Source organism: Glycine soja, chromosome 18, assembly GCF_004193775.1.
Source record: "Glycine soja cultivar W05 chromosome 18, ASM419377v2, whole genome shotgun sequence".
In the NCBI taxonomy this organism is placed as follows: Eukaryota; Viridiplantae; Streptophyta; class Magnoliopsida; order Fabales; family Fabaceae; genus Glycine; species Glycine soja.
In genome coordinates, this window is record NC_041019.1 from 21,712,616 (window position 1) to 21,784,704 (window position 72,089).

Here is a 72,089-nt window from a genome sequence, read left to right on the forward strand (position 1 = left end):
GTATAGGGCCTAATATCTCAACGTGTGTGCAAAGGTGTAGGTGCCATGTGTGCATAGAACAAAAATATTTCTAACCACAAATGTAATAGATAGATAGACACACACCAAACACAATAACATAGCAAAGTTTATATACAAATATGGACAAAACAAAAGAGAAAAGAGAAAAGGGAGCATAAATAAAAAAGAAATCACGATAAAACATTGCACACTGATTGAATGGCTTAACTCTCTAACAGTCCCCAGCAGAGTCGCCACCTGTCGCAACCTACCCTTCAACGAGAGTGCGGGCGAAAAGCCAAAGGAGTGTCTTCCAAAAGAGAAAACGTGCAGGATTCGCCACCAACGTTTATTCGAGGAAAACACTAGAAAAATCAAAAAGAGGGTCTGCGAATTTTGAAAAGAAGGATTCAGGAGTTGTTTACGCAAGGGGAAGGTATTAGCACCCCATGTGTCCGTCACAAGGGACAACAGACTGTAATCGAGTGTGCATAACGTGACTTCAAAATTATTTATTTTTCCTTTTTATATTTTTTATTTTTTTGGGGTCAACAAGGGTGTTGCCCTTACTCCTACGTATCCTCAGGTGCGATAAGGAATTCAGACCTACATAGTTCTTTAAGTCTGAATGTTAGTGAGTTAAATTGATTTTTATGTTTTTGAAAGATTCATTTTAATTGCAAACAAAAAGTCGTTTAAGGCGTTGGACCTTGAAATGATGTTTTAAACTTTGGAAAGCAGAGAGAATCATTAAGGCGTTGGACCTTGAAACTATCTTTTAAATTTGAAAATAGGAGAGAATCGTTAAGGCGTTGGACCTTGAAATGATCTCAAGTGATTTTTTTGATAAAAAGAAGTTAGTTATGAGTTGGTTTTATCTTGGTTTTGTTTATTAACTTTCGATCTCTTTAAAGACAACTTTACAACACTAGTGATCGGTTAAGATTGAAATTTACAAAGAAAACAAGATCACCGATGATAGATGGAGATGATGAATGTGCATAAAACACAAGGGGGACCCCTAAGGGTGCATAGATCACATTCAAATATCAAAAGCAAAACTAACCAACGGTCACTTGAAGAACACCGAACAAGGAACGATGTAGGCTTCGATCACGGTCGCGATTCGGTAGCGCCTCAGCTTCATTTCCTTTTCTTTCTTCTTCTTCTCTCTCAATTCTCTCAATATCCTTCAATGCTAAACCTTGGAACCCTTCCCTCAGCCTCCTTCACCCCTATTTATAGCCAAAAATGGTATTTGGTGGACCTGCAACTCGCCCAGGCGAGCTGAGACTTATCCATGAAGTAATTGGCTCGCCCTGGTGAGCTGGTTACTTAACATAGGCGAGCTAGGGTCCAGGAAACTCAATAAAAGACCCTTTTGTCCCTCCTTTTTGGTATTTTTCGCATTCTTGATCAAAACACTGAATGATCATTTATTTCGCACTATAACTAACATTTAACACTGTAAGTCGACTATCAAGGATCAAAAGATCAATGAATGATAGTTCTCGGACAAAATTAGGGTATGATAGCTGGTACTCTAATATATCTTAGAACTTTAAAAGTTGAGTGTTCTTTTGCAAAAAAAAAAGTCATAGTTGGTTAAGTGTCACTATTCAACCACCTTCTAGTGACCTTTTGATCCACATCAACCTCCACCTATTGTAGATAATGTGTCTTGAGATTCAAATTGTTCCAATCTTTTTACCACTTGATTTTTGCTCCCAAAATCAACTTCCACCAACAACATATGTAATGAGTTTAATTGTATGTACTTTTTTGGGAATAATAGAAATGTACTCTGTTTTTTTCTATTCCTGCCTAGTACACTAAATGTAGGGTGTTCTTTTGTAAAAAAGAAAAGAAAAGTGATAGTCGATTAAGTGTCATTATTCAACCACCTTCTAGTGACCTTTTGATCCACATCAACCACAACCTTATTTTAGATAATGTGTCTAAGACTCAAATTGTTCCAATCATTTTACCATTTGATTTTTGCTCCCAAAATCGGCTTCCACCAACAACATATGTAATATATGAGTTTAATTGTATGTACTTTTTTGGGAATAATAGAATTGTACTCTTTTTTTCTTGCAAACTAAATGTTAATGTTGGAAATGAAAATGTTAATGTTGGAACAACTATTATTGTAAGCTTTTAATTGAAAAATTTAGTAGAGTTAAATTAAGGACTTAAAAATAAAATTTTGAAAATTTCAAAGATCAAACATAAAAAATTATTTTGAAGGACTAAAATTAATGAGTCAATATCTAAAGGAACAAAATCACATTTAAACTTTTTTCTATCACATCCCTTTATATATTAATACTTACATTTTTGTTAAATGAAATAAGTGTATTTCCATAAAAAAAAAATAACACATTAATTTAAGTAACACAAACACATATTTTGTGTATATTTGAAACAATTTATTTATAAATTATTTAAATTTATTGTTATAAGCACTTTGTATATAATTGGACCATTTTTTTTTTGTCAAGAATAAGATTCTTAAGGAATATAATTCTTGAAAATATTATAAAATCTCTCAAAATATTATGTATATACTTAGAGAAAAGATTAAATGTTTCATTTTGTACAATGGTTTGTGATAGACTTAAGAATTAGTTTGTGAATAAATCAGCATCAACAAATTTTCTGATTTGTTTAGGTGTTTATAAAGCTTAGGTATAAGTTGTGTTAGAAGAGTAAGAGGCAACAAGAAAAAAAATACTTGTAACTTTTATAAAAGTTAGTAGAATTTGATGAGTTGTCAAGAACGAAATATAATCTCAATAGCAAAAAAAAAAAATTAATATAAATTTTTTTGTATCTTATTTCTTTGTTGCTTTAGTTTTAGTTGACAAAGAATTTGAATTTGATTTTAGTTTCTAAAAGGAGTCTTAACAAAATATAATATTATCGTGATTGTATCTATGTGTAAAAATCTTATTTTTTATTAATAAAACTTTATCAAACAATAATTTTCATGAAGACTAAAAATTGTAAAATTACAATTCAACTCCTTTTGTTGATGTGGTATTTGTTTTTACATATGTTTTCATTAAATTACCACAATATAGTTTAGCATTATTTTAATTAATTTAAAAAATATTTTTATTTATGAAAATATAAAAGAGTGTTTTTATTATTAATTTATAATTTTAAGAAAAAAAATATTTAATCGATATATTTTTTAAAATACATACAGACACGCAGTAACTTTTATTTTCAAACTATTTTTAAATATTAAAATGTAATTTATGTCAAATGGGTAGAGTGTTCTAAAGACAACTAAACTTGTAATTGTAAAATTTCTAGAAGGCATGCACCAAACATTTTGACCTGGAAAGAGGGAAAACTTTAATGGCTATAATGAGGTGACCTGTCGTGACCCATTACGACATCAAACAACACCACACCTTCTAGAAAAGCTGTGATATTTGAAAGGTTAATATAATAAGTGGATTTAATTCTACACGCAGGCACTAACATACCGTGTGAAAGTTCAATGATAAACGTACGTTTTAAACATGGTATATTAAGTTGGAAAAAAAAACTAGTCTTACTAATAGTATTTGAAAGGCACTAATTATTTTTTTTAAGAAATAATTACATTTATGAATTAAAAATATTAAACATTATAATTTTCAATAAAAACTTTTTACTCTTTTTTATTTCTTAAGGCTTAACAACCATATAAATAATTGATTCAACGTGTGACTTGTGAACCTTTGGGTCACATTTGCCATTTGGTATACACAAGGAATGTTTTCTTATTTTTAAAAAAACAGTGATATGGGAATAATTGTTTTTTTCTTTTATAGAAAATAATGAAAAACATTTCCTAGACATTAGAGATGACTAAGATTTTTTTTTCTATTACGAGAGATATGTTAGAATAATAATTTAGGGATGAAAATTTTCTATAATAATTTACTATAAATTTAGTAAACTTTATGTGGTAATTAACTTTTAAATATATTATTATTATTAGGAAAAAAACGTTTAATTAAATTTGTGTCAAGTAACGATTATGTGTAATGATTTTTGGGAGTTGTGTAATTCGATCCTTAAACAAAAATGATAGTTTTCAAATCATTTTATAAAGAAAAAAAACATAGGATCAAAATTCAAGTAGATGATAAGATCCAAATAAAAAATATTCTTATGCATATTGTTTAGATTTAAAATTGATATTATGTTATTTTTACGATTTTATTTAAAATTAAAAATATATTCTTTAAATTCGAAACGACTACGTGAAGCTACAAGTTAATCCATTTCCTCTCGTTTACGTTGATCTGCAGACTCAAGATTTAGCTAGGGTTTGGTTCGGGTCTCAAAAGCAGAAGAAAGGAGAAGGATATTTGGCGAGACGGTCAAGGAAGAGGTGGGTGGTTATGGTTCGGCTGCCAATAACTGAGCTAGCGTCGCGGCAGAACTAACACTTGCTTTCACGTTGCACCCTAGCGACTGTCTTTGTGTGTCTTCCCCTCTTCTTCTCCGCGGTGGCTCTTCATTGTAAATAGGGGTGGGAATAGGTCAGACCGGCCTACAGGGGCCTACGACCTGGCCTACATAAAGTCTGGCCTGAACTGGCCTATTTAATTAAAATGGTAGGCTCAGGCTTTTTTAAAAGTCTATTAAATTAAATAGACCAGGCTTAGGTTTATTAAAAAGTCTTATAAGCCTAATAGGTCGGCCTATATATATATATATATATATATATATATATATATATATATATATATATATATATATATATATATATATATATATATATATATTATTTTTTGGGTACCAATATATAATATTATTTTTTGGATACAATTAATTTTTTTTTAAACTATCAGACTTTGATTACACATTACTGCTCCATAACTTCTATTCCTATAATCAAAGACTTTAATTACAAATTAGGTGTGAGTTATGTGCCCTTTTATATTCTTCATTATTTTGATTGATTTTCCTTTTTCTTTAACTTTCCTATTATGTTCCTACTTCATAAAATATTAAATATTTATGGTGAAGAAGGCTTTTAAAAAGGCTATTAGGCCACACTAATGTTGGACAAGTGACCTCAGATATCTTAAGAATGGGGGGTTGAATTAAGATATTACAACTTATATCCCCAATTAAAAATTCTATTTAACTTTCTATTCAAGTTATAAATTCCCTTAATAATGAATTTCTCAAATATTGATTCAAATAGAACAATTTGAATATGAATATAAAACAATAATAAATAAAGGAGTTTAAGGGAATAGAAAATGCAAACTCAGATTTATACTGGTTCGGCCACACCCTTGTGCTTACGTCCAGTCCCCAAGCAACCCGCTTGAGAGTTCCACTATCTTGTAAATTCCTTTTACAAGTTCTAAACACACAAGGACAACTCTTCCTTTGTGTTTGAAATTCTTTCACAACAAGAGACCCTCGGTCTCTTAATCCCTTTTCAGAATGAAGAAGAAGAAAAGAAGAAATCTCTCTTCAAAGAGATAGATTGAACAATTTGAGCACTCAAATAATTCCTTATTGAATCACAAGTAATTTGGCCAAGGAATTTGTAAGAGGATAAAACGATTTTGCTTTATAAGAGGATAAGACCTTTTTGTTCTGAAAAACTCTTGGCAAATTCGTGTCTCAAGTCACATATATATAGGCCTTTGATAGTCATTCAAGAACCACACAAAAAGATGTGACTGTTGAGAATATTTTCTGAAAATCTGCTCTGGTAATCGATTACAGTATATATGTAATCGATTACAATCTTTAAAATTTGAATTAAAACGTTCAGAAACTGCTGGTAATCGATTATCATATATGTGTAATCGATTACACAGTGCAAATTTTGAATTCAAATTTTAATAGCTGTTGTAAATTAGTTTTGGCCACTGGTAATCGATTACATCTTCTAGTAATTGATTACCAGAGAGTAAATTTGTTGAAAAAGACTTTTTAACTTAATAATTCTTGGCCAAACTTTTTGCTACTTCAATTGGAATTCCCTTCCTATTTAATATACCCTTTCTAAGACTCTATAGACTGTCTTGATCATCCATCTTGAATATCTTTAATTTCTTTGTCTTGAATAAAGCTTTGAGACGCATGTGATCTTTTGGCATCATCAAAACATCGGCTTGATCCTTTGTCTACAATCTCCCCCTTTTTGATGATGACAATCCCTGAAATCAAGACAAACTATATACAAGATGATAGCACGTTCACACAACCCTTACTCCCCCTATCTTTTGGCATGTATGCCTAACTTTACTTAATGATAAATTTTTATTTTACTTAATGATAAATTTCTAATTGATTTCTAACCCAAGCTCTCTCAAGTTCTCTCCCCCTTTGGCAACATCAAAAAGAACTAAGCAACACAAACAAAATCCAAAAAAAGCCAAACATTAAACCAAAAAAAATCCATACATTGTCATAACCAACCAAAGCAAAATCCTGAAATAAAATAATAGTGCAAGAGTACGATAACTAGAGCAACAAAAAAGCCAAATACACGGCGATAAAACAAAGTACTAATAATACTTAATTACTAATAAGACTTAGTCATAATAATAACAATTAATCTAAGAGGATGATGGAGGCGGTGGTGGTGGATCAAAGCAAGTACGGATGAAGGAGACATCTTCTTCAACTTGTGTGAGGCGAATATCCATGCCGGCAAAGCGTGTATCCAATAAGTCGAAACGTTCACCAACATAAGAACGAAGACCTCGTAATTCAGTAAGGACTTCATTCAGGAGAGCTGAATCTTCACGCTGAGCAGGAGGTGAAGGAGTATGCTCATCTTAAGGAGGGAGTGTGTCTTTCTTCAGCCATTGACCATTCTGATCCTTACGGTAACCAAAGGAAGTCACAGCACCAGCACCAATTGCAAAGGAACGCTTGACTTGAACAAATGGCTCATCATCAAGCGGAATTTGAAAATGACGCAGAAATAAAGTTATCAACTGTGGATAAGGTAGAGGTGCATTGGCCCGTAATGCCTTATGCATTCGGTACCGAACCAAATGGGCCCAATCGATCTGACGACCGGTGAGAAAAGCCCACATCAGAATCAAATCCTCCTCAGAGGCTTGTGCTAAATTTGAAGACCGGGGAAGTAAAATTCTAACAATTATATAGTGCATGATGCGATTATCAAAAGTTAATGATCCGGCCAACAATCTACCGGTCATTTCAGCTTGATCATTGCAGACCATGCGGCGAGCATCATGACTAGAATAATCAAATTTCCAGTCATCAACAATGGTGCCCTCAAAAGGTGCACCTTGACTGGGTAAATGAGTTAAAGAAAAGAATAAGGACTGATCAATGATCATAGGAATACCATGCACCTCAGAGGAAATAATGTCATCCTGAATTTTCAAATTGCAGTAGAAGACCTTTACAAGTTCAGGATAATGTGGCAGTTTTAATGACATGAAATCAACAAGGCCAAAATTTTGAAACACTTGATAGCAATCAAACGTTTCATCATTAAAGAATTCTACATCTAGGTACTTAGGGTCTAAGATGATCCTAGAAGAAAATTGAGAGAGGTACCGTAGACGTTGATCATCGGAAGAAAACAATGTGGATGATCTTGGAGATGATAAAGATGGATGAATAGGTGCTGTGGATGCTTCAGATGGCCCGTGGCGGCGATGGGCAGCAGCAGCGGCGGTGGAGGATGATCCCTTTCTCTTCTTCGATGGCTCTGCCATTTGATGAAGTTTTAGTGGATTTTAATCGGTGGAAGTGAAAGAGGAGTGAAAAAGAGGAAGATTGGGCTTTACGGGACGTGATTTGGTGAAGAATTGAGTGAGATACGAAGATTTGAAGTTTTAGGTATGGAGGAGGCGTGAAAGGAGGCTGTGGCTACGCAACAGCTCTGATTTCGTGAGTATTTATAGACGAAGACGAATTGTAATCGATTACAAGGCTTGGTAATCGATTACTGGAGTAATGAGCCTTCTGGTAATCGATTACAGGATGTTGTAATCGATTACAGGCTGTCTGTTCTTGTGTAATCGATTACAATGGATGGTAATCGATTACCAGAACATAACTTAGACTAGTTTCTTAAAAAAATATCTATGTCTATGCTAAACACATCTAATATTATTAATCATCACTACTAATGCACTTGAATCAATCATTCAACTATAAAACACACAGGAATACATAAATTCTATCATAGTAACAAGAATTTAAACAAAATCAATCAAAGTAACATATAAACAATCAATCATAAGAATAAATTAAACTAACAAGAAAAATAAACTAAATTAAACAAAACAAGCGTCATACTTAATCAAAACACAATCAATCATTCATAAAAAAAATTACCTATCCAAATCAGTAAGGTCTAAAAGGCCTAATTCTCTTCTTATTGAAAAGAATATTTCCTTTGGGAGAGGTTTTGTAAAGATATCAGCAAGCTGATTCTTTGTATCAACAAACTCTAATATACAATCTCCCTTTAGGACATGATCTCTAAGAAAATGGTGCCTAATTTCTATATGTTTGGTTCTAGAGTGTTGAACAGGGTTTTTGGATAGATTTATGGCAGTAGTATTATCACACCTAATAGGTATACGATCAAGAAGGATACCATAGTCAGATAATTGTTGCTTCATCCATAAAATCTGTGCACAACAACTGCCGGCAAAAATATATTCCGCTTCAGCAGTGGATAAAGCAACACTGTTTTGTTTCTTACTATGCCATGAGACAAGAGCGGATCCAATGAATTGACAAGTTCCACTTGTGCTTTTTCTATCAGTTTTAGATCCGGCAAAGTCAGAATCAGAATATCCTATTAAGTTACATGTTGAGTTCTTAGGATACCACAATCCTAATTTTATTGTACCTAATAGATATCTCATGATTCTCTTAACTGCACTCAAATGTGATTGTTTGGGGTTGGATTGAAACCTAGCACACATGCATACACTAAACATAATATCAGGTCTACTAGCAGATAAATAGAGAAGAGATTCGATCATACCTCGATATTGTTTCATGTCTATAGATTGACCAGATTCATCTTTATCTAAGTAACAGCCAGAGCTCATCGGTGTAGCCATGTGTTTTGCACTTTCCATCCCAAATCTTTTGATCAATTCCTTGCAGTACTTGGTTTGATTGATGAATATACCTTCTTGAGTTTGCTTGATTTGTAATCCCAAGAAGTACTTTAGTTCTCCCATCATTGACATTTCAAATTCACTTTGCATATCAAGGGAAAACTCCTTGCACAATGAATCATTAGTAGATCCAAAAATTATATCATCAACATATATTTGAACCAACAAAATATCATTATGCTTTCTCTTTATGAACAATGTGGTATCCACTTTTCCTCTAGAAAATTCTTTTTCTAGGAGAAAATTACTTAAACGTTCATACCACGCCCTAGGGGCTTGTTTCAAACCATAAAAAGCCTTTTGCAATTTATAAACATGATTTGGTTTATCTGGGATTTCAAAGCCTGGGGGTTGTTCAACATATACTTCTTCTTGAATTAAACGAGCACTTTTAACATCCATTTGATAGAGCTTAAAATTCATTATGGATGCATATGCTAAGAGCATTCTAATGGCTTCTAATCTTGCAACTGGAGCATATGTTTCTTCATAGTCTATTCCCTCTTCTTGATTATACCCTTTTGCTACTAACCTAGCCTTATTTCTAATAATTATGCCATGTTCATCTAATTTATTTCTAAAAACCCATTTTGTTCCTATGACAGGATAATTTTCAGGTTTTTCTACTAGTTTCCACACATTGTTTCTTTCAAATTGATTCAGTTCTTCTTGCATGGCAATGATCCAGTTATCATCTACTATGGCTTCTTTTATATTTTTAGGTTCAATCATAGATACAAAAGCCATATTATTGCATAAATCTTTAAGAGAATGTCTAGTTGTTACCCCTTTTGATATATCACCAATAATGTTGTCGAGGGGATGATCTCTTGAGGCTTTCCATTCTCTTGTAAGTTCATTATTTGTTCTAACTCCATTATCTTGAGAATCTTCATTGCTTCCTTCATCTTTTTCTTTAGAGTCATTTCCATGAATATGTGTATCTTCTAAGGAATCTGAAATATCATCTAAAAAATCCTTCCTTGGAAGAATGGCATTAGACTCATCAAAGGAAACATGTATAAACTCTTCAATTGTCATTGTTCTTTTATTATATATTCTATAAGCTTTACTATGCAGAGAATATCCAAGGAAAATACCTTCATCTGACTTAGCATCAAATTTTCCTAAGTTATCTTTTCCATTATTCAATACAAAACATTTACAACCAAAGATATGAAGATGTGAGATGTTTGGTTTTCTGCCATTGAACAATTCATATGGAGTTTTCTTTAAAATGGGTCTTATTAAAGCCCTATTTAAAATGTAGCATGCAGTGTTAACGGCTTCAGCCCAAAAGTATTTTGGAAGAGGAGTATCATTTAATAATGTTCTAGCAATCTCTTCCAAAGATCTATTTTTCCTTTCAACAACACCATTTTGTTGAGGGGTTCTTGGTGCAGAAAAGTTATGCTCCATCCCATGCTTATCACAAAATAATTCAAATTCTTTATTTTCAAACTCACCCCCATGATCACTCCTAATAGATATAATCTTGAGATTTTTCTTATTTTGAATGATTTTTGCAAGTTTTCTAAATGCTTGGAATGCATCATTCTTATGAGTGATAAAAAGAGTCCATGTGTATCTAGAATAATCATCAACTATAATAAGAGCATAGTAACTTCCTCCAAAACTCATGATTCTGGAAGGACCAAACAAATCCATATGTAGTAATTGTAAGGGTTGAGTAGTTGAAACAATGTTTTTAGATTTGAAAGAAACTCTAGTTTGTTTTCCCTTTTGACAAGCATCACATAGCCTATCTTTTTCAAATCTTAGTTTTGGCAAACCAACAACTAAATCTTTTGATATTAATCTATTTAAGTGTTCTATGTTTATATGTGCAATCCGTTTATGCCATAACCATGGATCATCATCTTTACTAAGAAAACATTGATTATTATCTAGTTTTTGACTTAAGTCTATCATGTAAACATTGTTGACTCTAAACCCTATATGCTTTATATTCGTATCATGTTTATGTTCAATGACACACTTTTGAGAATCAAATGATACCAGATAGCCTTTGTCACATAATTGACTCACACTAAGCAGACTATGTTTAAGACCTTCAACAAGTAGAACATTTTCAATGGAGGTTGAAGAATTTTTACTTATTTTTCCAACTCCAAGAATTCTACCTTTGTTGTTGTCACCATAAGTTACATGTCCGCTTTTCTTGGGAGAGATATGTGTGAATTTTGATTCGTCTCCCGTCATATGTTTTGAGCATCCGCTATCTATGTACCACTTTTTCCTCAAGGGTTCCTACAAAATCAAGTTTGTAACTTAGGTACCCAAACTTTATTGGGTCCTTGTGTGTTAGTATTAATAACAGATCCTTTTGGGACCCAAATCATTTTAATATTGTTACAATTTCTTCTAAAATAGCATGTAGATGTGCCATGCCCTTTTCTTCCACAGTAAAAACATGTGATAAAACTAGAATTATATTTTTGTGTGGAAGTATAGAAGTTTTTATGAAATTTTTGTTGCTTTTCAGATTTATATCCTAGACCAACCTTATTGGAGACATGTCTTTGTTTTCCTAAAATGACATCTAAATTATTTTTACTATAAGAGAATTTTGCAAGTGAGTTTTTCAACTCTTTGATTTCTTTTTCATACTTTTTACAACAACTACAAGAATCTGACATTTTATTGTCAGAAATAGTAGAGATATGAACTTTTTCATTTGGTTTAGAAATAGAGACTTCATTTCTAAGATGATCTAATTCTTTGTTTAATTTTAAAATTTCATTTTCTAAATTTGAAATAGTTTTCTTTGAAGATGAAACTAACTTTGCAAGTTTAATTGACTCTTTATGCAAATCAGCAAATGCATCTTGCAATTCATCAAAAGAAATAGATAAATTGTTTGAAGATGTTACCTCTTCATCACTTTCATAACTTTTTTCCATAAGGCAGAGGTTTATTTCTTCATTTTCTGAATCTTCAGAAGATTCCATATCGTTTTCATCCCATGTAATGTATGCTTTCTTCAATTTCTTTTTATTAATATTTTTCTTTTCAGACTTCTCCATCTTTTTCTTGAAGATGGGACAATCAACCCTCAGATGTCCAGGTTGATTGCACTCAAAGCATTTTAGTGTAGAGGATGAAGTTTTTGTCCTTCTTTTAGGTTTAAAATTAGGTCGCTTTTGATTTCCTCTGACTCTCAGGAACTTGTTGAATCTTTTTACAAAAAGACTGATATCTTCATCATTATTCAAGTCAATTGAATCTTCTTTATCACTGTCTTCTTGGATTGTAGATGAGGCTTTAAGAGCGATTCCCTTCTTCTTCTTATCAGTTTCTTCATGCTGATTTAATCTTAGTAATTCCATTTCATGCTCCTGCAATTTTCCAAATTTTGTGATGGTTGTTACCTTTGGTTGCCATTGTCTATTAAGACATCTTAAAACTTTATTTACTAGATCTTCATTTTGAAAAGTTTTTCCTAGAGATGCAAGATGATTAACTATGTGTGTGAACCTCTTTTGCATGTCTTGTATACTTTCATTTACATTCATCCTAAAAAGTTCATATTCACGAGTTAAAGTGTTTATCCTAGATCTTTTAACATCTATTGTGCCTTCATGTGTTACTTGTAGTGTATCCCACATATCCTTAGCACTTTTACAATTTGAAACCCTAAAGTATTCATCTATTCATAAGGCAGATGTAATAATATTTTTGGCCTTTAAATTATATTGTACTAATCTTCTTTCTTCCTCAGTCCAATCTGCTCTAGGTTTTTCTATTGTTGCACTTCCGGCTATTATAGAGGGAACATAAGGTCCTTGTTCTATGGCTTCCCAAATATTTAAATCTATTGCCTCTATAAAGATTTGCATGCGGGTTTTCCAATAGTGGTAACCCACTCCATTAAAGATGGGAGGTCTGTTTATATAATTTCCCTCGGGAAACAAGTAGTTTGATGAGGCCATAATTCTTGAAGCTTCTAAACTTTATACAAGAATGAAGCTCTGATACCACTTGTTGGACAAGTGGCCTCAGATATCTTAAGAAGGGGGGGGGGTTGAATTAAGATATTACAACTTATTTCCCCAATTAAAAATTCTATTTAACTTTCTATTCAAGTTATAAATTCCCTTAATAATGAATTTCTTAAATATTGATTCAAATAGAACAATTTGAATATGATTTGAATATGAATATAAAACAATAATAAATAAAGGAGTTTAAGGGAAGAGAAAATGCAAACTCAGATTTATATTGGTTCGGCCACACCCTTGTGCCTACGTCCAGTCCCCAAGCAACTCGCTTGGGAGTTCCACTATCTTGTAAATTCCTTTTACAAGTTCTAAACACACAAGGACAACTCTTCCTTTGTGTTTGAAATTCTTTCACAATAAGAGACCCTCGGTCTCTTAATCCCTTTTCAGAATGAAGAAGAAGAAAAGAAGAAATCTCTCTTCAAAGAGATAGATTGAACAATTTGAGCACTCAAATAATTCCTTATTGAATCACAAGTAATTTGGCCAAGGAATTTGTAAGAGGATAAAATGATTTTGCTTTATAAGAGGATAAGACCTTTTTGTTCTGAAAAACTCTTGGCAAATTCATGTCTCAAGTCACACATATATAGGCCTTTGATAGTCATTCAAGAACCACACAAAAAGATGTGACTGTTGAGAATATTTTCTAAAAATCTGCTCTGGTAATCGATTACAGTATATATGTAATCGATTACAATCTTTAAAATTTGAATTAAAACGTTCAGAAACTGCTGGTAATCGATTACACAGTGCAAATTTTGAATTCAAATTTTAATAGCTGTTGTAAATTAGTTTTGGCCACTGGTAATCGATTACCAGAGAGTAAATTTGTTGAAAAAGACATTTTAACTTAATAATTCTTGGCCAAACTTTTTGCTACTTCAATTGGAATTCCCTTCCTATTTAATATACCCTTTCTAAGACTCTATAGACTGTCTTGATCATCCATCTTGAATATCTTTAATTTCTTTATCTTGAATAAAGCTTTGAGATGCATGTGATCTTTTGGCATCATCAAAACATCGGCTTGATCCTTTGTCTACAACTAAGCTTTTAAAAAGGTCAGCCCGAGTCAAAATAAAAGTCTTTAATAGGTTATAGGCCAGACTCAGGCCTCAAAGATTCATCATAGGCTAGGCTCAGGTCTTTCAAAGCCTGACCTGACCTGACCTATTCTCATCCCTAATTGTAAACACAAGGAAAAAGAGTTTGGTTGCAAGGGTACATTTGGAAAGGAAAGTTTTTAAAAGATTAAATTAAATGAATATTTTATTATTAAAACAGTTGTAGGTGTCAACTTTATATTATTCGGGGGAGTAGTCGACTATTTTTGTTCGGAACCTTTAGCATTTGTCTTTTAAATGGTTGAAATTTATTTGGCAATTAAGAAAAACGAATCATCCATTAATATTTGTGGCAATCAACCCTCCTATTTAGAATCTTGCGCCTCTTTCTCCCTGAATTATGATCTTCGGATGATAAAATTAGGAAGAAGGGATGGTTTTAATTGTCATTTAAATGTGATTAATAAGGCAATGAATATGGACATAATATATTGTACTTCAAAACAGGGACGGACTTAGGGGGCAAGGCCCCTTCCCTCTCCCTCAAGAGTCAAGATCCTATATATATACTTGAGAAAAAAGAAAAAATATTGATAGAAAAAATGGATAACAAAAATAGAGTATAAAGTTAATGTTTGTTTTATTTTTTTTAGTAGATTTTATCTCTAATTTTACACATAAAATTAATAATAAATATTTTTATGAATTTTTTTATTTATTAAAAGTTGAATTTTAAATAATTATGTAAAAAAATAAATCGATCACCCCTCTCTCCTTTGATGTATTCTTGGATCTACCCTTGCTACCAAATAAGACACAAAGTCTTGAAACCAGTTATTTTCTAAGTATACAAGTTCGAAAAGTCCAACTCATTAAATTATGATGATTTGATAGAAAATCGATATACTATTTTTGAAACTACTTGGTGGTTTGTATTCAGGGTTAGTCTATCTGATTACGTCTGTACCTACAAATCATAAAACCCGCTTGTGAAACCTGTAATTTAACCATGCTCTATTTTACTGAGCCCACAATCACACCATTGTGCTAAACAGATTAGTTCGCAATCACAAAAAAAAAAAAAGTATAAAAAACTAAATTTTAAATTCTAAAATTTAATCCATTTTTAAAACCATGTTAAAAATAATTATAAAAAATAAATTAAGTATTATGTCCGTTGCGAAAGTTACATAAAAAATTGTCTAAAATAAAAACAATGAATAAAAAAAGAGAAACTAATAGTAAATAAAAGAAAGAGATAACAATTGCCAAAAATAAAAGAAATAAACTCAAAACAAACAATTTTAAAACATTTTCAAATGCAACTTTTAAAACATAATGCGTTTGGCAAAAATAGAGTTGAAGTTATTTTTAAGTTATTTTTCAAACACTTTTACACTTATTTTTAAAACTAATAAAAAAGGTTTTGTTAATTTAGTTTAATTTTAAATAAAAAAACATACATTCTTCACATTCAACAACTGCACTTTTGTTGCTAAAACTGTGAAGTATTTCAAGTCTAAATTTTCACCTATATAAAATACACATTTTCCACGTTTAACAACTACACTTTTACTCAATCAACTTTTGCACCTCTAGAAAGTATTTAATTTCTCAAGTATTTCAAGTCTAAATTCAAATTGTATCACTGAAATTGCTTTTTTTAAAAAAATTAAGGCATTTGCAAGTTACCCATGAAGCCCGCGGTCAAGTGTGTTTAATCCACGAGTTAAACAAGTTGGGTTATAAAGCCCACAGTTTGAATGGACTAAAAAAATGTCCATATATCGTACGGTGATGCTAGGTGTACCAGCATTACTGATTGTGCACCCACCAATTTTTTTAATTCCCAAAATGCCCCTGGTGTCTTCTTCCTTTTGAAGTTGGTTGCAGTGTTATTTTTTCTCTTACGCCTCCATTGTTTTTTTCTTCACTTTCTCCCTCTGTTGTTGGTTCGTGTTGATATTTCATTGTTGAGAGAGTTGCCACTTGGGTCGAGGTGAAAGTGTTACGGGTCGATGGTGATTGTTGCGGTGGTTGTTTCGTTGTCATCGGCATTTAAGGTAGGCCATTTTTCTGCATTTTGTTTGGTGTGCATGAGTTAATTCGTATGTGTAAGTTATAAGTAGGGATCAAGTTGATAAAGCAAGTTGCACCTGAAGGGATTCTCCCTCATGGAATTCATGTATCACAAACGGTAAGGCGATTGTTTTTTTTTTTTACAACTAGGTCCTTTTGAGTATTCAGACAAAGTTATCAAATTTAAAATTATTGAGCTGAAAACTAACAATGACGTGTTGAAGGTCTTAGTACAGTCTAACTATTGGAAACAATTTGGGCCAATAGAAATTTTAGCTGTTTTTACTAAACAAGTTATGCAAATCGAAGACGACATGCCTATGTCGCTACAGGATTGAATGCAAGTTTTATTTCCTAATTTTTCATGCAAATTTTACTTCTTTCCAACATGTTAAAGTGAATGTAATGTTTGAATTTGAGAAAAAAAATTGTGTTTGCCTTTTTTTATGATTATTGTAGTTTCTAACGCAGTTGTAGCACACATGTATTTTTATGACACCAAGGTTAGACAAGTGGCAGTGATCGCAAAAACATTTAAATGTTCAAAAGCCGCTGCAAGATGTTTACGACAATTAAGTTCAACAAAAATAAAAATATATTAAACAAATGACATGCTAGTCACCATTAAGAAGAAAACAACAAGGAATATGACATCAGAGTAAAATAACCAGAGACTTCATGCCATTATCTTGGCATACCTAACGTAAAGATTGTTCACAACTTTCCCAACATTGAAAATCGGTGTTAGGATCGTCAAATATGACAAGTCTTGCCATCAATACGCCTTACTTTCCATCAGAAGTGCTGCAAGCCTTGCCTCAAGTCGTTCTTGTAACTTTTATACACAATATCACTTTTTTTTCTTATTCTATGTTGTTTATTTGTTTATTTATTTGATATTTTTAAATTTAAATAAACTTAAAAACATTATTGGTAATAGATCATAAATCTACAAGTAATGTTTTAAATCTACATGTAGTTATCTTTTAAACTGGTTGATATTTTTCATCTTTTATTTGTAGTAATTTGTTGTAGAAATTTAAAATCATTATGATTTTTTTTTGTAAAAAAGTGTTTTATCATACGCATACTTTTAGCATTGAACTTCTAAACATCTTTAAAAGACAAGTGCACAACAAAAATCAATGCAAAAAATAAATTCAATAAAAGTTGTAACCAAAATAATATAACAAATACAAAAATGTTATCAAATACAATAAAAGACATGTATCAATGATCTATTCGGCATCTACGTCGTGCCCTAAGACTTCCATCTGAGGCGTCACCCCTAGCGATCCTGAGGCAATCTTGCATGATCTCATGTAACTCTATGCCTTCAGTGACCATCCTGAGGTTAAGCACACGCTCCAATCTTTCTGCGATCGCTTCACAACCTTCACAACCATTCTGTGACAGTCATAAAAACATAGTTATTAGAAAATTTTAAATAAAAATCAATTTATAAAACATTAAACCAACTAATCTTACCACTGAATGCCTAGGGAGATTAGATGCCACTGGAACCTTCGGGATATGTGGCTCAATGTATTCCTCATCATGTGGGCTAGGTGGATGTCAAGGCTAATCACCTACTTGGGTCGGTGTGATGAACGAATGAGATATCTGGAAAAATCAATCCATGTAGTCTGCTGATACCTGTCCAGGGACAACACAAATCTCAGTCGCAGGTGCTACATGGTCCAAGAAATGCATCCACCTATCATCTATCTCCTCATATGATAGTGAAGCACTAACAGGCGGTGGAGGGATCGTCTGAATGTACCCGAATTGTCGTACCACCCTCTCTGGTCGAACAAAGACCACAATAGGACCCCATCTCAGCTGACCCTGGAAGCAGGAAATTAGGTCAAAGCCACTAACTCCTCAGTGGTCAGCATAAGGCATCTAGCACACGTCCGTGATCGTCAAAGCATCTAAACGTTCCTGGTACGGCGCTCTTGTGATCCCTCTCATGTGAGCCTTCATAGTCAGCCACTGGGAGGCACGTGGGGTCATCTCAGCATACGCATCATCGGTGACGCACTGATGCACATTGGGAAAGTGCTCATATATCCAGCACTACAAACATGACGTGAACATAAGATAAAAAAACATGTTTACATCATAATCCAATTTAACTTATTACGAACATAACATTTACTTGTAATAAAGTCAAGTACCCAACCATTTGTCGTGTAGGGGTCTTGCAAGCTTCATTTAGCTGGTCATACATGTGCACCAGCGCCGCAGCTCCCCAAGCATAGACCCCAGCCTGACCCAGGTCTCAAAAACCCTCTAGATGAACCACATGAACATTTGTTGCACTCTTGTTAGAAAAAAGAGTGCAACCCGCCAAGTGGAGGAGGTAAGCACGGGCTACTACAATCCACCGTCGAGCATGACATCTACTCTGATAGACTTCTCGAAGCCACGAAAGTCGTAAGTATGCCCCATGCGCCCGTACGGTCTCAGCTCTAGCCTCCTCACCAGAGACCTCAAGTAGCTCCATCAACAAGAAGACCGCCTCATCCACAGGCAGAGGCTAAAAGCTGTGTAACGTGCCTATGATGGGAAGATGGAGGAGTGCCGCCACATTGTCCAGGGGGATCCTCAACTCTCCTACTAGAAGGTGGAAGGTGCTGGTCTCCCTATGCCACCTCTCGACAAATGCGTGTGAATGTATGTATACATGATTTTGATGATGTCAAAGAAGAATCTAACAAGGCTGCTTCAAATGATAAGCATTTGCTTCAAGAATAATTCAAGATTGCTTCAACAAACAAAGCCTTGTTTTAAGATTCACTAAAGACCAAGCCTTGCCTTAAAACAAAGTGCTTTCAAGACATGCAAGGCTCTGGTAATCGATTACCAGGAAGTGTAATCGATTACCAGAAGACAGGGTTGAGAAATAGCTGTTGAAAAAGGTTTTGAATTTGAATTTTCAACATGTAATCGATTACCATATGTCTGTAATCGATTACCAGCAACGAAACTTTGGAAATTCAAATTCAAAAGTCATAACCCTTCAAATTATAACTGTGTAATCGATTACACAAACATTGTAATCGATTACCAGTGGAAAGTTTTCAAAAAATCTGCCAACAATCACATCTTTTCATTAGATTTGTGAATGGTCATCAAAGGCCTATAAATAGGTGACTTGGGCACGAATTTTAGACAGAGAGTAGTTTTGGTCCAAAATGTCTTATCCTTTCAAAAGACAATGAGAGAGATTCCAAAAGAACTTCATTGTCAAATGCTCTCTCAAAAGAAATCCTTGACCAAACACTTGCAAAATCTATAAGGATTCTTACATGATCTTCATTGTAATATTCTTCTCTTGAAGAGAGAATTCTTCTTCCATTCTTCTTTTTCAATGAGATTGGTTAAGAGACTGTGAGTCTCTTGTTGTAAAGCATCTGAACACAAGGGTTGGGTTGTCCCTGTGTGGTTCAGACTTTGTAAAGGATTTTACAAAGATAGTGGAAATCTCAAGTGGGTTGCTTGAGTACTGGACGTAGGCACGGGTTGTGGCCGAACCAGTATAAAACTGTGTTTGCATTCTCTCTTCCCTTATCTTATTTATTTTGTTGCAATCAATTGTGTCTTGCATGTTTAAAGAACATTGTTAAATTGATTATTGTTGCTTCTTCTGTATTCTAAGCCTATCCCTCTTAAGATTATTGAGGCCACAAGGTCCAACAATGCGGATATAAGTCCGGGATCACCGGTGACTACACAACACCTGATCAATGGACTTAATCCGGTGGCCGCCACTAGGCCTTCTATCTCAGGCGCTGGCCTCCCAAATTTATCAATCTTCCTACCGTGGGAGACCAACTTCAACTCAAGTCGTTCCTGAGTTGAAGAACACATAACAATTTATTAAAAATTCATTATCACAAACAACTCAACAAAAACAAATAATTAACAAATAACTTTACGTAAAAATTAAAATACCTCTCCACTCCAGATGCTATGTGCCACATGGTCGCCAAACGAAGTTAGGACTAATGGGTCACGTGGCCCACCAGGGAATCCCTCAGCATGATCAGCAGGTGACCCCTCAGCACCATCAATAGTTATGCCCTCTACGTTCGCAGAATCTACGCCCGCAGTCCTCTCAGGAATATCCTCGTCCATATGAGGAACATCCTCAGTCACCTGAGGAACATCCTCAGTAACATCAACATGAAATCGTTGCCTACGGGCAAAAGCGGTAGGCCTACGTCACCGGGGAACATCATCATGATACTCATCCTAACCTATGCCTCTGCCTCTAACACTAGCTAAGAAGGAGAACACGAGGGGAAACTTGCAAAACAAAGGACTCCACGCTCAAGTAAGTACGTGAGTGAGTTGAGAATGGAATGAAAAGGGAGAAATAGAACCTGATATTTATAGAGTGGAGTAGGAGCTTCAGGTCTTTGTTTGTAGGGGTTTTTACGATGGTGTAACAATATTTGCAAACAATTTCTAGCTTGTAGATAATAACTAGTAGATAAGCTGTTGCTTATAGATAATGTTCATCTTATAGATGATTAAGTACCTGCCATTTGATAAGGGAGTTGTAACATTATCATTAATATTGAAATAATGAGGTATTTAAGATAACATGTCAGTCTAGTAGCCCGACTGCTAAGGGTGAGATGTCCGTGCTCCTGTGCCAGGGTTGACATGGAGGGCTGGCATGCGTATTAGAGTGCCATGTCACTTGTCACATCCATTTTGTGGACCCTGGACAGTATATAGGCACCCAAGCTCTAAGCCATCATGTTAGAGAAAGAGGTTGTCTGGTGTTGAGGGAGATTATGTTAAGGGAGATTGTCTGGTGTTGGGGGTGGTAGCCTTGAAAAGTAGGATGGGTCGCGAGTTTGCCGAGGCCCCAAGCATGGGCAAGTTTTATCCGGTGTCGAGGGTGGTAACCTTGACAGGTGCAAAAGTTGCAAGTTTTTCAAGCAGGTCAAGCCCTCAGCCTGGGCATGCCCCCCAGGATGGACACACTCTTTGTTTTGCAAGCAAATTCAGACGTGTTAGGTGAGTAGAATCCCTATATTTGACAATTTTTCCCTTTTATAACCGTTAGAGAACGCATTAAAGACAAGCATTTCATTTGTCTTTTACCATAGGCGAGTTCAGCACACACACATTACTCTTCCATACATGGCACTCTAGGAATGGGCATGCACTAAAGACACGGTGCATAGGTTAGTGGGATTGCGTTGTAACATCCCATTTTTCATAAAATAAAATAAATTAAAAATTATTTTATTTAAAATAAATAGAATTTTAGGAAAATAATGAACTTTTTGTAATTAAATAAACAAGAAAAATATTAATTAAAATAATAGTTTTAAGGTAAATAAAATAAATATTTTTTTTAAAAAATATTTTATTTATTCATTTGACAGGGAGTAAAATAGATTTTCTTTATATAAAATGATAAAATAAATAAAAATAGAGTAAATAATAGGTCCAGAGTACCCTAGCTATAAATAGAGATGTAATAGGTTACTTTTTACATTTACGACACGTCTTTACACTCTTTCTTCCTCTCAAATCCGTTTTCCCTTCTTTTTTTCCCAAAACTCTCTTTTTTCTTGCATACACTCAAATCTGTCTCAGTAAAATGACAATCCCAGAGACGTTAACTGTTAGATCATCATGAAATTTGAACACGAGATTAGGATCTCATTCCCATATACATCCAAACCAATCCCAAGAAAACTACGATCCCGGACTTGTTAACTGTTGGATCCTAGTGAAATTTGGACACCACCTTTGGAACTAATTTCTACACATGTCCAGTGTTGGGATTTGTAAAGTAATGTCTATGGAGGGAGAAATTCTCATTGAACATATACAGTGAATTGGAGGCTCCAATTTCTTCTCCTTCTCTCTAACACTTGGAAACCCTAACAAAGCAAACAGAGGAAAAATTTCAGAAATCTTAGGGAACCACTAGAGACGTTGATATCCCTGCCAGCTGCACCCGTGAGCCCGCTTAGAGATAAGGGATGAGTTTATTGCAATTTGGGTTAAAATGAACATGTGTAGGGATCCTTAGAGTATCAAATTGGGGTTTATTTTGTGATGTTCATTGATGTAACTCCTTGTGAAGCTTGTAGGCCTAGGATCTTCTTAATAAATGGATTCCTTTACTTCTTGGAAGATGAATGGCAGCGGAATGGAGAAGGAAGAGAGAGAGGAGACGCCACTTCAAGGAGAAGATGAGTCTAGAAGAAGCTCACCACCATACGAGGCCATGGATAAGAGCTTGGAGGAAAAAGAAGATGAATGAAGGGAGAAGAAGAGAAGAGCACGAAATTTTGTGCTCTAAAAGAGCTCTGAAATCTGAAGTTTAATTTTCAAATGATCAAAGTTGAAAAAATGCACACACATGACCTCTATTTATAGCCCAAGTGTCACACAAAATTGGAGGAAAATTTGAATTTCAATTCAAATTTCACTTGCATTTGAAATTGAATTTGTGGAGCCAAACTTTGGAGCCAAAATTTCACTAATTATGATTAGTGAATTTTAGTTATGGTTCAGCCCACTAACCCGAGATCAATTCCAAGATTCTCCACTAAGTGTGCTTAGGTGTTATGAGGCATATAAAGCATGAAGGACAAGCACAAAGTGTGACTATATGATGTGGCAATGGGGTGTAGTAAGCAAATGCTCACCTCCCCCTCTAAAATTTAATTGGATTGGGCTTCTACCAATTCAATTAAATTTATTTCCCAACACACACATCAAATATTCACGTAGTGCATGTGAAATTACAAAACTACCCCTAATACAAAAACTAGTCTAGGTGCCCTAAAATACAAGGGCTGAAAAATCCTATATTTCTAGGGTACCCTACCTACATTATGGAGCCCTAAATACAAGGACCAAATATAATGACATCCTAGTCTAATATGTACATAGATAATTGGACCCAACCTTGGTCCATGGGCTCAAAAATCTACCTTGAGGTTCATGAGAACCCTTGGGCCTTCTTCAGCAACTCTAGCCCAATCCTCTTGGAGCCTTTTGCTCATGGCTCTAGTGACTGGTCCCTTCCTAGTGAGGATTGCATCATCCCCTCCCCCTTGAAGAGGATTTGACCTCAAATCTGTTAGTTACTCCTCCTCAATATCAGTTCCACATGCAAAAGGAATTAAATAAGAAATGTTAAAAGTGGTGCTGGCTCCATACTCTTCTGGGAGGTCCAACCTATAGGCATTGTTATTGATCCTCTCCAAAACTTGAAAAGGTCCATCCCCTGTAGGGCTAAGCTTGGATTTCCTTTTAGTAGGGAATCTATCCTTCCTAAGATGGAGCCAAACCTAGTCACCCTTATAAAGAAGTAGCTTTTTTCTTCCTCTATTGCCTTTAGTTGAATACACCTTTGTTTGGTTCTCTATTTGGTTCTTAACCCTCTCATGCAACTTCTTTACAAACTTTGACCTAGATTCCCCTTCTTTATGTATTAAAGAAGTGTCCAGTGGGAGGGGAATAAGATCTAACGGTGTTAGGGGATTAAACCCATAGACAACCTCAAAAGGGGACTGCTTGGTGGTTCTATGAACCCCCCTGTTGTACGCAAATTCTACATGAGGAAAATACTCATCCAAAGACTTATGGTTGTCTTTCAGAAGAGCCCTTAAAAGGGTGGATAAAGACCTATTCACTATCTCTGTTTGCCCATTAGTTTATGGATGAAAAGTGGTAGAGAAAAGAAGTTTAGTTCCTAGCTTAGCCCATAAGGTTTTCCAGAAGTGGCTAAGGAACTTAGCATCTCTATTTGACACAATGGTCCTAGGCAAACCATGGAGTCTCACAACTTCCCTGAAAAATAGTTTTGAGATGTGGGAAGCATCATCCACCTTGTGGCATGGTATAAAGTGTGCCATCTTGCTAAACCTATCCACTATCACAAAGATAGAGTCTACACCTTTTTGGGTTCTAGGAAGCCCAAGGACAAAGTCCATACTAATGTCTACCCAAGGTGCAGAGGGGATGGGTAAGGGTGTGTATAGCCCATGAGGCATCACCCTAGACTTGACTTGTAAACAAGCCACACACCTAGTGCAATGCTTATGAACATCTTTCTTCATATGGGGCCAATAAAACTTTTCTTTGAGTAAGACAAGGGTCTTGTCTATCCCAAAGTGGCCCATGAGCCCACCCTCATGGCTCTCTTTCACAAGTAATTTCCTAATGGATCCTTGGAGTATACAAAGTTTTCCCTCTTTGAACAAATACCCCTCAGCCAAATAGAATCCATCTTGAGCCTTTTTCCCACAACTCTCGTAAATGGGAGAGAAATGTTCATCTAAAGCATACAAGTCCCTAATATTATAAAACCCTAAAATTTGAGCTCCTAGGGAGCAAAACGATGTGTGTCTCCTAGAGAGGGCATCAGCTACCACATTTGTTTTTCCTTTTTTGTATTTGACAACATATAGAAATTGCTCTAGGTACTCTACCTATTTTGCATGCCTTTTGTTTAACTTGCTTTGCCCTCTAATGTACTTAAGTGATTGATGATCACTATGAATGAAAAATTCCTTGGAAACAAGGTAATGTTCCCAAGTTTGGAGGGCTCTTATTAAGGCATAAAGCTCTTTATCATAGGTGGGGTAGTTGAGGGTGGCACTATGAAGTTTTTCACTAAAATAAGCAATAGGGTGCCCACCTTGTAACAATACAGCTCCAACTCCCACTCCATAGGCATCACATTCTAGCTCAAAAGTTTTAGAAAAGTCAGGAAGAGCTAGAACAGGTGCCTTAGTAAGCTTTTCTTCAAACAAGTGGTTATCTCCCACACTTTTTGGGGTGGGCCATTCTTGGATGGCCTTGATTTTCTCAGGGTCCACTTGACCCCATTTCTACCAACTACAAACCCTAAGAAAACTATATTATCTACACAAAAAGTACACTTCTCTATATTTGTATAGAGGGTGTTTTTCCTAAGGACTGAAAGAACTTGCCTTAGATGTCCTAAGTGATCATCTAGGCTCCTACTGTACACTAAAATATCATCAAAATAAACAACTATAAATCTACATATGAAATCCCTTAAGACATGATGCATAAGCCTCATAAAGGTGCTTGGTGCATTAGTGAGCACAAAAGGCATCACTAGCCATTCATACAAACCAAACTTGGTCTTGAAAGCGGTTTTCCACTCATCACTCTTTTTCATCCTGATTTGGTGATAACCACTTTTAAGATCAATTTTTGAAAAGATATTGGCACCATGCAACTCATGAAGCAAATCATCAAGTCTAGGAATGGCGTGCCTATACTTTATAGTGATGTTGTTGATGGCCCTGCAATCTGTACACATTCTCCACGTACCATCCTTTTTGGGCACCAACAACATTGGCACAACACATGGGCTTAGGCTCTCTTGGACCCAGCCCTTCTCCAACAATTCTTTAACCTAAGACTCTATCTCCTTAGTCTCCTGAGGGTTAGTCCTATAGGCTAGCCTATTAGGAAGGCTTGCTCCTGGGACTAAATCTATTTGGTGTTCTATCCCCCTTAAAGGAGGTAGCCCAGGGGGTATCTCTTTGGGAAATATATCACCAAATTCATGTAAGAGTTCTTGGAACTTTGGGGGTAAGTTCCCAAATGTAGGAATTGTGGCAGTGCTAAGGGATGTTTCCCTTGATAGGAGAAGGTAGAAAGATTGTTTAAGAAGGAGTGCTCTTTTAATATCACCTTTTGTTGCAAAATGATTTTCCTTCTTAACAATCTTCTTGGAGGAATCCTTTTCCTCTTTTTCCTTCCCCTTGGCCTTTGAAGACAAGGCCTTACTATCCTTCTTTTTTCTTTTGTTTTTCTAGTTTTTCTCCGTCATCCCTCTTATCTTTCATAGTTAGTTGATCTTTGGCCACCTGTGAAGGTGTTTGAGGATGCAACACAAATTTAGTGCCAAGATGGGTGAGGGTAATCTCATTAGTTATGCCATTGTAAATGATCTTCCTATCAAATTGTCATGGCCTTCCTAAAAGAATCTGCCTTGCCTCCATGGGAACTATATCACAATTAACTTCATCCTTATATTTCCCAATGGAGAAAGGTACCTTTACTTGTTGGTTAACTATCATTTCCCCTTGTTCATAAAGACATTGAAGTTTATAAGGTTTTGGGTGAGGAATGATAGTGAGGTTCAACTTGGAAACTAATCTTGTGCTACAACAATTGGAACAAGATCCACTATCCACAATGAGAGAACAAGTTTTATCTAAAATTTTGCATCTTGTATGAAAGATGTTCTCTCTTTGGGATTGAGATAGATCACAAGATTGACCTCCAAAGAGCCTTCTAACCATTAGGAGGTCACCTTCTTCATGGGGGTAAACTTCCTCACTAGACTCTTCACCCCTTACTTCATCTTCACTTCCACTAAAGGAAGGGAAAAAAGTAGTCTCCTCTTAACTACTATAAATGTCTTGACCCCTCATGATCATGGTTTTCTTTGTGGGGCATTGAGAGGCAATGTGACCTCTCCCAAGACATTTGAAGCATTTAATGTTGCTAGTCATTTCTTGGGAACTAGTCTTAAGGGTGTATTTCTATATGGTCTCACCCTTATCTTCCTTGGGTTTTGAAGGTGCAGCCCCCAAAATTCAATGGGCTTGGTCCTTGGATAAGAGTGAGAGCCATAAGATTTTGAAGAAGGCTTTCTTTTAAGTTGTTTCTTCACTCTTATACAAAGTTGGACTAGCTCATCTAGGTCCCTATATGGAAGGAGATCAACCTTATCCCTCACTTCCATATTAAGCCCACTAAGGAACCTAGCTATGCTTGTTCTTTCCCACCCCCCCCCTAAGTCCAGCTCTTAAAATGAGTAGTTCCATTTGTTATCTATATTCTTCAACACCTATACTCCCTTGTCTAAGTCTTTGGAGCTTGTCCATAAGCTCTCTTTCATAGTAGGAGGAAATGTGCCTCTTCCTAAGGGCACTCTTAAGATCATTCCAATACTCTACGGGAGGATCCCCATGAATCCTTCGTTCCCTAACAAGGGAAGTCCACCAATAGAGGGCATACCCTTGAAAGCTAAGGGTAGACAATGGAACTTTTCTCTCTTTGCTAATATGATGGCAAGCAAAGAGTTGTTCAACCTTCATTTCCCAATCTAAGTAGGCCTCAACATTATCTTTTCCATGGAAATATGGGAGGCTAATGTTAACCTCTTGAGGCCTTCTATCCTTTTCTCTTCTTTGGGAATGGTGTTTAGTATGTGAACTATGACGCCCTCTATAATAGTCACTAAATTCTTCACTTAAACTCTTGCAAGAGTCATGACTACTATAGGAGACATGTTTTTCTCTTTACATTTCATTCATTATTTTTCTTCTTTCTTCCTCTCTTATTTTCTCTCTTTTATCTTGACTTATTTCTTCCACTCTTTTTTTCCTTTTTCTTTTCTCTCATGTTTTTCTTTCCACAACTTAAGGGATCTCAACTCATCAAATATCTTATACAAGGGGTCCTTAGGAGTAGAACCCTCACCATTAACACTAGATGAAGAATGAAGACTCATATTGGTTCCAAAGCTATGGTTATTTCTTGTTGGGGGTTTGAAAACAAAAGGTAAAAGAAACTATGGTTGAAACTAGCCAAAATAAACACTAAAAGAGGTGTGAAAGATAAGGTAAAAACTAATTGGTAAAAGGCAAGCTATCTAGGTGGTTTGACAATGGAAGGTAAAGGAAATAAGCTATGAAAGTAAGCAAGAAATGTAAACTAGGCGAATCCTAAGATTGTTTGGATGACCACATTTAAGGTTCCCAACAAAACACTCATAATCCTAAGGAAAAATTGCCTAAAATTATTACACACAAATGGAAGTAGGGTGACCTATTGGAGGCTCCCAACTTACTTCCAATAAAAGGCCTTTTTGTTACAAAATTTGAAAGCAATGAAAGTAAGTAAAATGTCAATTACAAAATTACAAAAAGGTCCTCAATTTTGGTGGTTGTTCTCTCTTTGGTGATTCACTCAATTTGGAGTTCTTCTTAGTCCAATAGCTCTTAAGGTGGTTTTCCCTTTGCTTCTTGACTCAAATTCTTCAAGGGATGGCACTAATCCTCCTTTCCAATTCCCTATATGGCAACTCACAAACAAGGAAACAAAGAGACAAGCAATAAGCAAAGACAAAAAAAATAAGATGAAAGCTAAACCAATATAGTTTTAAAAAGACAAATTTTCAAGGATGATTCAACAATTAAAGCAATGAAAAGCACATAAAAGCAAGCTAGGACTCAAAGAGAAACTTAGAATGGCTCTAGAGTAGAGTAAAAAAAAATAAAAAAAAATACTGAAGAAACCTCTAGTTTTGGCACTTTTTTCACACTAATTTTCAATTGAAATTTCAGAACTAATATTGGTATAAAATAGGTACCAATTATAGAACAAATTTTTGAGCCAAAGCAACAAGCACACTTCCCTTTCACTTTTTTTTTCCTGCACACTGATTTTTCTACCAACTTGTATGATTTTTCTTATTTTTTCCTTTAATCCAAATTGCTTGGTTTTTTTTCTTAATTTTGGTCCAGATGTATAGAAAATTCAGTAAAAATTTCTGCTCAAAAAACGTAGTGGCCAATTCCCAGTAATTTATACAAGTTCATATGTTCAAGCTAATCAAAATTTTCTTCCAAAATATTGAATACAAAAAAAAACACAAAAATCTAAGTGTAAATCACTTAATTCATGTTGTCTTAGAGTCATGTTTAGTCATAGAAATTGTCACATTATGTTCTAAGTTTGTGTTGAATTTTTATTTTGATTATTGAATTCTAGATACCTTTGTTCATGTATTCTTGTCATTCTTAGCCTATCTTTTGAATTTTGAGTCTAATTCATGCATGTTATTTAGTTCATAACATGTTCTAAATCAATTCCTAGAAGTAGTCTTATTGTTGAACTCTTTTTTTTTTTTGTTTTCTAAGTTTCCAACATGATGCCTATGATGAATTTGAGTTGTGATGCTGAGAGCTGGCTAGAATTGTGAATCAAATAAGTCTTAAGCTCTCTTGAATTGTGTTATCCATGATAATTGAGCATAAGCAAACACAAATTGTAACTATCCAAGTCTCAAGCAACATAAAAGTGATTCAAGAGTAGATCTATAAAATTTGAACCATAGAAATGCAAGAACAAATGTAGATCTATGATTTAATCGGTTTATTTTTTTTTAATCTACTCTAAACAGCACCAAACCACAAGACAGTGGAGGATATACATGGAGAATAAGATGAAGAACAAGGAATGAAAGTGAATTGACGGAACAAAAAGATAGAGGAAGCAAAAGAACATCACCTAGATGAAGATGCTCTTAATACCACATGATGTAACCCCTTGTGAAGCTTGTAGGCTTAGGATCTTCTTTATCAATGAATTCCTTTGATTCTTGGAAGATGAATGGCAGTGGAATGGAGAAGGAAGAGAGAGAGGAGACGCTACTTCAAGGAGAAGATGAGTCTAGAAGAAGCTCACCACCATAGGAGGCCATGGATAAGAGCTTGGAGAAAGAAGAAGATGAATGAAGGGAGAGGAAGAGAAGAGCACGAAATTTTGTGCTCTAAAAGAGCTCTGAAATCTGAAGTTTAATTTTCAAATGATCAAAGTTGAAAAAATGCACACACATGACCTTTATTTATAGCCTAAGTGTCACACAAAATTGGAGGAAAATTTGAATTTCAATTCAAATTTCACTTGCATTTGAAATTGAATTTGTGGAGCCAAACTTTGGAGCCAAAATTTCACTAATTATGATTAGTGAATTTTAGTTATGGTTCAGCCCACTAACCCAAGATCAATTCCAAGATTCTCCAATAAGTGTGCTTAGGTGTTATGAGGCATGTAAAGCATGAAGGGCATGCACAAAGTGTGACTATATGATGTGGCAATGGGGTGTAGTAAGCAAATGCTCACCTCCCCCTCTAAAATTTAATTGGATTGGTCTTCTACCAATTCAATTAAATTTATTTCCCAACACACACATCAAATATTCGCTTAGTACATGTGAAATTACAAAACTACTCCTAATACAAAAACTAGTCTAGGTGTCCTAAAATACAAGGGCTAAAAAATCCTATATTTCTAGGGTATCCTACCTACATTATGGAGCCCTAAATATAAGGACCAAATATAATGAAATCCTAGTCTAATATGTACAAAGATAATTGGACCCAACCTTGGCCCATGGGCTCAGAAATCTACCCTGAGGTTCATGAGAACCCTAGGGTCTTCTTCAGCAGCTCTAGCCCAATCCTCTTGGAGCCAAATTGGGGTTTATTTTGTGATGTTCATTGCATTGTAATTCTTCATGTATGATTATAATTGAGAGATTTTAATATTGGGATCATGAAATTGTGTGTAAGTGATAAATTGAATATATGATGAATTATGAGATAACATGTTGCATTGAGATCATAATATTGTTATTGAGATTGAGTATAACTACAAAGTTGAAAATGTGTTAATTTGTGAGATACTCGTAATGGTGGATTGTGACATTATGAGATGTTCAATTATGAACATGAGATTTGGTTGTGAATAAGTGTGTGGTTAACACTTGATGTGACAATAGTTGTGTTGTGAACTATGAATTATACAATAACCCGACTGGTGTTTACCTTGAGAAAAGTGTTTATGTACAGTGTTAAAGGGAAAATGTAGGATTCCTAGTTAGGAACCTAAAGTGTTAAATTGTAGCGCAATTTGTTAAATATGTTTGAAACATGAGTGTGAGGTCATGGATATTGTATAATTCATGAGCAGTATCGGGAAGGTAAGGCCTTAACGGATTCTTCAGAGTCTAGTCCTTGGGGGTAGAGACACTCGGTTTGAGTGCTCCTTTAAGTCTATGTTGATCCCATACAGTTTGAGCATTCTTACAAAACAGAGTGACCCTGACTAGTCACCTTATGATTTTACTTAGTGAGAGTGACCTGGCATACCCATTGTGTGGTCACTACTACAAAACCTCTTTACTACGACGCGCTAACAACATCGGTTGATACAACATCATCAATGAAAATAATGGGATGGCAGTATCATAATTAAGTGTTAAGTTTAAGGACGACCATTAAAAGCACCGTCTTTGAATGGTTATACTTTTATCTTTTTTTGTCTCTCTCTCTTATCCTATCGTTGGTAGACCTTTCATTTTTGTGGCCCTTCATTTTCTCTCTCTCTCTCTCTCATCTTATCGTGGCAAAGACCTTTCATTTTTGTGACCCTTCATTTTTTTTTCTCTCTCTCTCTCTCTCGTCTCTCTCTCGAGCTGAGAGTGAAATCCTCAAAGAGGCATTTAGCTCTTTTAGGATCAAAACTCTCGCATTCAATCTCATAGAGTGTTACAAAATCAAAACTGGTTTCATCCACCTCCAATTTCAAACCCTTCCAATCCTTTTTCAGTTTCAAATTCCTTTTGCACCCTCTTCAAAACCCTAGACTCTATTGACCCCAACTTTGCCGGCTCCGCCAAGCATTTGTGTCCTCCTCCACGCTCCACCATAATTTCCCATTCCCAAAATTTCTCATTCTCCCTTTCCTCTCTGAATCCTTGATCACTCTCACGCGCTCCTATATTCACTCCTCCATCGTCGCTTTCTCAAACAACCAGAACACCATCTTCATCACATGGTCAGTTTTTTCTTACTAATTCTCTCTTTTCCTTTTTTCATTTATCTGATTTGTTCTCACGCACCAATAACTAAATCCGCGAATTTCAAGTTTTTTTTGTTGTGCATTGGAATTTCTGAGCTGGTTTCGTATTTGATCTGATCGTTTAACTTGAACGGTGACTTTTTTAATTTTTTGAAAAGAAATTAATCGTCGCATTTGCAGATCTAATTTTGGTGTTTCGATTGCGTTTTACAGCAGCTTGTGATGCGTGATGTGTTTGATCTGCGGAGAAATCGGTTTTGTGATCTGACATGTGGATTGATTCAATTTTTATTTATTTTTATTTTTATTTTATGAGGCTGAGCATGTGGATTTAACTTCTTTTATGTGATAATTATGCATGGAATTTTCAAATAAGCCATATATTCTTGTTCTGTTTTTGTTTTTGGTTGCATATATTCTTATTCTTATATTAGATTTATTTTGGTGATGTTTCTTATATTAAATTTATTAATGAGTAAATATGATTTTATTTTGGGATTTAAGTGACTACAAACATAACGAGGCTTTTTATTTTTTTTTATTGATATTTACTTATTTTGGACGATACTGGGTTTGTTGAGTGATTGTGCTAAATTTTATTATTGTTGTTTTTGGGATGAGAGGAGACTAGAAGATATTTGGATGTGGATGCTTACGTTCAAGGATGCTGTTTTTGGGATTGCTGTGGAGGGAATTAGCTTTTGATTGTTAATCCATAGTTTTGCCATTATTGATTGGGGACTATTGCACATTTATGTCATGCCTTGTTAAGTTTTACTATCTTTTGAAATAGGGAAACTAATTTTAAAAGTTAATCTAATATATTTTAAGAAGCAATCAAGATATTATTGGTTATTTTCATATATTCGAATAAAACCATTCCTATTCTTTAAATTACTTCTAAAAAGATTTTGTTCTCTCTTTCTATAAATCTGGCCCTCTAAACTCCTTCTAAAAAGATTTTGTTCTCTCTAAATTGAATATATTGATTAATTTGTAGGGAACCTTTGTCGAGGGAATAAAGGAAGAGGCTGTACTCTCTCCTGCGCATGCTCTGTCCCTTATAGCTGCCTGAGAAGGTAAATATGCCAACTAATGCTGAATTATTATATAATGTGTAACATTTTAATTTGCACACCAGAGTATGCATGTTGAAATTAAAGCTTCTCAAAATAAGGTTAGTTTATGTGAAATGCTGAGAATGATAACCACTTGGCACAGTGATTTCATGCTTGTAATTTTTAGCTGATTCCCTTGTGCTAGATTATGGATGAGAAATCTCTGATCAAGAAGTATCAGAAGGAAATTTCTGAGTTAAAGCAGTCAATTATACGAGGTGTGTTTTTCAGAAGGGTACTCTAGTATGTGCAGCAGTCAGTTATATGCTTTGGAATTTGATCTTTTAATGTCCCAACTTTTAATTAATTTGCTGTTTACAAATTTCCAGTTTCTTGGAATGGCTAGTAAAATTGTAAATACTATTTGTGATAATGACAAATGTTTGTCTTTCTCTGAATGCAGCTAGCATATTTACCAGATAGACTATGTTAAGTAATTAGGGGTAATTTATTCTCTCCTTTTTTTGTGAAATTTTATTTAATGATAGCAATAGGGGTTTTTCTTAAATTTATGAAAAACCATAATCAAATTCTGCTCTTGCTTCTTAAATTAATAATTAATAAATTAACAATTCAAATTATTTTCATTTAGAGTTTTCAAGTATTTGAATAGAGTTGCGTGGTTTCTTTACACACTTTGAATACTAAGTAAGTTTGGGTAATAGTGCCGTATGAATGCCAAGATGTTTGATTTCTCTTTGAGAAGCTTGGACATAGGTAGCCAATAGAAACCAAACTTCCGTCATCTCAATAAACATGCAAACAAAAAATGAAATTGGTACATTTTAGGCTTTCATTTTAATTTTTAGTTTCAGTTTAGTATCTTAAGTTTTACAAAAACTATTTTGATGACTTAAAGAATTAACGATTTCCTATTTGACCAAAATAGTTATTTCTTTAACTTTTTTACTACTTGTGTTAATTTTGACTGAAATCACATTTTGACTGAAATAGTTATTTCATTGTGTCCATTTTATATTTTGGGAGCTTATTATATATTTGTTCATGTATCTCTGCCCGTAGCTCTCCTGTGGTTTTTTTTTATTTGTAACATTTTTCGCATAGGTAATTGCTATAACAAAAGATCTTCCTGATGTTGAAGGAGATCGTAAGTAAGTTTTGGTATCCAGTTGCATAATTGCTAATATTGCATTTCACCTATATTTCACTAAATTTGCATTTGTGTATGTGTGTGAAATGTATATATACTGCTTATAGAGCATACTCTGCTTCCACCCTTTAATTAGGTGTTGTATCTAATATGGATTTGCATGTCATAACTAACTTCAGGTATCAGATATCAACCTTTGCCACAAAATTAGGAGTTTGGAACATTGCTTTCCTTGGTTCTGGAATTTTGCTGGTGAAGTATATTGTTTCTGTTTTGGCAGCAATTTATATGCCTCAGGTGAATATAAACTTTCAGGCGTTGGTTACTCGTACCGGCTCATACAATTTTTGCAATAAGCTTGATTTACCAGGTTTGTTAATTGGATTAATAACTGTCAAGGTTGTCATTCTAGTTTAAGTGGCTTTTCATAAATGTTTCAGGTGTTTTTTCATGTAATCCCATTTATTCCTCCACCTACCCAGTCACCCCATTTCTCTGAATAAAATATATTTTGTTAACACTATGTTGTGTTTGTTTTAGAGAAATGGGGCAGCTATTGAGTTATTTGTTGTCTGAAATTTCTTGCGAGTATAATAAATTTGTTGCTGAAAAATTTGATAAGTAGTATTATATCAGTAATAAATCATCCGAGGCTGGGGCATGGTGCTGGTTTAGTGAATCTCCAGTCGGATTAGTGGGTGGCTTATTGAACTGTTATATATTAAATGTTGGCTTAAATATTTTTTTATCCCTAATAAATAGTGTTTACTGCCTAATTTTTTTTATCCTCCTTTCATTTGTTGTATATTAAATGTTGGCTTATTGAATTGCAGTATATTTTTTTATCCTCCTTTCATTTGCTCTAAAAGTTGGTGTTAGTAGACTGTCCAGTGCCCACTTTCTGATTTTAAGCCCCCAAAAACGATTGTTCACATACAAGGAAAAGAAAAGAGAAAGATCCCCAAAACACTCCCCCTTTCCATCTAACAGTATAGCTTTGCCTGTTTTCAACTTTTATGAATATTATAATATTATAATTCCATATCCCAAAAAATCTTTTAACCGTTTTATTTTTCACCTGAAGTTCATCCTATCACATTCCTATAATCCTACCTCCAAGAAAGCTTTTATGCATCCACTTTTAGGATTTTTAAAGTAATCCTTTTTACTTGTATGGATAATTATATTATTATTATATCACAATTTATTTTATCTATATATATCTATATATATATATATAGATAAAATTTCGAACTATGTTATTAATTTAGTTATCACAATGATAAAAATATTTAAAATTTCATAAACTGCTTTAAAGAACAAAAAAAAAACATAAAAATCAAAACTTTTTTCATTTTTTTGTTTTGTAGTGTTTTTGGTTTATGCTTGACAAATGGGAGTTATTTTGGACAGGAAAAGTTTAATGTTTTTTTTATTATTTGCTTATCTCTTTACAAATGTTGAATTTTTATCATATTAATCAATGATGATGTTGATGTTGGAGCCTCTTTTTTTAACAGAGAATAGAAAATTGGTTTATGATTATTGATTTTTAATTCTGAAATTTGCAAGCTGGCATATGCTCTTCCAGGGTTGTTTTGTATGTATCGTCATTGGCTATTGTGAAGGAGGAGATATGTAAGTAGTAATTTCATTTAAATATTAAATTAATTGTTTCAGGAACTCAGAACATATGTCAAAACATTTTTTCTTTTAATTGTTACTAAGTTGCTCTTCTATAATTTCTTTGTTGTACAAGGCCGAGGCAATTAAAAAGGCCAACGACGTTCATTTTCCTGAAGAGGTTGGTCGCTCTTTTATAAAGTGAATTGACCGAACAAAAAGATAGAGGAAGCAAAAGAACATCACCTAGATGAAGATGCTCTTGATACCACTTGATGTAGCTCCATTGGAGCTTGTAGGCCTTGGATCTTCTTCATCAGTGGAGTCCTTTGCTTCTTGAATATCAATGGCAGCGGAATGGAGAAGGAGAAATATGATTGGAGACGCCACTTCAAGGAGAAGATGAGTCAAGAAGAAGTTCACCACCATAGGAAACCATGGACAAGAGCTTGAAGGTAGGAGAAGAAGAATAGAGGGAGAAGGAAAGAGGGAACACGAAATTTTGTGCCTCAAAAGAGGTATGAACTTTGAAGTGTAATTCTCAAATGATCAAACTTGAAAAAAATGCGCACACATGACCTCTATTTATAGCCTAAGTGTCACACAAAATTGGAGGGAAATTTGAATTTCTATTCAAATTTCACTTGGATTTGAAATTGAATTTGTGGAGCCAAAATTTCACTAATTATGATTAATGAATTTTAGTTATGGTTCAGCCCACTAATCCAAGATCAAGTCCAAGATTCTCCACTAAGTGTACTTAGGTGTCATGAGTCATGTAAAGCATGAAGGACATGCACAAAGTGTGACTATATGATGTGGCAATGAGGTGTAACAAACAAATGCTTACCTCCCCCTCTAAAATTTAATTGGATTGGGCTTCTCTAAATTCAATTAAATTTATTTTCCAACACACAAATCAAATATTCACTTAATTAATATGAAATTACAAAACTACCCCTAGTACAAAAACTAGTTTAGGTGCCCTAAAATACAGGGGTTGAAAAATCCTACATTTCTAGGATACCCTACCTACATTTTGGAGCCCTAAATACAAGGCACAAAAATAATGAAACCTTAATCTAATATGTACAAAGATAAGTGGGCTCACACTTAGCCCATGGGCCCGAAATCTACCCTAAGGCTCATGAGAACCCTAGGGCCTTCTCTTGTATCTCTGACCCAATTTACTTGGAGTCTTCTATCTGATGCCCTTGCGATGTAAGATTGCATCATATGTCATCGAAGAACTCTGTCAGTTTCTTGATGTAAGCCTGGTAGGGTATCAACTTATGATCCCTAGTCTCTCATTCCCATCTCAATTGTTGGATCACCAAGGCTGAGTCTCCATATACTTTGAGCAGTTTGACCTTGAAGTTGATTGCTGCTTGGATCCCAAGGGCGCACGCCTCATACTCGACCATGTTGTTCGTGCAGTCAAAGCCCAACCTCACTATGAAGGGTATACATTGATCGTCAGGGGTAAGCAAAACCGCCCATACTCCATGGCCTAGTGCATTGGATGCACCATCGAACCACACTGTCCATTTGTCCCTATCTTCATCCTCCACCTCCTCCTTGAACAAGGTCATGATGTCCTCGTCTGGGAACTCCGGATGCATAGGTTGGTAATCATTGATGGGTTGTTGTGCTTTCCTTTATCGCCTTTTGAGTGACATAAACAATATCAAACTCCGACAACAGAACCTACCACCAAGAAATTCGTTCAGTGAGAGTGGGCTTTTCAAAGATGTACTTGACGGGGTCCATTTTGAATACCAACCAAGTGGTGTAGCTCAGCATGTTCTGCCTTAGACGATGGGCTGCCCACACCAAGGCACAACATGACTTTTCAAGCAAATAGTAGTTCATCTCACAGGCCATGAACTTCTTGCTTAAGTAATACATGGCCCATTCCCTCTTCTCGGACTCGTCATGCTGCCCCAGCATACACCCCATCGACTCATCCAACACAGTCATATATAGAATGAGGGGTCTTCCAGGCACTGGTGGCACAAGCACAGGAGGATTCATAAGGTATCGCTTGATCCTTCCGAATGCCACTTGGCAGTCGTCATTCCATTGGACGGATTGGTTCTTGCACAATAGCTTGTAGAGAGGCTCACAAGTAGCGGTTAGCTGCGATATGAACCTCACTATATAATTTAGGCGTCCCAAGAAACCTCGGACTTGCTTCTCGGTGCATGGCTCAGGCATTTCAAGGATGGCTTTTACTTTGTCCGGGTCCACCTCTATCCCTTTTCGGCTTACGATAAAATTGAGCAATTTTCCCGACTTGACCCCAAAAGTACACTTGGCAGGATTCAACCTTAGTTGGTACTTAGGCAGCCTCTCGAACAACTTCCACAAGTTGACGAGGTGTTCCCCCTCGGTTTTAGACTTGGCAATCATATCATCCACGTAGACTTCAATTTCTTTGTGCATCATGTCGTGGAATAATGCTACCATAGCCCGTTGGTAGGTTGCCCCAGCGTTCTTAAGCCCAAAGGACATCACTTTGTAGCAGAACATCCCCCACAGGGTGACGAAGGTCATCTTTTCCATGTCCTCCGGTGCCATCTTTATTTGGTTGTAGCCCAAGAACCCATCCATGAAAGAAAACAAAGCCAAATTGGTTGTGTTATCTACAAGGACACCGATGTGCGGTAAAGGAAAGTTATCCTTTAGACTGGCTCGATTTAGATCCCGATAGTCCACGCACATTTGCACCTTCCCATCTTTCTTGGGGATTGGCACAATGTTGGTAACCCATTTCGGGTATCGAACGATTGCCAAGAAGCCGGCATCAAATTGATTTTTCACCTTTTCTTTTATCTTTCAGGACATCTCGGGCTTCATCCTTCTTAGTTTTTGTTTCACCGGGGAAAAACCGGGATTCAAGGGTAACCTATGCTGCACAATATCGAGGTTCAAGCTAGGCATATCTTGGTACGACCAAGCGAAGATGTCTTGGTAGTCTCGTAGCAGAGCCACCAATCCATCTTGGATAGGTTTGGTCATGCCCATGCCCACCTTTACCTCTTTCTTTTCCTCACCAACACCCAAGTTTACAATTTTTGTCTCTTTTTGGTGTGTCTTCATTTCTCGGTCTTCCTGTTCGACCATTCTTTTTAGCTCTAGGGGAAGCCCCCAATCCTCATTTTCTTTATCCTCGGCTTGGTTTACTAGCTGCTCAAAATCAAAGTCTGAGTCCTCGGTATTAGTACCTTCACAGGACTCATTGTCGGATCTATACCGTTTAATCGCAACAAAAATAAATATGCAGACGAATGAGAATGGATGAAAGTGCAAGAACAAATGAAGAAAGGTTGTATTTATATATATTTGATAGCAAAAGACAAGCCCAAATAGGGAGAAAACCATAAAGCCTAGGCCCAACTATAGGGTTAGGACTAACAAATTACATTATGTTTGCCACGGAAATTTTGGGTTGTTTGATAATTTTCCAGTTTCCCAACTCGAACTTTGAAAGGCATGGCCCACCCAGTTTGATTGCTCTTGAGGGACTTCATCATTAATCATGGCAACCCAACCTTCATACATCTAGCCCACGCTGATGAAGCTTACATTGATGTGACATAAGGGAATCCCTTTCACTTGCGGTCCTTGCGGCTGGCCCATGCTTCTACCCCTCTTTCCTAGGGTACTTCTCCTCACGTCGGCGCGTGTAGGCTTATATCCTAGCCCGAACCCTCTACGGTTCTCCTTGAACTCCACCAAGCTCGCCACACCGTCGCTATTCCGACCCAAACCCCTTTCGGGCTCGTATCCATGCCCTAACATCACACGGGCCACCATTAAAGCGACGTCGAATGAGCGTAGTTGCATCGGGGGAAACTCGACATAAGCGTTGCTTACCACTTCCAAAGCTTGGAAGGATGTCTCTAAGGATTCTTCTACGGCTTCCACATACAATGTAGAAGAAGGACAACTTACAAGAATGTCTTCCTCCCCGGAGATTATGATTAACTACCCTTCCACCATAAATTTCAACCTTTGGTGGAGCGTTGAAGGGACTACCCCGACTAAGTGAATCCAAGGTCGGCCTAAAAGGCAGTTATAGGCCGGGTTGATATCCATCACTTGGAAAGTGATCTGACAGATGTGAGGTCAAATCTAAATTGGGAGATCAATCTTCCCTCTTACGTCCCGGCGGCTGCCGTCAAAAGCTCGCACCACTATGGAGCTCAGCCTCAGGTGTGACGCATTGAAAGACAGTTTGTCCAATGTTCTTTTGGGCATGACATTCAGCGACGAGCCGTTGTCGATAAGAACCTTGGCCACGATGTGGTCCAAACACTTGACAGACACATGTAAGACCCTATTATGTCCCCGGCCCTCGATAGGTATCTCCTCATCGGCAAAGGTGAGGTAATTGTTAGTGGTAATATTGTTGATGATGCCCCTGAAGCCCTCCACGGATATGTCTTGGGCGATGTGGGCTTCATTCAAGATCTTGACCAAAAGCGCCTGATGACGCTCCGAGTTCATGAGTAGTTCCAATAGAGAGACCCTTGCTAGGGTCTTATTGAGTTGCTCAATTACTTTGAACTCACTTTGTTGGATGATCTGAAGGAACTCATTTGCCTATTCGACAGATATCTTCTTTCGGCCTTGTCGCTTTCTTTCGAGCCCACCTTCACCTTTCCTTTCATGTCCTTAGACTGTACCAATGGGTCCAGTGCCATGAAGATTCGCCCACTACGGGTCACACCATTCATGCCAAAGATGTTAGTAACTTTGGCAGAGGATAGGTCACCTATGACAGACTCATCCATCCTTCCGTTGGGTTTTTGAGGGACATACCTCCATGGGACTACCTTGTCACTCTTGTAAGGGAAAGGGACAGGCTTCTTACCCGTGATAGGCTGGAAGCCTCGGGGCTTTTGGGTGGCAGCATCTCTGTTGAAGTGGATCACCAATGGTTTGGGCTTGCTTGGGCTTTTGTCAGCCGATTGCATGCACACATGTTGCTCCCCCTTGCTTGCGCCACCATCTTCAAATCAGCCTTAATCCATTATCCCTTACAGTAAATCCTCTACCACAGGGCATACCTCTACATTATGTGCTGCCCCCGGGTGTATCAAGTAGGTATCCCCCTCGCCCCCATCATAGCAAATGATGCCCACCTCGCGCAGCGCCTTTAATATAAACCTCCTAGAGGTTACCACATCTTTCATTTGTTTTGGCCTCTAAGGCCTGCGCTCCTCCACCGCATTAACCGGTGGTCCTCCATGACTGGCAAGAAGGTTTGTCTTTACGTTTAGACCGTCCTCTTGGAACATCAACCAACCTGCGTTGATCAAACTTTGGACCTTATGCTTGAAGGCCACACATTGTTCTATCAAGTGCCCCAGGACACCCCCATGATAAGCGCAAGTTGCGTTGGGGTTGTATCATCGAGGAAACGGGGACTGGAAAATCCTTCCGGGGGTCACCACCGCCCTTTGGTTGGCGATCAAAGAGGGTAGCAAGTTTGCGTACAACATCGGGATGGGAGTGAATTCCACAAGTTTCCTTACCAGAAAAATCCTTCCCGGATTGGCGCTTGTGCTCGGATTGGAGCTGCCGACGGGGCGAGGTTGTGTAGGAGCCGAGTTTTGAGTGAGGGGCCTTTGTGGTTGAGCGGGTGCCTTTTGCTAGACAGGCGCTGGACTAGATGGGTTTCCAACGCGAGCCGAAAAGCTCAATTGATGTTGGGCATATTGGTAAGTGTTGTGAGGGATTTGTTGGGGCTTCGGCCAAGTAGGAGCTGAAGCCACGGCTTGGGCATCCCCTTTACCCTACTTGCTCAGAATCTTCTATTGCTAGTATTGGCAGGAGTGACATAATCGAACTTCCCTCTTTTCAGCCCTTTTCGCCCGCAAATACTAAATCTGTGAAGCTAGAGGGCACGTATCCCACCAACTTTTCGTAGTAGAACACTAGAAGCGTGTCCACTATCATAGTGATCATCTCTCTTTCTACCATGGGGGGCGCTACTTGTGCTGCCAAGTCCCTCCATCGTTAGGCGTACTCCTTAAAGGACTCATGCTCTCGCTTGCTCATATTTTGTAGCTAAGTTTTGTCAGGAGCCATGTTAGTATTGTATTGGTACTGCCTAATGAAGGCAGTAATCAAATCCTTCCATGAGCGTATATGAGAGGCTTCCAAATTGGTATACCAAATGACTGTCGCCCTGGCCAAGCTTTCTTGGAAGAAATGCATCAGCAGTTTCTCGTCCCTAGAGTATGCTCCCATTTTCCAGCAATACATCTTCAGGTGATTTTTGGGGCAAGTGGTCCCCTTGTATTTAACAAAATCTGGTACCTTGAACTTTGGAGGGATGACAACATCAAGTACCAAACACAATTATGTCATGTTGGCGAAAGGGTATTCACCAAACCTTTCAATAGCCCTTAATCTCTCTTCGATGAGATCAAGTTTCACTCTCCCTTCCACTGCCGGAGGCGGCCCCCCTACTGAGAAATGCAGCGGTTGCAGAGGGCGGGTTGAGGAGTGATGCAATCCTACCCCGGAAGGGCATTGGATAGAAGACTCAAAGTAGATTGGGCCAGAGATGCAAGAGAAGGCCCTAGGGTTCTCATGAGCCTTAGGATAGATTTCGGGCCCATGGGCTAATTATGAGCCCACTTATCTTTGTACATATTAGATTAAGGTTTCATTATTTTTGGGCCTTGTATTTAGGGCTACATAATGTAGGTAGGGTACCCTAGAAATGTAGGATTTTTCAGCCCTTGTATTTTAGGGCACCTAGACTAGTTTTTGTATTAGGGGTACCCTAGAAACTTAGATCTAAATTTTCTTCCAAAATATTGATTAGAAAAAAAAACACAAAAATCTAAGTATAAATCACTTAATCCATGTTGTCTTAGAGTCATGTTTAGTCATAGTAATTGTCACATTATGTTCTAAGTTTGTGTTGAATTTTTATTTTTGTTGATTGAATTCTAGATACATTTGTTTATGTATTCTTGTCATTCTTAGCCTATCTTTTGAATTTTGAGTCTAATTCATGCATGTTATTTAGTTCATAACATGTTCTAAATCAATTCCTAGAAGTAGTCTTGTTGTTGAACTCTTTTTTTTTGTTTTCTGAGTTTCCTACATGATGCCTATGATGAAGTTGAGTTGTGGTGCTGAGTTGTGGCTGGATTTGTGAATCAAATAAGTCTTAAGCTCTCTTGAATTGTGTTATTCAAGATAATTGAGCATAAGCAAAATTTGGCTGAAAAATCAGTGTCAAGGAAAAAAAAAAGTGAAAGGGAAGTGTGCTTGTTTTTTTGGCTCAAAATTTGTTCTATAATTGGTGCCTATTTTATACCAATCCTAGTTTTGAAATTTCAATTGAAAATTATTGTGAAAACAAGTGCCAAAACTAGAGGTTTCTTGAGTCTTTTTTCTTTTTTATAGTTTTTCTACTCTACTCTAGAGCCATTCTAGGTTTCTCTTTGAGTCCCAACTTGCTTTTATGTGCTTTTCATTGCTTTAATTGTGAAAAAATCCCTGAAAATTTGTCTTGTTAAAACTCTATTGGTTTAGCTTTCATTTCATTTTTTGGGTCTTTGGTTATTGCTTGTCTCTTTGTTTCCTTATTTGTGAGTTGCCATATAGGGAATTTGAAAGGAGGATTGGTGCCATCCCTTGAAGAATTTGAGTCAAGAAGCAAGGGGAAAACCACCTTAAGAGCTATTGGACTAAGAGGCACTCCAAATTGAGTGAACCATCAAAGAGAGAACAACCACCAAAATTGAGGACCTTGTTGTAATTTTGTAATTGACAATTTACTTACTTTCATTGCTTTCAAATTTTGCAACAAAAAGGCCTTTCATTGGAAGTAATTTGGGAGCCTCCAATAGGTCACCCTACTTCAATTTGTGTGTAATAATTTTAGGCAATTTTCCCTTAGGATAGTGAGTGTTTTGTTGGAAACCTTAAATGAGGTCATCCAAACACTCTTAGGATTCGCCTAGTTTACATTTCTTGCTTACTTTCATAACTTATTTCCTTTACCTTCCATTGTCAAACCGCCTAGATAGCTTACCTTTTACCAATTAGTTTTTACCTTATCTTTCACAGCTCTTTTAGTGTTTATTTTGGCTAGTTTCAACCATAGTTTATTTTACCTTTTGTTTCCAAACCCCCAACAAGAAAGAACCATAACTTAGGAACCAACATGAGTCTTCATTTGTCATCTAGTGTTAATGGTGAGGGTTCTACTCCTAAGGACCCCTTGTATAACATATTAGATGAGTTGAGATCCCTTAAGTTGTGGAAAGAAAAACAAGAGAGAAAAGAAAAAGGAAAAAAAGAGTGGAAGAAATAAGTTAAGACGAAAGAGAGAAAATAAGAGAGGAAGAAAGAAGAAAAATAATGAAAGAAATAAAAAGAGAAAAACATGTCTCCTATAGTATTCATAACTCTTGCAAGAGCCTAAGTGAAGAACTTTGTGACTATTATGAAGGAAGGCATAAGTCACATCTTAGACCTCATTCCCATAGGAGAGAAAAGGAAAAAAAGTCTCAAGAGGCTAACATTAACCTCCCATACTTCCATGGGAAGGACAATGTAGAGGCTAACTTAGATTGGGAAATAAGGGTAGAGCAAAAAATTAAAAGAAAGTCTACTTTAATATCTTATGGCTCTCACTCTTATCCAAAGAAAGACCAAGGTCTAGGTGTGACATCCTGGAAATTTCTACCCGGAATTTTTGTAAACGGTGCATTTTGGATGGTTATATATATATATATATGAGTATTATTCAGTGTATGTATATATGTATATACTCCTGGAAGAAGTAAGTATATTGGGGGAAAGATACGCGGATTAGGCTAATTAACGAAGAGAAATCCATAACTGGATGGTAATAGGTTAATTCTCTATTAATTAGTCTAAAAATCATCGTTTTGCATGCAACTTAAAATTTAACAAAACCAACCTCTGAACCACGCTCGGGGTTTCATTCTGAGCATTTTGATATATATATTGTCTACTTTCGAAAACTGGCCCCGACGGGTGCAGAGAAACGCGAGGGACTGGGACTAGAGAAACGACACGCAAACCGAGGCAGGATTTTAGCGTTCCAAAAGGTCAGATTTTTCTCTTCATGTGGCTGAGCATGAGTCACATCAAGAGAAAAAGGTGGGTCCTTTTTGTTCCACTCAAAATGGGACAAGTGGCAAGTGCTTTAGAAAATAAAATAATAGGAAAGAGAAAAGCCTTTTTAAACCAAAAAGCAACTCTCTCCCTTCACTCACTCAGCAGAAAAATTCAGAAGCTTTTCTTCCCTCTCTCACGTAGCTTTCTCCTTCTTTTCTCACCCACCATTGTTGCCCAACAAAGCTCCAACCTTTGGTCACCATTTCTGCTCCAAATCGCGAAAGGAAGGCATTTTCGGAGTCATGAAGCGCATCTCTACGTGTGGGACTTCGAAATTTCAGGTTTGGGTAGACTTCTTTCTCACTTGATTTTCGTGGGTATTGGGTTTAGGGAGATATGATGGGTAGTTTAGCTAGGTTTCTGCTTCATGATAGTTATTTGTGAAGAAATTTGTTGAAAGCATGTTGAACTTGCCATGTTTGGTGTGAGTCAAGCTTACCCATTCTATTTTAGGGTTTTTATGATGATGCTTGTGATGTTTGTGTGCTGAAATTGCTTATGGAAAACTGTTAGAGATGAAGGGTAGAGTTAACCTAGGATTAGAAAGTGAGAATGTGGTGTTATGAGTGGAAAAAGAGTGAGGCTTTGAGAGTTGGAAGGCTAAATCTGGATTCAATGGTAAATAGAGGTTAAAATGAGTTAATCCTAGTTTGAAATGTCATTTAGGACTTATGAGAAAGCTTGGGCTGTGCAAGAGAGAAAAACAAATGACCAAAGTGAAGGCAAAAGCCATTTCTAGGGTAAAATTGGGTGTTGAGGAGTCAAATTTTGATTCGGTAGAGTTTTCGTCGTGAAACCAGTTTGAGCAAGTTTAGATTGATGATATAGACTGGTTTGAGGTGAGAGTTTGTCCCAAATTTACCCCATGCTCATTTTCACTTCTCAAACCTTGAAAATCCATTAAATTGAAGGGTTTTGGGTACCTAGATTTTGAGTTGCTTTGGTCTGAAGCTTGTACTTGGTTTAGACATGATTGATACATGATTTGGGACTTGTAGGATTCAATTTGGGCAAAATTGGATGAGGGGGAGTGTGATTTCGAAAATCTGCACTTATGCAGAATTTTGCTGTCAAATAGGTACCGCAGAATTTTGGCTTTGTGCAGAAAATGTTATGTATTTGCTGGTTGTGGAAAGAGTAGTACTTATTGGGTTTTGGACGTTTCCTAGCAGCTCCCAACGGTCATAATGTAGTTTTATGTGCTAGAGACTTCCAGTAAAATTTTCGAGTCGATCCAACGGTTAACGAATTGGAACGAAGAGAATATAACTGGGGTATTTGAGTGTGAAAAGCTGTGATATTGGTTTGTGTTTTGGGCAGAGTTTTCTGCCTTTGCCCTGTTTTCTTGGTTGTGTTATTTTGTGATGATTGAATGTTGAATTACTTGGATGTTGTGGAAGCTTGGGAGGATTGATGGGGACCCGGTGTTGAGAGAAACGAGGATAAGGGCTACGTGGGAGTACGTGAGCTCAGTTGAAGGTAGGCAACAGGGGATGATGGGTTTATATGTGATTTGTGGATGTGGAGAATTGTTTTGCACCATCGCCCGACCGCCACCTAGTACCACATGTGATGGGTACCCCATAATCCTACAAGCTTGAAATGAGGATGTGTGGAAGGGTGAGACTTCCTACTTTTATTCGTTAACCACAGAGTGGTACCTGGAGATATGTCGCGGGGGTCAGGAGACCTTGGGGACGTCAGGTGGGGTGCTATTGCCCAGAACCAAGCTTGACCAATCCTGACCCAACCCGGGCATAGTCAGTCAGTGAGAACCTGTGATGTACCTAAACAGGCGAGCTCCTGGCAATCAACAAATAAAAGGAACAAAGACCACAAAGCAAGGAGGCTTGTGTGGTGGCTGGCCAGCTGTGAACTTTGAGTGTTATATGGGATATGGCCTCTGGTAATCGATTACCAAGGGTGGGTAATAAATTACAAGGCTTAAAGGTGAAGACAGGAAGCTAAGATGGCCTCTGGTAATCGATTACCAAGGGGTGTAATCGATTACCAGGCTTAAAAACGAGATCAGGAAGCTAAGAGGGCTTCTGGTAATCGATTACCAAGGGGTGTAATCGATTACCAGGCTTAGAAATGAAGGCAGCATGTTGTGGAGGCCTCTGGTAATCGATTACCAGGCTGTGTAATCGATTACACAGAGGAACATGCCACTGGTAATCGATTACCAGTTATGTGTAATCGATTACACAGTGCATTTTTGCAGGTTTCATGTCCTGAGGCTGTGTAATTCGAGTTTAGCCTCTGGTAATCGATTACCAAGGCTGTGTAATCGATTTCCAGAGATGAAAAGCCTTGAGATACCCTTTTTACTTACATGTAGTGGTTATGAGACGCATTGTGTTGCTCTGTAGTTAGATATCACGTGAAAGAGTCTACCCCTTTCTTTTCTTTCTTGTAGATCGTGATGGCGGCACAACTAATCCATGACCGAGTGGAGATGGAGTGCCTAGAGGGAGCTTGGGAGACCCTCGAAGGCAATGCGAGGTGCCGATTTCGAGGCACGATTCGATTCACGGCTACTTCATTGGTGCATCCAGATGAACCCGCGCGCACACTTCAGCGCACTGTGGAGTGGATATTACCCACGCCTACACCATACCGTCTAGTGGAGCCAGTCCCGAGTGATCGAGGTGACGTCATCCGAGGAAGACCTTGAGGAGGATCCTAAGGAGCTACCTCCTGAGCCTGCTGTGGATGCTCTTGACTTTATAGTGGGTGATGAGGACCCACTCCCTGAGGTGGATTCTCCTGAGGACGTCATGTCGGCATCTGAGGCAGACTCTACGGAGGATAGTGGCCCTGGAGAGATGGCGATCAGTGGAGGCTCTTCATCATAGTAGACAACTCATTGGACTAGTTTTATATATTTTTTGAGGGTGGGTGTATCTAGTACTGACTGTTAGGTTTACTCTTTTGTTTTTGTATGGGTAGACCTATTGTATAGGAATTTGATGATTGTATACATGTGGCTGAAGCCACCACTGTGGACACCTTTGCTCTGGATGACACTATGTATTTTGCAAAACTCTCATATTTTGGACAGCTTTAAATGATGAATGCACTTATGTTTAATCTTGTTATTTGGAAAGAATGTGTTAACAGACTTTATTTGAAAGAGATTTCACCGACCGTATTTTATTTTATTATTTTTCACGTGACGACCTAAAATGATGGCTGGTATGCTTTTATTTTTGAAAAAGCAACATATTTTAGAGGTTATGAGTGAGCATAAAGAAATGACTCTGAATAGAGTTGTGAACTGGCCATTCAGGACTCTATAGTGATAATTTTCCTTCTGAACTTAATTATTGTGAAAAGTGGAAGAAACGAATAAGGAAAAAGAAAAAAAAAATTTCCCATGGTTTTTGTTATTTAAATCATTACTAATAAACCAGTCATTATTTTGGGGACGCCACACTAGGCATCTTAGGGGCTGCACCTTCTAAGCCCGAAGATGATAAGGGGAAGACAATAGAAAAGCAACTTCCTAAGGCTAGTATGCAAGAGAAGACTAGCTCCATGAAGTGCTTTAAATGTCTTCGAAGAGGACACATTACTTCTCAATGCCCTACCAAGAAAACCATGATTATGAGGGGTCAAAACATTTATAGTAGCCAAGATGAGGCTACTACTTCACCTTCCTCTAGTGAACGTGAAGAAACAAAAGGGGAAGAATCTAGTGAAGAAATCTACCCCCAAGAAGAAGGACAACCATTAATGGTTAAGGAGGAGTGTAAGGAGGTAAGTGTCTCCTCCAAGAGGTTAGTTAAGAAGGAAAGTCATTTTACAATAAAGACAAACATTAAAGAAACTTCCCCTCTTAGACAACCTCCACATTTTCTCCTTTGTAAAAAGACACTTGTTAGCATTGTCATACCTCTTGGGCTTGAATTTATTCCTCAAGTAAAGGAGTTGTTGGATGAGGATTTGGTTTGCAAGAGCTTAAATCTTTGTGCTTTGTTGGTGCCCAAAATAGGTATTATTAGGCACCAAATCCCTAAAATAGGTGGTATGATGAATGTTTTGAATGATGCAACCCTCTTTTATAAAATCACTGGTGCACCCAACATCTTCATGATTTGTGTATGTAGGCACTCATTAGGTAGGTTTGTTTTTATTTTTAATACAAACTTAGGTACTCATATGGGACACCTTAGGTTTGTCATACTTTTTGATAGGAATAATCAACATGAAAATACAGAAAAAGGTATGTTTTATTGTATTACTTTTCTTAATTTTTTAAATAGTGATCAAAGGGTTCCCATGAACCCTAAGAGAATAAAGGTCATTCCTGAGTGGCCCACTCCACCAAGTATAAGAAAAATTTGGGACTTCCATGACTAAACAAACTTTTACAAAAGGTTTGTCCCATATTTTTCTATACTTATAGCACCATTCATAGAGTTGGTGAGGAACTATGTTCCTTCATGAGAAGATGCCCAAGAAATGGGTTTTCAGACCTTACCTTACTTCAACATACCAAACACCACTAATATATATGTTTTTGTTCTTTTTACAAGTGTTGAGAAAAAAAGCCCAGAGTTTGAAGAACCTCAGGATTTGAGGTCAAATCCTTTTCAAGGGGGAGGGAATGATGCAATCCTACCCCAGAAGGGTATTGGATAGAAGACTCAAAGTAGATTAGGCCCGAGATGCAAGAGAAGGCCCTAGGATTCTCATGAGCCTTAGGGTAGATTTCAGGCCCATGGGCTAAGTATGAGCCCACTTATCTTTGTACATATTATATTAAGGTTTCATTATTTATGGGCCTTGTATTTAGGGCTCCATAATGTAGGTAGGGTATCCTAGAAATGTAGGATTTTTCAGCCCTTATATTTTAGGGCACCTAGACTAGTTTTCGTATTAGGGGTAATTTTATAATTTCACATGCATTAAGTGAATATTTGATGTGTGTGTTGGAAAATAAATTTAATTGGATTGGGAGAACCCCTAGAAATGTAGGATTTTTCAGCCCTTGTATTTTAGGGCACCTAGACTAATTTTTGTATTAGGGGTAATTTTGTAATTTCATATGCATTAAGTGAATATTTGATGTGTGTGTTGGAAAATAAATTTAATTGAATTGGGAGAAGCCCAATCCAATTAAATTTTAGAGGGGGGGTGAGCGTTTGCTTGCTACACCCCATTACCACATCATATAGTCACACTTTGTGCATGTCCTTCATGCTTTACATGCTTTATGACACCTAAGCACACTTAGTGGAGAATCTTGGACTTGATCTTGGATTAGTGGGCTGAACCATAACTAAAATTCACTAATCATAATTAGTGAAATTTTGGCTCCAAAATTTGGCTCCACAAATTCAGTTTCAAATCCAAGTGAAATTTGAATAGAAATTCAAATTTCCATCCAATTTTGTGTGACACTTAGGCTATAAATAGAGGTCATGTGTGTGCATTTTTTTCAACTTTGATCATTTGAATATTAAACTTCAGATTTTAAAGCTCTTTTAGAGCACAAAATTTCGTGCTCTTCTCTTCCTCTCCCTTTATTCATCTCCTTCTTCCTCCAAGCTCTTATCCATAGGCTCCTATGGTGGTGAGCTTTTTCTAGACTCATCTTCTCCTTGAAGTGACGTCTCCTCTCTCTCTTCCTTCTCCATTCCGCTACCATTCATCTTCCAAGAAGCAAAGGAATCCATTGATGAAGAAGATCCTAGGCCTACAAGCTCCAATGGAGCTTACATCAAGGAGTTCCCACAGTGTTAGGCTGAGGCATAACATTATATGCTAGTCCCTCAGTGGTGAAAGTGGGATGTGGGTCGAAGTCACCTTGAGCACGCTTCCGAGGTTCTTCGCGGGTGCCTCCTATAGGTTGGGGTTGTTGACCCTCAAAGGTAACGGGAACAGCATGATTAACGTTCTCATTAGGCATGTGCATGGTGGGCGGCGTATAATTGAGGGGTAAGTCGTATGGGTAAGCATTCCTGTTATACCCCAAATGTGAACCACCGGTACTGCCCAACACCGCTCCTCCTTGTCCCACCATGTCCTGGGCGGGTTGGTTCGCTTGGTTTATGGCGGAGGGATGGGTAGGATCCGCCTTAGCGACGGTGCTGGCGGCGGCAACTATGGCCGCGTTGCTTTCCATCATTCTCTTCATGCTTAACATGACTTCCATCATGGAAGCCACTTGATCCTTCAAGGCCTCCATATTGGCCTTCATTTGTTCTTGCACCTCTTCTATGTCACCCATGACTCTAGTTTTGGAACGGGTTCGATAAGGGTGCCTTAAAGCGTGTTTTGTTATGGTGTTTACTGCCTAAAGAACAAAAATGCAGTGAGTAATGCAACAATGAATGCATGCTAAAGATAAGTTGTCAAAGTATTGGAATCGCACAGAATTCTGAGCATAGACATAGGATTGAATCAAACTCATTTTTATTAAGGAACAAAAATGTTCATCTTGTCAAATTTAAAGCGAAAATACAAAATGCCTTAGCGATACCTAATTATGTGGGCCATCAAATCGATCATGTGCTGACAATAATCGAGCAGCCCACGAACTTCCTCTAGAGCCGAGTACATATCCGCCATCGCCTTGGCTTTGGCTAACAGTCTTGGAAGCTCTCGAATCCCATTCAAAGTGAAAGTGAACCTATCCATCAACATTATTGCTTCTCTGTGTAATGAATCGATCACTCTCTCTCTCTCTTGCTTCTCTTTCTGCTTGCAGGACTGATACCTTCACGTACTCGTCCTCTAACCTTTGTTCATGGGTTGCAGCTAGACTTAACTTCTCTTTGTATTGGTCAATGATGGCCCACATGTTCTCTTCCATCTTACTCAATTGCTCGGACAAGCTCCTTTTTTACCTTTGGCAAGCCTTCAACTTGTCTTCCAATATCATGCCTCCAACTCTCGGCTGGTCTCTCTCGGCCTTCAACTTGTCTTCCTTTCAAGCCCTCTTTGTTTCCCGTTCCAATGCTTCGGCTGTGGCCACATTGACGTCTCTCAGTTCATCATACTCTTTCCAGACCTTGATGATCGTCATCTTGAACCTTTCCTTGACTGCTTGTACCTTTTCAAGTTCTGCCTTTAAGGCTTGCACCTCCTCACTCTCCTCCGAGGTTTCAGCCTCTTCCTCACTTTAGGTCTTTAGCTTCGGGAGCCAATCCAGCTCTTGCGTCCGAGCCTTCAGCCACTTGTGATAGCCACCGATGATCCCATTGTTGCTTCCCCTAAGCTCCTTATCATTTCTTTGCATCACGCTCCATGCCTTTCGGACCCTTTGAAATATCCTTGCATTGGGGGCACTAAAACCTTGTGCGGTGAAGGGCCTGATACTTTCTTTCGACGACGCTCCTCTCATGGGGTAGCCAAGTTGAATTATGGCAAGGACGGGGTTATAATTGATACAACCCTTATTCCCATCAAGAGGACGTTTGAGAACTCCTCACATGAGGACAAAACCCCGGCTCTTCCTTCCTTCCATCCGGGGAACCAATTAACGGATGCCCATACCATACTAGCCAAGAGTTGCTCCCAATTTTCCTTCCCTTTCTCGACGCACATGTGGTGACCTTGCAGGGAACAGGTGGGTCTACTTTCATGACGAAAGAGATGCGAGACTAGCCACACATAAAGAGTGGGTGTGCAACAGACAATCCTTGCACCGCTCTTCTCGCATCTTCAGTCAAATGTGTCATAGGCATCAGCCAAAATAGCAACGACCGGGCTTTCTTTGCTATGGTGATAAGCAAGGAAGGCGTCGATTGCTGCTAAATCCACTAGCCCATCCATATTTGGAAAAAGGATGACTCCAAATACCAATAGCACCAAGACATCAATGAACGAAACCCATTCACCTTGACCTGCCAAAGCCTTCGCTTTCTCCTCCAAGTGCTTCCTCGGTATTCCGACCACCCCATTTCTACTTTGTTTTACTCGAACCAATTCTTGTGCCGAGATTTTGACCTCCTTCGTTATTCTTGCCATGGAGGGATAGAACCCAAAAAAAAGATATGGTCTTCTTCCTTCTAGCGGGCATCCCAAGATCTCTTCAAACTCTTCTACAGTCGGTACTAACTGAAATTCCCCAAACCTGAAGCATCTTAGTGGTTGATCGTAATACTCAGTAAGGGACGCAATAGCTTCAACAGAGACTTCTATCATAGCCAGGTCCCAGATCTTTCCATATGTCTTGCGGAAAGCTTGACGTTGGAGTTGATCCATCAATTGCCCTAATTCTTGCAAACTAGCAACCTCTGGGCATTTAATTTTGACGCGATAAAACCTTTTCTTAAGCAAGGGTGCTTGATTCGATCCCATGTTTTGCTAGAATGAAAAATTATGTTCAATCAATACTTCGACACCCTAACATGGAGGAAATATGATGAATGTATGAAGGAATGCTTATGTTGTGCATGACACAAATGCATTTACAGACACGAGAGCTCGGAAGATCACCTCTTCTTACCCACAAAGCATTGAGCATCATGGTTCATTTATACTCATTACCATAGTGCCCCATGTATGCATTTAAAAGGGTGATGTGGACCTTCCAACTTCCCGTGACAAAATGACGAGACAAATGCAACGCATGAGTGACGATGCAATACAGATATACATACGTGAGAGCACGTTGTTGATAGCACAAAACAGAAAACATACTATACGGACAAGCATAAAAAGAAACATACTAGATGAGCAAGCAGGGTAACGCCATCAAAAAATGACATAATGACACAGTAGAGACTCACAAAAACATGACTGTACAAAGATATGCATGGCAATATTAAGGAAACAACACGTAGCGTGTTTGCTCCGTGCCCCTATTTTAGGGACCTAATGGTGGGAACTAAAAGCTCGCTATTTAGTGATAATTCCCAAGGTGGTTGCATCTAGCTTTCAAAGGTTTCTAGAGATATCATCCCCTTTGATATCAAAAATTGTGGCGGTAGGGACTACAGACGACAACGTATCATCAAAGAGAAAAACTCTAGATGAGGTTTCACTGCCATCAACCAAGTCGGAGACTTAGCATGACCACAAATTCACCTCCACTTCCTATGTTCCCATGGACCCGGGTATAGGGCCCTTAACAACTCACAGTGTGTGCAAAAAGTGTAGGTATCGTGCGTGCATCAAATGAACAAATATTTATCAATGCATACATTTAAGTAAACAACTACACAAAATATAAAAGCATTAAAGGAGTTATATGCATACAAGAACATAAGAGAAGGAAAGGGAAACCAATAAAAGCGTGAGTCATGATAAAGAATGCACACAGATTAAATGGCCTAACTCTCTAAAAATAGTCCCCAGTGGAGTCGCCAACTGTTGAAACCTACCCTTCAGCAGAAGGGTGATGCGAGGCTCACGGGTGCGTCTTCCAAGGAAGAAAAACGTGCGGAGTCGCCACCAAAATTTGAGGAAAATGTTAGAAAAAACCAAAAGATGGTCTACAAATTTCAATAATAAAAGGTTCGGGAGTCATTTACGCACGGGAAGGTATTAGCACCCCATGCGCTCATCACAAGGGACGGCAACCTCTAATCGAGTGTGCCAATCATGACTTCAATCTTTATTTTATTTTCCCTTTTTTATGTTTTTTATCTTTTTGAGGTCGACAAAAGCGGGACTCTTGCTCCTACGTATCCTCAATTGCAATGAGGAACTCAAACCTACGTAGTTCCTTGAAAGCAACAAAGTTATGAGGAGTGTTGATTTTAGACTTTTAAATGGTTCGTTTTAACCGATAAAAGTAAAAAGACCATTAAGGCGTTGGACCTTTGAACGGATTCAAGCAATTTTCTTGTGGACAAAAGCTTGATTATGAGTTGATTTTAACTTTGGTTTCACTTGGTTATTTTCCAACTCATTAAAAGAGAACTTTCAAAGTAAATGATCGGTTGAAACTTATTTTAACGATGATTAAGTGAAATTACGGCTTAAACGATCAATCAAAACTCGCTTAACACAAAGAAAAAGATCACCGATGGTAGAAGAATGAAAATGAAGACATGCAAAGCAAGGATGGACCCCTAAGGATGCATAGAATGAATTCAAAGCTTAAAAATAGAAAACTAACCGGGCGAAGAACGACGAAGAACGGATGAAGAACGATCACGAAATCGATCACGGAAATGCTACGGAAGCGCCTCGACCTTGATTTTTCTTCTTCTTTCTCTTCTTTCGGATGTGGGCTCCATTGGAGCTTGTAGGCCTAGGATCCTCTTCATCAATGGATTCCTTTGCTTCTTGGAAGATAAATGGCTGCGGAATGGAGAAGGAAGAGAGAGAGAGGAGACGCCACTTCAAGGAGAAGATGAGTCTAGAAGAAGCTCACCACCATAGGAGGCCATGGATAAGAGCTTGGAGGAAGAAGGAGATGAATAAAGGGAGAGGGAGAGAAGAGCACGAAATTTTGTTCTCTAAAAGAGCTCTGAAATCTGAAGTTAATATTCAAATGATCAAAGTTGAAAAAAAATGCACACACATGACCTTTATTTATAGCCTAAGTGTCACACAAAATTGGAGGGAAATTCAAATTTCACTTGAATTTGAAATTGAATTTGTGGAGCCAAACTTTGGAGCCAAAATTTCACTAATTATGATTAGTGAATTTTAGTTATGATTCAGCCCACTAATCTAAGATCAATTCCAAGATTCTCCACTAAGTGTGCTTAGGTGTCATGAGGCATGAAAAGCATGAAGGACATGCACAAAGTATGACTATATGATGTGGCAATGGGGTGTAGTAAGCAAATGCTCACCTCCCCCTCTAAAATTTAATTGGATTGGGCTTCTACCAATTCAATTAAATTTATTTCCAACCACACACATCAAATATCCACTTAGTGCATGTGAAATTACAAAACTGCCTCTAATACAAAAACTAGTCTAGGTGCCCTAAAATACAAGGGTTGAAAAATCCTATATTTCTAGGGTACCCTACCTACAATATGGGGTCCTAAATACAAGGACCAAATATAACGACATCCTAGTCTAATATGTACAAAGATAATTGGACCCAACCTTGGCCCATGGGCTCAGAAATCTACCCTAAGGTTCATGAGAACCCTAGGGCCTTCTTCAGCAGCTCTAGCTCAATCTTCTTGGAGCCTCTTGCTCATGGTTCTAGTGACTGGTCCCTTCCTAGGGAGGATTGCATCATCCTCTTCCCCTTGAAGAAAATTTGACCTCAAATCTGTTAGTTCCTCCTTCTCCATATCAGCTCCACCTGCAAAAGGAATTAAATCAGAAATGTTAAAAGTGGTGCTGACTCCATATTCTTCTGGGAGGTCCAACCTATAGGCATTGTTATTGATCCTCTCCAAAACCTGAAAAGGTCCATCCCCTCTAGGGCTAAGCTTGGATTTCCTTTTAGTAGGGAATCTATCCTTCCTAAGATGGAGCCAAACCCAGTCACCCTTATTAAGAACTAGCTCTTTTCTTCCTCTATTGCCTTTAGTTGAATACACATTTGTTTGGTTCTCTATTTGGTTCTTAACCCTCTTATGCAACTTCTTTACAAATTCTGACCTAGATTCCCCTGTTGTAGGAAAATTCTACATGAGGAAGATACTCATCCCAAGACTTATGGTTGCCTTTCAGAAGAGCCCTTAAAAGGGTGGATAAAGACCTATTCACTACCTTTGCTTGCCCATCAGTTTGTGGATGACAAGTGGTAGAGAAAAGAAGTTTAGTTCCTAGCTTAGCCCATAAGGTTTTCTAGAAGTGGATAAGGAACTTAGCATCTCTATCTAACACAATGGTCCTAGGCAAACCATGGAGTCTCACAACTTCCTTGAAAAAGAGTTTTGAGATGTGGGAAGCATCATCCACCTTGTGGCATGGTATAAAGTGTGCCATCTTGCTAAACCTATCCACCACCACAAAGATAGAGTCTACACCTCTTGGGGTTCTAGGAAGCCCAAGGACAAAGTCCATACTAATGTCTACCCAAGGTGCAGATGGGATGGGTAAGGGTGTGTATAGCCCATGAGGCATCACCCTAGACTTGGCTTGTAAACAAGCCACACACCTAGTGCAATGCTTATGGACATCTTTCTTCATATGGGGCCAATAAAACTTTTCTTTGAGTAAGGCAAGGGTCTTGTCTATCCCAAAGTGGCCCATGAGCCCACCCTCATGGCTCTCTTTCACAAGTAATGTCCTAATGGATCCTTGGGGTATGCAAATCTTTCCCTCTTTGAACAAATACCCCTCAGCCAAATAGAATCCATCTTGGGCCTTCTTCCCATAACTCTCGTAAATGGGAGAGAAATGTTCATCTAAAGCATACAAGTCCCTAATATTATCAAATCCTAAAATTTGAGCTCCTAGGGAGCAAAACAATGTGTGTCTCTTAGAGAGGGCATCAACTACCACATTTGTTTTTCCCTTTTTGTATTTGATAACATATGGAAATTGCTCTAGGTACTCTACCCATTTTGCATGCCTCTTGTTTAACTTGCTTTGCCCTCTAATATACTTAAGTGATTGATGATCACTATGAATGACAAATTCGTTGGAAACAAGGTAATGTTCCCAAGTTTGGAGGGCTCTTATTAAGGCATAAAGCTCTTTATCATAGGTGGGGTAGTTGAGGGTGGTGGCACTATGAAGTTTTTCACTAAAATAAGCAATAGGGTGCCCACCTTGTAACAATACAGCTCCAACTCCCACTCCAAAGGCATCACATTCTAGCTCAAAAGTTTTAGAAAAGTCAGGAAGAGCTAGAACAGGTGCCTTAGTAAGCTTTTCTTTGAGCAAAGCAAAGGCTTGCTCTTGTTTTTCACCCCAGGTAAATGCCACATTCTTCTTCACCAGCTCATTGAGAGGTGATGCAATTGTAGAGAAATTAGGAACGAACCTTCTATAGAAGCTTGCTAACCCATGGAAGCTCCTAATATCTCCCACACTTTTTGGGGTGGGCCATTCTTGGATGGCCTTGATTTTCTCAGGGTCCACTTGGACCCCATTTCTACCAACTACAAAACCTAAGAAAACTATATTATCTACACAAAAGGTACACTTCTCTATATTTGCATAGAGGGTGTTTTTCCTAAGGACTGAAAGAACTTGTCTGAGATGTCCTAAGTGATCATCTAGGCTCCTACTATACACTAAAATATCATCAAAATAAACAACTACAAATCTACCTATGAAATCCCATAAGACATGATGCATAAGCCTCATAAAGGTGCTTGGTGCATTAGTGAGCCCAAAAGGCATCACTAGCCATTCATACAAACCAAACTTGGTCTTGAAAGCAGTTTTCCACTCATCACCCTTTTTCATCCTGATTTGGTGATAACCACTTTTAAGATCAATTTTTGAAAAGATATTGGCACCATGCAACTCATCAAGCAAATCATCAAGTCTAGGAATGGGGTGCTTATACTTTACAGTGATGTTGTTGATGGCCCTGCAATCTGTACACATTCTCCACGTACCATCCTTTTTGAATGTTGTGTCTGCTTTGACATTCAAAGACTGTTATTAACTAATAACCGTCTTTGAATGTTGTATCTCCTTTGACATATAAAGACAGTTATTTACTAATAACCGTCTTTGAATGTAGCACTACTCGGTGGTTCCTTCCAATTTGTCACATGAACTCATTGTCCATACACTCATTATTGAAATTATAGTCCACCCTCTCCATCCCCAAAAGAAGTGGCAAAGAATAAAAAGGGACACAAAGTAATGCAATTTGTTGTACTTTCCTCAAGCTCATATCCAAATAGATCAAATTCAAATCTTCAAGAGATGGAAGTTATTAGCACTATACCCAGTAAACCAAATAAACCTAAATCGCTAGATAAGAAATGAGAGAAGTTTCAAAGAGTTATGCACTATGCCTTGCCTTGTCGCCCACAAATGGAACTTTCTTAGACTCTTTAGACTAAATTGTATATTGCTGCTGCATTATGTCATTGTCCCCAAAATTGGTCCACCCATCAATTTTAGACCCCACAGCAGCCACACTCTTTATTTCCCCATCTTCTACAACAGGTTCTTTACTCTGCATTTTTCTCTCAAAAAAAGTTCAATATTTTTTACTATCCACTACTTTTCAAAACAAGCAACAACCTATTTACGAATTGCACAAACCTACCAAAAATAATATCTGTTCATGTTAGTCTCTGAATCACTGTTAATATTTCACTGATGAAATTCAATTGAACTCATACCTAGGCGGCAGCCATAATCTTACGAATATAAACTATAGCAACAACATTCACAAAAATTGAATATATTGGCAATCAAAATACTACAATCATTTATTTTTGTCACATCACAAGATCAATAAATTGGCGCACGCGGCAACATTAACATACAAACTATGGAAATTGAATAAAGACTAACCGGAAATTCATTGCTTTGGCGGTGTTAGGAAAACCCTTTTTCGAAGAAACAACTACAAATGAAAAGAGAATAAGAAACCACACTGAAATCTACTTCAATTCTCATTGAGAAATGGAAAAAAAGAACATGAAAAGGGGAATGTTTAATGGAACCTATGGTCGTTATGATGAGAACACGAAAAGGGGAAGGTCCCTCATCGTTAACCCTAACATTGTGATCCTTGTATGTGTTCTCGTCGCAGATGCAAGGAATCTCGATGGTGTCATCGACTTTAAGAAGCGAGGTTCCCTAGGCATCTTTAGCTACGCCCTGCCAATTAAGCGTGAGGCTGATCTCATAGCCGAGGATGATTTTCCCCTAGCAGAAGTTGACGTATGCCTCGCTATCGAGGAAGCGAAGCGATGTCGTTTTGAGGAAGAGGTTACACTCATCATGAAGAAGGCATCGTGGACCACACCAAGGGTCATGCGCATGCTTGCAGGATGTGCTCTGCTCTCGCAACTCTCATCGTTGGAGAAAACAAGAAGAATGTAAAATGTGAAGGCATTTACACAAGGATTCTAATAAAACCGTCTTTGAAATTCAAAGACGGTTTTTGTTAAAATCGTCTTTGAAAATTTGTAATTATTTACAAAAATGCCATCGAGTTTTTTACGACATCAGTTATTTAGAACCGTCTTTGATTCTATGTCGTAGAATAATATTTTTCTAGTAGTGTTCGTAATGGCCTTGCCTCAATCCATTTGGTAAAATAGTCGATGGTGACTAGTAGGAATTTGAACGCTCCAGGGGCTTTTGGTATTGGTCTCAATATGTCCATTCCCCACATGATGAAAGGCCAAGGGGAGCTTAAGCTATGGAGGTTGTCAGGAAGGGTGCGTGGAATGTCTGCGAATTCTTGGTTTTGTCTAGTGAAGTCTAGGGTGTCGACCTTGAGTGTCAACCAATAGTAGCCGGCACACACCACTTTGGTTGCAAGGGAACGTCCCCCGATATGGAGGTCGTAGATCCCTTCATGAAGCTCTCACATGACATAGTGCATTTGTTGGTTGTTCAGGAATTTAAGCAATGGTATTGTCGAACCTCTTTTGAATAGCTCACCATCAAGATTGATGTAGAAGATGGCCTTTCATTTCAAGCATTGTGTTTCATTTTCGTCTGGTGGCAACACCCCCAAATTAGGAAATTCTTGTAAGGGGTTATCCTGCTTGGTTCCTCCTCTTCTCCTTCCATGACCTCCTTGGTGTCTATGGTTGGAGCTTGGAGTGTCTCTTTGATGATGGTTTTGACATGCCATGTCTTTTTGGTGTTGGCTAGCTTGGAGAGCATGTCTGCTCTGGTGTTGCTCTCCCAAGGTATGTGGTACATCTCAAAGTAATTAAAGTTGTCAATGAGAGTTTTTGCAATATGGTAGTACCTGAGAAGTACTGTCTCCTTGGTTTGATATCTGTTGGCAACTTTCTCTTGGACAAGTTGCGAGTCAGTGTAGCACCTTAGCTTCTGGGCCCCAACTTCTTTTGTTGGCTTTAGGCCTACTATAAGTGCCTCGTATTCGGCTTGATTGTTTGATACTTTGAAGTTGAGCTTGAGAGCTTGCTCTAAAGTAACATTGTCAGGCCCTTCAAGGATGATGGTTGCCCTACTTCCCTTCACGTTGGATGCTCTATCCACATAGAGGTTCCACCAATCTGGAGTAGTTTAGTCATTGCCAGCAAACTATGCTAGAAAGTCTGCCATGAACTAGGTCTTCATGGGGCCATGAGGTTCGTATTGGAGGTCAAACTCTAACAGTTCCACAAACCAGGCTACCATTCTTCCTGCCAGCTCAGGCTTTCGCAACACTTTCCTGATAGGGTAGTTCGTCTTAACTACCACTTAGTGACCTTGAAAGTATGGCCTGAGGCATCGGGCCGAGGTTATGAGTGTCAGGGCAACCTTCTCTATCATTTGGTACCGCCTTTCAACATCATGAAGGATATGGCTGGAAAAGTTGATGGGAAGTCGATGTCTCTTGTCTTGTTGTACAAGGGTTGAGTAGACAACTTCGTCAACTACTGAGAGGTATAGGAGTAGAAGTACTCTTGGCTTGGGTCGACTCAGAACTGGCGATGTGACAATTGTCTTATTGAAGGCCAAGAAAGTTTTCTTGTAGGCCTCATTCCATAGGAATGACTCTGTTTTCTTGAGTAGTTTATAGAATGGCTTCACCTTCTCTGCGAGCTTTGGGAGGAACTTGGACAGAGATACTAGTCTACCATTCATCCTCTGGACTTCCTCGACATTGGTAGGGCTATGCATCTCTAGTATGGTTTTGCATTTGTTGGGGTTGGCTTATATTCCCCAAAGTGTAATCATGAAACCTAGAAACTTTCCTCCACCTACCCCGAAAGTGCATTTTTCTGGGTTGAGGTACATGTTGTACCTACGGATTTCTCTTAATACCTCTTCCATGTTTGCCATGTTTTGGGCTATGCTATAGGATTTTACGACCATGTCGTCCACGTAGACCTTGGCATTCTAGCCTATCTGTTGTTTGAAGATCCGGTCCATCAGTCTTTGGTATGTAGCGCCTGCATTTTTCAGGCCAAAGGGCATGACCCAATAGCAAAAATTAGCATCCTCAGTTATGAATGTTGTTTTCTCTTCGTCTGGGACGTGCATTCTTATTTGATTGTATCCTAAATAGGCATCTTGGAAGCTTAGTACTTGGAACACGGACGTGTCGTCAACTAGCCTGTCGATGTTGGGCAAAGGATATGCATCCTTGGGGCATGCCTTGTTGAGATCGGTGTAGTCAGTGCACATTCGCCATTTGTCGTTGGCTTTTTATACCATGACGACATTTGCTAGCCAAGTAAAGTACTTGACTTCTCTGATAAAATGAGCCTTGAGTAGCTTGTCCACTTCCTCTTTGACTGCCTTGCGTTGCTCTTCTCTCATCCTCCTCTTCTTCTGTGACACTGGTTTGGGCAGGGGACAAATGGCTAATTTGTGGCATATAATGCTAGGGTCGATACCCGACATATCATATGGTTGTCATACGAATAGGTCTGTGTTCCTATGTAAGACATCAACTATGCATTTATACTAATGGCTGGTAAGGTCCCTGTTGAGCTGTATACATTGCCCAGGATTAAGTCCAAGTTGCAACTTGACAAATTCTTCAATAGGCTTTGGTCCTTTGTTAATAGTGTCATCGTGTGGATCTACATCGAATACACCATCTTGATCTCCTAGAATTCCTTTGTAGACGATCAGGGTATGGATTGGGGACCCTTCGTCCAAGCTCATAACTTTGGGATAAGGCTTGCCTAGCTCCCTAGTGGAAGGATAGGGTGTCACCTTTAGGTTTTTAGCATACCACTGTCGGGCCTGCTTTTGGTCTGCCTTAACAGTAGTGATCTCTCCCATCAAGGTTGGGAATTTCATCTTGAGATGCGGCATGGAGACGATGGCTCTGAGTTCATTCAGTGTTTTCCTGCCCATCAAAACTAAGTAGGAGGTATCTACATCAACAAGTAAATACCTAATTGTGAAGCTCCTTGAGATTTGGCCTTAATCGAAGGTAGTCATGAGGTCTATGTACCCTCTGGTCTCTACTCTTTCTCATGTAAAGCCAAGGAGTGGTCCAGAGTTTGGCTGGACTATATTAGGTTAGACTTCAAGCTTCTGGAATGTTTTCCGGTAAAGCATGTCTGTGGAGCTACCTTGGTCAATGAGGACCTTGGACACCATGAAATTAGCAATCACAATGGAGACAACCATGGGGTCATCCTGGTTGATGGGATTAATGCCTCTAAAGTCTCTATCTGTGAATGTTATGGGAGGGAGACTTCTTGGTGATTGTATGTTATCGCAATTGATGTCAATATCCCAGATAGCATGGAGATGCCGCTTTCGGGACTGACTAGACAGCCCTCAATAGAAAAATTCACCCGCAATGGTGTTGATTACAACTCTAATTTGTTGGGTAGGTTTGTTTTCCTATTCTTCTTGAGGTTGTCGTTCATGTCTTTGCTAGTGATGCCTCTATCTCCCTCTATCTTCTGCATTGTCCCTTCTTCTATCGGCATCGTGGTTTCTGTGTTGGTCCTCTTGATGTCCTCTGGTCTTGCTCCTACTAGGTGATTGTCAGGCCTCTTTACGAATTGGGCTAGATATCCAGCCTATATGAGTTCTTCAATTTTATTTTTCAGAGACCAAAAATCTGATATATTATGACCATAATTGTGACGGTATCTACAGTGTTTGATTTTATCTAACCCGGGTCTAGGAGGAAGCGGCGGAGGTAGTTTTATGGCTACCTCCATGTTGAAGGACTCTTCAAGAATAGTGGTGCAATTGGCTATCAGGGGTGTGTAACGCTCATACTTGGGTCCCCTTGGGAGAGGCTAGCGCTTGTCTGACTTGTGTCATTTGTCCAACTTGTGTGAGTCAGTCCTGGTGCTTCCTTCTCTTTCGTCCCGCTTCTGTCGGGCCTCATTTCTGAACCTTGACATCTCCTTCATTTGGATGTAGCCTTTGGCTCATTCACATAACTCGTCCATGTTGTTCAGAGGTTTTTTGCACAAACTATCTGTTAACTTATCAGGCCGTAAGGCGAGCAACATGGAATGTAATTCTACAAGGCTAAGATTTTGGATCTAGACAGTAATTCGTCCAAACCTGTCCATGAAATTTTGGAGGTATTCATCATCTGCTTGTCACATACTAGCCATAACGGTGGAAGTCATGCGGTGTGACCGGCTGGTTGCATACTGAGAACTAAAACGCTTGACAAGAGTGTCAAAGCTATCGATGGACCTTGCAAGGAGTCCGTCGTACCATGTCAATGTTTCCCCTTTGAGGGACGTGGGAAAACGCGACATGGGATTGCATCATTGTTGGTGTAGAGATTTGCCTGGGTGAGGAATACGTACAGGTGTACGTATGGATCTGTGGTTCCATTGTAGCGCTCTAGGTTAAGAGATTTACAACTTAAAGGCAACTCGACCTATATGATACGGTTGACAAAAGGGTGTCGACAAGTCGTTTGCCCTTCTTGGCGATGTAGGTGTGAGAGACTGGGATCATCTTAGGTTTTGATGGTGCGTTGGGGGTATGATTCCCCTTGAGTACGTTCATAAGTGGTGTGAGTAGAGTGCTCATCGCTCTGGGGGCGTCTTACACGAGCCTCCAACTGGTTGTGATCAGCCTTAAGCTTTCTGAGTTCCTCCTCATGGCGTCACTCAATCTCTGTAATACGGGTTTGGAGTTATTGGAAAGTGTCCTTGTCTGTCATGGTTGTTGGAAGAAGGTTGGAGCTGTCTAGGAGTGGCTTGCATCTGAGGCCAGACTGTGTTCTAACCATTAGTGAAGAGAGGTCGTAGGGAATTTTTTATCGGGGTCCCATAGTAAGCGCCAAATGTACTTACCAAAATCTAAAGCTGACCGACATCAAGGGTCGACATAGCCTGTATGGACTCCACTTATTTCACACGTCAAACTATAGGTGCCCTCTGTTAGGAGAACACAAGGGGGGGCCAACAAAATAAAAGACTCTGTCATTCAAGTAAGTACATGAGTGAGTTAAGAATGTAATGAAAAGGGTGAGATATAACCTGGTATGAGTACGTTCATAAGTGGTGTGAGTAGAGTGCTCATCGCTCTGGGGGCGTCTTACACGAGCCTCCAACTGGTTGTGATCAGCCTTCAGCTTTCTGAGTTCCTCCTCATGGCGTCACTCCATCTCTGTAATACGGGTTTGGAGTTATTGGAAAGTGTCCTTGTCTGTCATGGTTGTTGGAAGAAGGTTGGAGCTGTCTAGGAGTGGCTTGCATCTGAGGCCAGACTATGTTCTAACCATTAGTGAAGAGAGGTCGTGGGGAATATTTTATCGGGGTCCCACAGTAAGCGCCAAATGTACTTACCAAAATCTAAAGCTGACCGACGTCAAGGGTCGACATAGCCTGTATGGACTCCACTTATTTCACACGTCAAACTATAGGTGCCCTCTGTTAGGAGAACACAAGGGGGGGCCTATAAAATAAAAGACTCTGACATTCAAGTAAGTACATGAGTAAGTTAAGAATGTAATGAAAAGGGTGAGATATAACCTGGTATTTATAGAGTGGAGTAAGAGCTTCGAATCCTTGTTTGTAAGGGCTATTACGGAGGTGTAACAACCCGTACAGATAATTTTTAGCTTGTTGATAATAGCTAGTTGATAAGTTGTTGCTTATAGATAATGTGTATATTGTAGATAAAAAAAAGTATTTGTCGGTTGATAAGGGAGTTGTAACATTATCGTTAATATTCAAATAATGAGATATTAGAGATAACCTATCGGCCCAATAGCCCGACTGCTTCAGACAAGACGTCCGTACTTCTGTGTCAAGACTGAGGTGCGTATTAGAGCGTCACGTCTATTTTGTGAACCCTGGACAGTTTAAGAATTCTCTTGATATTGATAAATCCTTTTTTGACATACTCTCGATTTTCTCAAATTAGTCATTATTCTTATTTCTCATACGGTTAAATCTTTGAAGTCTCCCCAATCATTTCTCCATTCAATTAATTTACTATTTTTTTAAAATCCATTTAATTTACTTTAATTGTGATAAGTTAGTAATATTTATCAGACACAGTCATGTAAATATGAACTTATTTTATAACTTCACGACATCATACGCTTGCAATTTCTCACTTCATAACACATGTGTCTCTAATATATTCAAATACAATAGGAAATTTATTAGTAAAATAAACAAAAAAAATATTTGTAATTTTGACAACTATCTTAAAGACCTATTTTATATATAAATGCACAAAGAGCTTATTAGTAATTTTAATAACTACTTTATGGATGTATTAATTAGTTTAATATAAAGATTATATTTGTAATTTAGATTAATGTGTAGTTTTGTATATTTATTTACTCATTATCCTACTTGGATACTTATTTAACCATTTTTACTTTTAAATATTCTTAAATTTTTATTATTGGTAGATTAGTCTCTGCACCAAAATTATTCATGATTTATCATTATTTTCTTTCTTATGCATACTTATTTTCTTTATATAATTTATTTTTATTAAAAAAATACTTCTAAATTTTTTATTACACTTTAATTGGTTATCCATTAATAAAACCTAAGGTCACAATTTTTTTTATTAAATTTCTTTCTTATGTGTTCATTCTAAATTTCTAAATATTTTATTTAGATTTTATATATTATCTTTAAACATTTCATTAACCACTTCAATACTTTCTTTTTGTAATTTTTTCTCTTATTTCTACCGTTGACCAAAAGCCAGCTAGGGATATATAACATTTTACTTAATTTTGTGCTCAAAATTATGAAAATATATCATGCACTCATCAAACCAATTTTTTTTTCTTTTTCCAAACTTCTCATAAAAAATAAGACTTAATTAAATAACCTTTTAACCCCTGTAAAATAGGATGTTTTTTATTTTAATTCTTTAAAGATTTAATTTGCTTTATTTTAATCCATGTGTTTAACTAACAATAAGAATTAATAATATAATAACGATATTAATATATAAATCATTAACTTGTCACGTCCTCAACGAGTATTCTAACAAGCCAGTCTCGTATCATTTTTTATATAAATTATATTTTAAACCCCTCACCATCTAGTTTAACATCATCAATAATTTTAAACAGATAAGACAAGGGCCAAATGTCTCATGTGAAATGTTCATTTATTGCATACTAAATTTATTTAATATTTTATATCATTAAAAATAAAATAGATATTGAACTTAGCACGAGTAGAAAACTAGTTTACTACAAATTAGATCTTGGTCCTGATTTAAATCTTTGCATAGTTTGCCAATTCCTTTTTAGGTTGGTGCATAGATCTTCTCCAACACTAATTAATGTTAATGTTGTCAGTAGTTTTTTTATTAATTATCATACTAGTATGTATATGAATTAAAATGACTTTTATACTCGTGTGTGTGTATATATATATATATAGCTTATAAAAACGAAAGTATCCATCTAGGGCACAAATATAGGGTAATGCACGCACGAATCCGTAACAAAGAAAACTGGATAGTAATAACAATTAACATGATTGCGAACTCAACTACTGATATTCAATTTAATTGACGTACTTTCTTCCTCGGGTACATATTCTCTATTCTTCATTTACATCTCTATTCGTAGTTGGGGAGTATCTCTTTCTTTTTGCTCAATCACATATGCGTTTGAGTATCTGCTAATGTTAATAAAGCAAAGCCATAATTGATTTAAAATAATAACAACTAACCTTTTTCTCCTATATTTTATATAAAGAACCAATTACCTTTTGACCACGACCTCGATTGCTGTTTGATTCCCATTATTTGTATCCAGGTTGCTCCATTCAGATATTTATTCCAAAACCCTAAAATCTTTTTCCTTTTTTTGTGTTTGAAAAGGAAATTAACCACCATCCAAGCAGTCACCGCCAAACTACATAACATATCAAGGGTTTCAAGGTCAACTCCCATAAACGTAAAGAAGATAATGACAAAAGTGCACTAAATCAGCATGCATCTTCCCCAGTTGTGCTTTAGTTAGACAAAATTTCATACATATCGAATTTAGATAACATAAAGTAGGTGATGCAAAAATCTCTGCATCTCTAAACAATCATTTTCCAAAAGTAAGTCATGCACTTTGTTTAGAATTTGCATAAAGTTTGAAAGATATGATTATTGAACATAATTATTGACTTTAGCATTCTCATTCCATTAATAGTGGGTTGAATTAACATAAATATCTATTGATGACCAACCACAGCATAGCATTTATCAAGCTGTTAAACCAATTATGCTTCTTCATGGCCTATATCATTATAAGGTACATTGAAATTTTAAACTTACACAAACTCTTTCTCATCTCTTTTTGAACGTGAATTGTGCTAGCGGTATCTATCAAACAAATTTTTCTACAGCAGCTAATAAAAGACACTTGGACCCCAATTGCTATAAAAGCAACCTAGTTTTGGGTTTGACTTTTGCAGTATTCAAGATGATAACTTTGTTTAGTGGGATTGCGATATATATTTCAGGTTTCGGTAATCTAACTTTTCATACTTCCTTTCTAATTACTAGTATTAATTAGAAGGATCGTGATGACAAAGTTTATGATGACGAGAGTTATTTGACCACTAACTAGGGTGTTCTTATAAACACGTGTACTTTATTTAAAATGCTAAATCATTAATTATCTCTTTTTTAAGTCATGTTCAGATTCTCGGTCAACATAAAGAGAGTGGAGAATGGGAACTAAGAGTGTCCTTCCCGCCCTTTATTTTACATGTAAGTTTGTAATTGAATTTAATTTATAAGAATTTTTATTTCAACACTTAGATTAGTTAATTTCATATCATAATTAGTATATAAAAAATTTTAACTGGGTCTAACTGTAAGAGTTTAATATCTTTTGTTTATTAATTGATCGATCCTGAATTAATTGATCGATCTTGTCCTGTGATTTTATAAATCTTTATCTTAAGAGAGTGTGGGTGCGTGTGATGTGGGCGAAGCTAATGTGTTTTTATATATTTTAGAAAAATGTTAAAAAAATTACATCATTGACAAATTGGAGTTGTATTTATTAAATACTCTTTTAAAAAAATAAAAATATATTATTAACATTCATTATTATTAATATATTTTCACTTAATTTTTAGAAGCAATAGTTAAAGTTAATTTGAAAGTTGCCTTACCATTATTCAATTTAATTATCCTAAAGAGTGTAGAAGTTGAGAAAGTTAGATGAAAACACTAAAAAAATAAAGAAAAATGAGGAAACAATAAAATAAATAAAAAATGAATATTACTCATTTGCAATCAGCCACTTCTTGAAATATAAAGTGTAATCCTTAAATGATAACAATTAATTATTACAATACAGGTCTTCATCAATATATAGGGATTGCCGCATGCATGACTCCTTGATATATATAGACATGCAAATGATGCAATTTACTAGCAGAAGCTACTTAGTAACTGTATGTGACTCCAACAGACCAACAATGTAGTAGAATGTTGATGGAAGCTGACTCATCTATAATTAATTGGCCAATCACGTGGATCATCGCGTGCTTCCTGCTGTTCCTTCCGCATTGTGCCTGATAATAATATCAGCAAGTAGTCATATGTACAATCACGCGACTCTCTCACACAATCATTAATTTAATAGCTAACCAAAATAGTTTAGGATATTAACCCCTGTTTACTAAATGTTTAAAATTAGACTAGTTTTATATACTTTTAAAGACTCCCATATATAGTCAACTTTTTAAAGAGATTAATATAAGTTATATTTATTTTTAATAAAAAAATTATATTTATTTTATTTTAATGTAAACAAGTCTCCACTGTAAAAATACTGACTACTACAGTGGGCTAATGTAAATCAAAATTATTGACAGCTAACCGATGGCTAGCTAGTGATCCCTCTATAGAAAAACCTCGTCGGCAGGGACAGAGTTAGACTTCACCGACCGGGGGCAATACATAAATTTTATATCAAAGACTTTAGATTTTTATTATTAAGTTTTTCATTTAAAATATAATACATGAATATTTTTTATAATTATATATAAATATCTTATATTAAATATCTATTACAGAATTTTATAAAAATTAAATCATACAATTTGATGAAAATAATATAAAGGATTTTATTTATTTATTTTTAATTCTCTTTATTATTTATTTTTTTACAGTATAATTGGAAAAAGAAAAAAATGGTTATGAAAGGCGCAAGATTTATTTTTAACCGCAAAAACAATTATATTATTAATGAAAGAGTAAGAAATGGCATAAGCTCCCTTGAGGAGAGCACCCATAGTGCATCATGACCTTGTCATACAAATACAAAAACAAAACAAAACACAGGCCCTAGTAAATCGAACTAAGGTTACACAGAGGCAAAAAACTTTCATGCGGCCCACTTCTAGCATTATCATCCAGTGGCAAGTTGATTGGCTAAGTTGTTGGAGGCAATTAAGAGGGTCCAGGCGCCACACATAGAGTGAGAAGTCAAATCCTTTACATTTGCAATACACCAATACAAGCTCTATATTTGAATTCATCCATAACCATCTCTGAATCACAGAGATAACCCCTAAATATCGTTTCTGTGCTTCCACAACGTCCACACCATTGAAGCCCATACCACCCACCAAGCCATCTTGGCACTCTTACCTTTGATCATACCCCAGTGTTGCCAAAAGTGGCCTTCGCACTCTACTAGAAGAACACGGAACTCCCTCCACCCCTACCATAAGTATAACATCTTCTCCAAATGTCCAGTGAGAAGTTACAACCGAAAAAGATGTGTGATGCTAATTCCAAAGAATTATTACAGAACACGCAATTTGTATTAACACCACTTGGAATAATAGTTTTTTTAATCAAGTTATCCACTTTTGGATCCTGTTATGAACCAATCTCCATATGAAACCTCTAACCTTTGAAGGAACTATGGTACTTTCCGCAGGACTCCGCGTCCTCCCACATGCAACATATTATAGACCTCTTTAACCACATACTTGAAATAACAACACAACCACACTAGAAGGAAGGAGGTTTAATAATATGTTAATCACAGATAATAACTTTTTGCAATACAACCTTTATCAAAGGTTCAAAATGATATATGCACTAAAGTCGTTCACTGATAAGATAAAGGTTTGATATAACAAAGTTAGTTCATCGAGTAATACATGACATGGATGATTATAAAAGGTTTTTAAGTAAACACTTGATGAGTAAAGGGTGACAAAGAATGCTAAGAGAATATTTAATAAAATCGTTAAAGAAAGACATAGAAACACTTGTTTATTCTAGTTCACTCAAACAGAGTTACGTCTAACTCTCCTTTACACAATAGTAAAGAATTCCATTAATCAATAATTTGATTATAAAACAAGTATTCTATCCTATTACTTCTCCCTATACAAGTATTATTTTAGTCACTTCTGGTACTATCTTAGACTCCCCAGAAATCTAAGAACACCCAAGTATTTTTTAACACTAAATCATTTCTGGCTTTCACAAATAAAGAGTTTGAATGGATACAATGATTCAATAACACTCACGAATAGATAAACAATAAAGCTTAAATATTGAGTAACTTTGCTTAGCAAAAAATAAACAATGAAAGATTAAAAGAATTTTCCAACGATTTCTGCAAAGTTTCGCTTCAAAGATTTTTCTCGTTTCTTTATGATGTTTGCGTATCTTGCTTTAGGGTAGAGACTACTTTTTATATACTTCAGTGAAGGATCCTTTGCGAGATTAGTATTGAGTCTTGAAATGACCGTTGTCTCACACTTGGAGGCGAGGTGACGTGGCATGCTTTGATAGGAGAGAAAAGGAATAAAAGTAAAAACAACAGCATATGCTCCTTATCTTCATCGAAAATGACCTTTGATGAATATTCTATATAGACCTTCTATTCTCTTTTATTATGTCATTTCCTTAAATTCAAATGTTAGCAATTCAAATAAAGAAAGACAAAACTGAATTTGAAAAAGAGAGATCATGCACTTCCCATTGCGGCTAACATTATCTTTTTGTACTTGGTTGGATGTCACATATAATAGTATAAAAAGATGTGTGAATGACTTATACCAACTGGACACGAATGATGAAAACACTTAGTATATAAA

The 72,089-nt window shown here is 37.2% G+C and overlaps 1 protein-coding gene and 1 long non-coding RNA gene across 3 annotated transcripts; one reads left to right on the forward strand and one right to left on the reverse strand.

The window, feature by feature from the left end:
• Nucleotides 1-17,556: 17,556 nt before the first annotated feature.
• Nucleotides 17,557-20,469, reverse strand: LOC114397092. The gene is made up of 6 exons (XM_028359214.1): nucleotides 20,287-20,469; nucleotides 20,065-20,184; nucleotides 18,488-18,598; nucleotides 18,241-18,405; nucleotides 17,983-18,174; nucleotides 17,557-17,733 (listed from the first exon to the last, which is right to left on the reverse strand). Exons 1-6 carry the CDS (start codon nucleotides 20,467-20,469, stop codon nucleotides 17,557-17,559), a joined length of 948 nt encoding a protein of 315 aa, XP_028215015.1.
• An 11,070-nt stretch (nucleotides 20,470-31,539) lies between these two features.
• LOC114395829 lies at nucleotides 31,540-36,135 on the forward strand. Of its 2 annotated transcripts, XR_003663119.1 has the most exons (7): nucleotides 31,540-31,989; nucleotides 33,014-33,092; nucleotides 33,277-33,349; nucleotides 33,535-33,574; nucleotides 34,422-34,612; nucleotides 35,834-35,880; nucleotides 36,002-36,135. It is a non-coding gene; the product is annotated as an uncharacterized LOC114395829 (long non-coding RNA). The 2 variants fall into 2 exon arrangements; XR_003663118.1 differs by lacking the exon at nucleotides 33,535-33,574 and having other exon boundaries at nucleotides 31,541-31,989.
• The last annotated feature ends 35,954 nt before the right edge of the window (nucleotides 36,136-72,089 follow it).

What these genes read in the sequence shown, in the direction of transcription:
- LOC114397092 (XM_028359214.1), bottom strand. Translation starts at nt 20,469, where the DNA reads ATGGACGAGGATATTCCTGAGAGGACTGCGGGCGTAGATTCTGCGAAC. An exon ending in ATAGCATCTGGAGTGGAGAG is followed by an intron (nt 20,185 to 20,286) that starts GTATTTTAATTT and finishes TCTTCAACTCAG; the next exon opens with GAACGACTTGAGTTGAAGTT. An exon ending in ATGCTTTGACGATCACGGAC is followed by an intron (nt 18,175 to 18,240) that starts GTGTGCTAGATG and finishes TCCTGCTTCCAG; the next exon opens with GGTCAGCTGAGATGGGGTCC.